This window comes from Glycine soja, chromosome 8 (genome assembly GCF_004193775.1).
Source record: "Glycine soja cultivar W05 chromosome 8, ASM419377v2, whole genome shotgun sequence".
Lineage (NCBI taxonomy): Eukaryota > Viridiplantae > Streptophyta > Magnoliopsida > Fabales > Fabaceae > Glycine > Glycine soja.
In genome coordinates, this window is record NC_041009.1 from 40,049,045 (window position 1) to 40,121,133 (window position 72,089).

At 32.0% G+C, this 72,089-nt stretch overlaps 3 protein-coding genes across 4 annotated transcripts; 1 reads left to right on the forward strand and 2 right to left on the reverse strand.

Annotated features, from left to right (window-relative positions):
- The first annotated feature begins 2,903 nt into the window (after positions 1-2,903).
- Positions 2,904-9,001, forward strand: LOC114423154 (carbonic anhydrase 2-like). Of its 2 annotated transcripts, XM_028389784.1 has the most exons (10): positions 2,904-3,095; positions 3,330-3,396; positions 3,633-3,782; positions 4,944-4,992; positions 5,685-5,801; positions 5,958-6,011; positions 7,172-7,257; positions 7,931-8,036; positions 8,468-8,680; positions 8,718-8,867. In XM_028389784.1, exons 2-9 carry the CDS (start codon positions 3,344-3,346, stop codon positions 8,630-8,632), a joined length of 780 nt encoding a protein of 259 aa, XP_028245585.1. In that variant the 5' UTR covers positions 2,904-3,095; positions 3,330-3,343; the 3' UTR covers positions 8,633-8,680; positions 8,718-8,867. The 2 variants fall into 2 exon arrangements, with proteins under 2 accessions (XP_028245585.1, XP_028245584.1); XM_028389783.1 differs by having other exon boundaries at positions 8,468-9,001.
- Positions 9,002-24,657: 15,656 nt separating this feature from the next.
- Positions 24,658-28,329, reverse strand: LOC114423155 (NADPH-dependent alkenal/one oxidoreductase, chloroplastic-like). The gene is made up of 4 exons (XM_028389785.1): positions 27,818-28,329; positions 26,574-26,897; positions 25,599-25,758; positions 24,658-25,126 (listed from the first exon to the last, which is right to left on the reverse strand). Exons 1-4 carry the CDS (start codon positions 28,259-28,261, stop codon positions 24,861-24,863), a joined length of 1,194 nt encoding a protein of 397 aa, XP_028245586.1. The 5' UTR covers positions 28,262-28,329; the 3' UTR covers positions 24,658-24,860.
- Positions 28,330-49,453: 21,124 nt separating this feature from the next.
- Positions 49,454-51,627, reverse strand: LOC114424176. The gene is made up of 2 exons (XM_028391030.1): positions 49,940-51,627; positions 49,454-49,460 (listed from the first exon to the last, which is right to left on the reverse strand). The coding sequence occupies exons 1-2, from the start codon at positions 51,625-51,627 to the stop codon at positions 49,454-49,456; spliced, it is 1,695 nt and encodes a 564-aa protein (XP_028246831.1).
- Between the last annotated feature and the right edge of the window lie 20,462 nt (positions 51,628-72,089).

The following is a 72,089-nucleotide window of genomic DNA, read 5'->3' on the forward strand; positions in this document are numbered from 1 at the left end:
GGTTCTCTCTCATGCAATTCACATAACAACAATAATAATAAAAATAAATAAATAAATTCTTTTTTCTTTTTTTTTTACCTATCAAACCATTTTAACTTAAATATTTTTCTTCATTTCTAACATATTTCTCTTTGATCAAATAACTTTTATTTATCTTCATTTCTCACATATTTCTCTTCTTTTCTTTTCTCATCAACTCGCTCCATTCCAGAATATATGACGTTTTAGAGAAAAAAAGATAAATTGTCATTTTCGTCTCTGAATGTGTAGAACACTAACAAATTTATCCCTGAAAGATGAAAATTCAAATTTTTGTCCTCAAAAGTAAAAAAAGTACGACAAATTTAATCCTTACAAAAGAGACATTGTAAGAGTGTACCAATCATTTTATTTCGTAAGTATTAATATAATGACTATGCATTTTTGGTTGAGTCTCTTATTTTGGGTAAGATATTATCACATTAGAAATTTCAGAACAACAGACAACTTATGTTTAATCAATATTATGCTTATTATTATGTTTGTTCTAACTTATGCTTGCTTTTAACTACTTATTGTAATATTATGCTTGCAACAATAAAAAAGGGAGAAAATAAAAATTAAATTATATTTTACCCTTAAATGAAAAGAAATTTGGGATCTAACAAATTAGTCCAACGGAAACTTACTGGTATTTTGGTCCAATGGAAATTAGGGGTCTGACAAATTCGTTCATCTGTGCCATATAGGCTCTTTCATTAACGGTAATAGATAAAAGTTAAAGGATGAATGAATTTGTCGCATTTTTTTTTTCACTTTTGGAGACTAAAATTTAAATTTTCATCTTTCGGAGACAAATTTGTCAGCGCTATGCACATTCAAGGACAAAATGACTATTTAATTGAAAAAAATTCCAAAATATATGTCGATTTACAAAATAATGTTATATTAAATAATTTTTTTCCAAGAATACCCTTAATAAATACTTAGTGAAAGTAGTGCATAGGAAGAATAAATAAATAAATTATTAATTAGAGATATAAAAGATATATTAGGAAATTATCTAATATTTTCTTTAAAATTCAACAAATTAATTATGTTCCTTAATACTTGTGTAAAAACCTTGAATGTTATATATTTTGGAACAAAGGGAGTACTTTCTTTCTCTCTCTTTATTTTTTCTCCCTCTATGAAAAACACCCTAATAAATATAATTAGCAAAATAATTTCTCTATACCTGTTTTTTTTCTATTTTTATTTATTAAAAAAGTTTTTTTTCCCTTTACATTTATTATTCTTATTGTTTTTCATTTTATGTTTGACTCCTCGTTCCTTGTATTTGGATCCATTCCTACCACGTGTCAACTACCCATGCCTCCCTAATTAGTTGACTCGGTTGACCGTAAAGCTTATGCGCGCCCTCGTCTGATTCATTCTAGGACTCTTCACTTTTTAATTGTTCATTCAATACTCCTAAAAATTACAGTTTCAATGCCCATAATTTCTTTCTACTATTCATACATAAGTAGAGCTCCTGCTGATGCAGATGGTTCAGATCCCGATTCCTGTAACCTTTCTGAGAACATTCATACGTTCATTAATGAGATCTTATTGTTTAACAAGGTTTTTTTTTTATTGATTCTAATTTTTATAGGTAAAATTTTAAAAGTATTAATTGATTCTCTCAAAGAGGAATATTTAATGAATTGACTTGACAATTTTTTATGTCATTATTAAGTGATGTGTTATTTATTATAGTATTTTTAATGGGTTTTATACTTTTTTATATAATTAATTGTTTTTAATAATATGAAACATATAATTATTTAAAAATATTTCATCCGTCTTTAATTATAAGAATATTTTTAAAAAATTGTTTATCTTATTTTATAAGATTATTTTTAATTTTTAAATTTTCTTACATATATTTACTTAATTATTCTTATTCAAATATTAATAAAAAATAATTAAGTAGATAAAGAAATAAGAAAAATATAATTTTAAAATAATAATATAAATAATTGATAGATTTTATGTGATTAAGTATTTTTCTTAAGAAAGTGTTTGGTTGAAAAATCTTAAAATTAGGAAGGAAAAATATATACATTTAGGAGTAATTAAATTAAATATATTAATATCAATCTTATTAACAACTAAGAAAAGGCAAGAAAAGTTAGCATTGTAATGGTCGAGTAGATCAATACTCAAATAACACCAAAAAATCCATACTCAGATTATTTAAGTAAGATTTTGAATTTTATGAAAATAGAAAAAGTGACCGGTGAGATATTTTTATATAAAATGGACTGTTTGACTTTTTATAACGATTATTTAATGAAAAATGAAAATTATGAGCATATAGCATTTTTATAATTAAATGATGATCAATAGCACCATAACAAGAATTCAATTATTTATTATTGAAAACTACATGAAAGATAGACAAAAGAAATGCTTAATCCTTTCAGCACCAACAACTTAATGAGTTTTTTTATTCATAATCAGAAAATAAAAGATTCACAAGGTAGTCATGAATAGCTAGCTTGCAAATATTAAATACACATGTTTTCTTGTCTTGTCAACTTTTTCTTCTTAGTCAAGCAATTGAAACCAATAGTAAGATGACATTTTAAGAGAATCACTAACATTTTTCTTACACTACAATACAACCTGTATAAGTGTTAACTAGTAAGTATACAACGTGTGTGTCAATGTAAATAAATAACATTTTTAAAAACTATTATAGTATTAACTCATTAGTTATTATAGTGGCATAAGAAAAAGAGAAAAACGCATGCCAGCTTGCGTCTAACTCTTCAAATTTTCTACGTCACAATGCAAGCCAAATATACAAAGATACAAACCTTCCAATTAAGGCCATTTTGAGTATTTAAATTTTCTTCGGGTCATAACTTAGAAACAACAAGTGGTGTGTGAGGTATGCATAATGCATCATTAATAATAGAGACAGACCCGGCATCGGTGGCACACAATACGTGAGTTCTGGTCCCTCTTCTTCTAGTAAACCTCATCCATCATCATCCATATAAACTCACACTCCTACCACCACCTCTATCACAATCTCTCTGTTCATCACCAAGAACAAAACAAAAAAGGTTTGTACTCAGATATACCATGCGATTCGATTCGTTTAAATCTTGATGTTACCGTCTAAATCACGGTCGTGAGGGACCGTTTAAAACGTTGATCACGATTCACGTCTATTCTAAGTTGTCTCTTAATTGAATTTACATAATTCAAATTTCTCCTTCCACTAATTTAATATATTACATCTGCATGTAATGAATTTATATACTTTTTATCCGTTTATAATTCATTTTGTCTCGCAGAAGAAGGAAGAAATATGGCTGGAGGATCATACGAGGAAGCCATTGCAGCGTTGACGAAGCTTCTCAGGTGAACTATATATAAGTTTTTTTTTTTTTGTACTTTCTTCTTTCTCGCCAAAACGCACGCAAAAGTAACATTAACGTTGTCGTTTGGCGTCGGTTTCTCCGCCATTACCAAACGAAACCGCGTTCATTTAGTTTGGACTATGAGACGGTCACGGTGGGCCCCGCGCGGTCCACGGGCCATGTGGGCCCCGGCACTGACGCGTTAGTTATGACTTTTTTTTGTTTTGTTTTTGGCAGCAAGAAAGCCGACCTGGGTGGTGTCGCCGCCGCAAAGATAAAACAGCTGACGGCGGAGCTGGATACCGCCACCGCAAACGGGTCGACGCCGTTTAACCCGGACGAGAGGATCCGAACCGGGTTCGCCCACTTCAAGAACGAGAAATACCAGTGAGTAATATGGTCTTCTATTATTATTTCGTTTTGAAATTCCGAATTTCCAATTTGCGTGCGTAGAATATGCGGGTCTTTTTTCACTGTTCTAGTTAGGTGAATTACCGTTACTGCCCCTTCTGGGTACTTCGAAAGTTCCTATGGATAAAGTGAAAGGCTATTACTACGTTTTTTTAGCACTTATCAGTGTACTAGTATAAGGTTCTGTTACCATCTGATTTCATTGTGTGTGGGTCCTATTTCGTTTACAACCTCAAAATGCAAAGAGACACGTATTAATGGTACTTTTATTAATTTAAGTTTGATAAGAGCCTATAGAAGTTGACCTTTTAATTATAAAATGTTGGACAGATCACATGGAGATGGAGAAACATCATTGGGGATCACATATCTCCACCTTTTTTAATAAGCTTTTGGTATAATTTAGTTTGGCGAATTATACAAGTGTTGTTAGTATATCAGTTAAAGAGTTAAAAATATTTTTTATTCTAAAAAGAGTTATTAGCGTGCTTTTGTCGTGATTTATAACATTTTTTTTTTATTATAATTGATAACAAGACAACAATATAAATTAACATTTTGCTGACCATTGCCTTTAAAGTGGTCAACAAAATAATAAAATATGTATCAATGATTTTTATTTTTTTAGGAGATGTATCAATTATTGTGAACCATTGATTTTGTAAGAGAGAAGTAAACATATTTAGCATTTAATTAGAAGATTACTAAGTACTAAGGTTATTTTTTAAAAATTTTATATATTTGTATTCTATCAAATCTCAATTATTGGTTTTTTTATTATAAATAATAGTAAATTATTGTAGTTACCCTTAAAAATGTATGTAATTAATTACAAATCTAATGATCCACATCTTGATTAGAGGTGCAACACCAAAGTGAACTGATCCGTCGTGGTCTGGTATAACTTTTTTAATTGATTAACATTGTAAATTGTTTTTTTATAAGGGCAGTATACCTATTAAGCTCTATAAAAAATGATTTTGTTTTTGTTATCTCATCCTTCTTTCTTGGAGGTGCCGACAAATATTCGTATTCAATTTAGACACTTTATTTTACTTTGGAATTTAATTAGTGAGGAAATACTGTTTTATTGGGTGGTTAGTTGTCCTTAATTTGTCTATTTATTTATCATTGCAGGAAGAACCCGGAATTATATGGCGAACTTGCCAAAGGCCAGAATCCAAAGGTCAGCCACGTTATTCGACTCAGCAGTAACTTTGTTTCCATAATTACCCATTGGGTAATCCGTAGGGTCAATTGACTTTCCTTAATAAAAAATATAAAAAACAAAGAGGGACACGACTATTTTAAAAGTTTAATTAAGACGTTATTTTTTTTTTCCTATTTTGTTGTCAATTGTAAGCATAATTCAACCATTATTCTACTCCTCTTTTGTCTACTTTTTTATCTATGCAGTTATGACTTTTCATATTCATACATATAAAGTTCTCATAGCAATTTTATATTATTACTTGAATATCTATTATATGTTCTATTAAGCATTGGGACCTTATGTTTTTTAAGATATTGTGTTTGACTTAATTATTTTTAAGCCTCTCTTTCTTTTCAAAGACAAATCAAGTCAATAACAACTTTAGAAAAACTCTATAAAAAATAAAAAATATTAATGAACAAAAGTCTCCAAAATAAGTCTTCTATAATAAATAATTTGAGTACATTCTATTTTTTAGGAAAAAAGAAATCTAAAACTACCCGAATTGTTTCTAAGTTTTTCCAATAAATTTTAGGAGCAAACTTATAAAAAAAAAAACTATTTGTAACTTATTGCAATGATTTTTAAAGTAAAGTTTTTTAATAAATTCTCACACTTGCTAATTACTCTTACTTATTGTAATGTTGCATTTCCCACACTTGCAGTTTATGGTTTTTGCTTGCTCAGACTCTCGAGTTTGCCCATCCCACATTCTGGATTTCAATCCGGGTGAAGCCTTTGTGGTCCGAAATATCGCCAACATGGTTCCACCATATGACAAGGTTTAATTTGTCTATCAATTTGTTTGACTTATGTTATGTACCAAAATTAAAGATGAATTAAAATGTAAAGGGATTTAATGTCATAAACACAAACCTTATTTCAAATTTGTCATCAAATATCATCCATTTAATTTACTCGCATTTTTGTTGTTTCAGACCAAGTATTCAGGAACCGGGGCGGCCATTGAATATGCAGTCTTACATTTAAAGGTAAAAAATAGCCATCCACTCTCTCTCTCTCTCTCTCTCTCTCTCTCTCTATATATATATATATATATATATATATATATATATATATATATATATATATATATATTAAAGGTGGGTGGGTCATGCAAGTGAAAAGTAGAACTAGAACGTTTGGTGGCGGAGAAATAGCCTTTGCCTCATTATTTGTTGGGATCCACACGCATTTTATGTTTCCTGTTTCACATGAAAGCATTGTTAAGTTGGGGAAAATGTTACAAAATCTATTTTTGGATTAACATAGACTTCACAAATGGTTAGTTTGATAGGTATTTTGGTAATTTGGTTGAATGAACCATCAATTTGATCTAAAAGTTTTACTTTCTCTCCTATGTAGTCCCCAAATAAAACTATGAATAAGTATTTTGTCAATTTATTCCTAAGTTAACATATTTTACTAACGTTTAGGACTAAATTAAAATATATTTTTAATATTTAAAATATTATTTAATATGATTTCTAATACTAAGAGGATTATATATCAATAAGACTTATATTATTCATATGATATACTTTTATGACACTATATAATATATAACATGTAACTTTTTCTCTTTATCTCTCCTTCAAATCACATATTTTATCACACGTTTCTCTTTTTTCTTTTCTTTTATGTCACTTTAATTTAGTATTTTTTTTTATTTCTTGTTGTTGTAAAATTATTTTTTGGTTTTAGTCCTTAATATACTTTAGATGATATTTTGATAAGTGAAAAATGTTATCTAAAGTGTCTTAAAACCTAAAAACATAATAAACATAATTTACAAAAATTAAAAATAAAAAAAATAATTTTATAAAGATAAAAATAAAAAAATTAAATTATAAAGACTAAAAATATATTTAATTTGTAAAAATTGAATACAACTAAATTTGTTTTCTACTGTTAACTTTATCCAAATTAGGTCTCGTCAAATTGTAACCCCAATAATACCTACCCACCAGCCACCACACCTTCCATTCAGAATCATGAAGAAAATAAATGAGGAAAATGAAGGGAGAAAGTGGATAGATTAGTGTTAGTGGTGCACAGAAGGATGCACAGAATGGCTTTCTTTTTTAAAACTACTAGAATAGCCTTTTATTTGTTTCTTTTTTGTTGTGGTTCTAAAGGGAATGTCTTATAGGTGGAGAATATTGTGGTCATTGGGCACAGCTGCTGTGGAGGTATAAAGGGCCTAATGTCTATCCCAGATGATGGGACCACTGCAAGGTAAAAGTTTACCAAACTATTGGTTGCGTCTAATAAAAGAAAGATTAAATAATTTTGCCAAAAGGATAATGAGTGCATATGTTATTATATAACAAAAAACTAAAGTATATGTCCATGAAAAATAAAAGCATATGTTAAAATTTTAAACTAGTTTGATTAACTTTTCAGAATCTCCAACTAACTTGGTGGTTCAATGACCCTTTTGTCACAGTCCTAAACTGCTAAGTAGTGTCATTAGTCACATGCCAGGCTCCTAAACAGTAAATAATCCATTTTCATTCCCTGTTAATTACACCTTATTGGAGGCAACTGAAAGGCATGATATAGGGGCAATGTTTGAGAAATGTTGCCTTTTGTCCAGCATATTTAGCATTTGTTGTTCCCCTGTCACTCTGCCACATTATAATGTTCATAGGTCATTAGAAAGGAAAAATGTTTATATATTATAAAATTGATTATATAAATGAATTTTTGGGGAAGATATTGTACTCCGTAGTGATTGGATTTATTGCTTGTTGGATCCCCTAATGAATTTTATTGTACTACATGGTGATTTCCATGAATTTAACTTGCCACTTAAATCCATGTCAACAAAAGATAATGTAACGTGCAAAATAATCCTGAATTTTTTTTTATAGACTGAAAATCATTTCCTTCTTCTGTGATCATACAGTGAATTCATAGAGCACTGGGTCCAAATTTGCACTCCAGCAAAGTCCAAGGTTAAAACAGAAGCAAACACATTAGAATTCTCTGAGCAATGTACCAGCTGCGAGAAGGCAAGTAAATTCTACTTAAGGGGCTCTATGTCCCTCACCACTTCGTTACTTGGTAGCATAATTTGTTTAATTGTTTCTAATATGTATGATACATAATACTTCCCCTCTCTCAAATATAAGAAAAATAAAAAAAACATTTTTTTCTTTTTTTTTGGTCTTAAATATAATTTTTTTTAAAATTAATTTTATCTTATTTAATTCTACTATCTTTAATATATGTTTTATTTATTTAATGTGTTAGTTTCAATGATTATTTTTATTCTTGATATCAAGATTGAATGAAAGATAAGTTAGAAAATAAATATTATTTTTTAATTAAAATTAATATAATTAAATGTGATTAATTAATTTTTTTTAATTAGTGTGTCATTTTTTTTCTTTTCGTAGTTATGCTATATCGTATTGAAAATTTCTTGCTCACTTCAATGCAGGAAGCTGTGAATGTATCACTTGGGAACCTATTGACATATCGATTTGTGAGAGATGCAGTTGTGAAGAAAACTCTTGCCTTGAAAGGTGCACATTACAATTTCGTTAAGGGCACATTTGAGCTGTGGGATCTGGACTTGAAAATCTCTAACTCTGTATCCGTTTAAGAAAGTGTTCTTAACCCTGCGCTGGTGTGCGTGATGATGTACATGACCTAGCTTCCCTTTGCAAGTGTGTCACAATTGTATAAGACCCCCCCTTCCCCTAGTTGTTTCCCTTAAATCCCAAGAAAAATAAACGAACACTAAGCTAAAATAATGGTCTTAGTCTTGTACCAACTCAATGAGTTATGTTTTTGTATCGTTTTCTGTTACATAGTGGTTTTCTTTCGGCAAACTTTAATAGTACTGATCTAGTCATCGAACTTGAGCAATGCATTTAGTACGAGATGTTTTAAATCGTTTTTCCTAAATGCTCCTAAAATTTCTTGGAGCTGGAATGCACTGTGAATAAATTTATTAATATATGACTTAAATGTGTTTTTTGTCTCTATAATTTATTTTTTTTTCATTTTTGTATTTGTATTTTTTTATTTTAATCTTTATAAAATGTATTTGTTTTATTTTTCGTCTTTCAAATAATTTAAATAACAATTTCAACAGTAAAACATGCTTTAAACAGTGAAAAAAACTTTAAGAAATAAAAATAAAAACAGATTTTACAATGACTAAAATAAAAAAGATAATTTTGCAAGGAAAAAAATAAAAAAATTTAAATTATAAAAAAAAAAGATTAAGTCTTAATATATTAATGAAAAAGCAAATGCTAATCAATGACATTAGAAAACTGGATAAAGAAGTAAAACGAAAAAATATTTTCGAAACAAATAAAAAAGTATTCTCCTATAATTTTAAAATGCACTTTTATATAATTTCTAATAAAAAATTCTGATTTTAATTCCTTGATCAGTATCATAAGCAAGACCTATATAAGAAATTAAGAGGGAATTTTTTTTTTATTAAAAATTATATAGGAGCACATTTAAAAATCATATGAGAGCCATGATTGGTGAAGACATCTTTCAATTGTTGAGTACAATCATTTATTAGAACTAAATGGCGTATTAATGAGAGATATTTTATAAAGAATTTTCTCTATTTTTAATAACTTATAACTCTAATGATATAATATATTGTTGAAAAATAAAATTGTTTAATATTATTTCTTGCCAATTTTATGTAGAATTAATTGAATTTAACAATGATATATAACTAAAGGGACTTAAAATTAATTTTAAACTAAGGCAACACGTAAAATTATACAAAAACAAATTTAAAAAAATTAAAAATATATTTTAATATAATTTTTAAATTAAAAAACTCATCGGAAAAAAAATGAAAAAGAAATATTTGATCATGCAATTCTTTAGCTGCATATTTATTATACGAATGTCAAATCACTCAAAATATTATTATGTTTGTATATACTATAAGACTATACTCATACGTTCAAATGATTATAAAGCTAAGTTAATTATTTTTCTTTTTTTAATGTTAATAAATATGAGAATGTTTGTTTTTAGTCCCTTCTATTGAAAAACATCTGTATTTGGTCATCCATTTCTATAAATGTGTCACAATAAACCTTACTAATAACTACCTCAGTTGCATATAATGGTGATGCATGGCAATAAAAAATGTATTTTTTTGACAATTTTGAATCCCACGATTTGGATTAAAAAATTTGATTAAATTTACTATTTATTGGCCATTTTCAATCACCACAAACAACATTTCATGTCAGCAAAACAATTTCAAACTTCCCCAAAATCAATTTTTCAAACAACAACCATGACAAATGCATATAACAAAAACTTAAATACCAATCAAAACAAAATTCAAACAACATACGATTTAAATCTAAATAAAATAGTGTAGATTTTATCGCTTTCTTCGCAACTATATGATCACATTGATGCCGCCTTCACAATAACATCCACAAACATCCTGCTGACAATCTTTGAGAAGAAGATCGACGACAAACAACATAGATTCCTTATTGCTCTCTTTGTAACAACGTGACTTTCCTCATTTGTCATGATACTTACTCCAAACCTAAGTAATAGAGTTGTCAAATGGGTTAGTTCTAACCATGTAAGCCTGCCAGTGTGGGCTAGGGCCGAAATGCCTAGAAAATTGTTAAACATATCTCCCATAATTATTAAATCTACCTCATCTTATTTCTTTTTGTTATTACAATTACTTAAATATCATCACTCCTTACCTCTTATCCCCTTTCTCTCTTCGATCTACATCTCTTAAATCTCACTAAAAAATTGGGATAGGTTTTGTTTCATATGTAAAGGAGAAACAAACCCTACCAATTCATCCCCAAACCCTTTCTCCCAAATCTATAATCAAAGCTTTAACTTTGTGACATTATTTCATCAAAATTGAACTCAATCCTTAAAATCATCAATTGGGTTTTTAATGCATAAGGAATTATCAAAATACTAAATTTCCAACATGCCTATGTAAGGTAAAAAAAGATAAATAAAAATGTTAGTTACTGTTGTATTTTTTTATTCTTGTGATCTACAAATTAATCACATTTTATTAGTTTAGAATCTTGTTTCTGTCATTTTAAGAGTTGTTGATGTTTCAATGTAATTGTGTCTAGCAATAAATGTTGATGCTACTTGGTTATTGTTGAGTTTAATAGTATGATTGATGAATATGAAATCCATTCTAGATTTGTATTATAGAAAGTTAATGATGGGTCTTTGGAAGATTTGCATTGATAAAGTGGATTAAAAATATGGAAAGAGGTCACTTCCTTTGGAAGAATAAGAAAGGAATAGAAAGCCTTTCCGATTTATTTTTCTACGTCCCATCAAGACATTTATTTGTGGTATCAACCCTTGTGGTGGCAATCTAGTGCACAAAGATCAAATATCAATCTCTCGGTTCAGTGTGTAAAAAATTTTAAGGTTTCTAAATTAATAATTATAGGAAATTAATAAGATCTTAAAATCTATAATTTTTATAAATAATAGATAAATAATATGTACCTTTTTCCATAATGAGACTCTTTCTTGTGTATTTTGATTCTTTAGAAAAAGAGAGAAATAATATTTCACTCCCTTGACTATTCTATGCGTCTCTCTATGTTTATGATGACCGATAATATTTTTCTGTCATGAAGGAGATCTTATTTCACGTTGGTGGGTATTAATCCCTTTTATAACCACTATTTCTATTAAATAGTAGTTACTACTAGAAACGTGTCCTATTTAACCCAATTACAATTTAATCCTTAATTATTATTTATTTATTTATTAATTCCTACATAAGTCACATGTTTCTCACATGAGACATTAATTCTAACATTCTTCCACTCGGCTCATGTGACACTACTAAATATTATGGACTAAATAAATAAATAGATTAAACCAACATAACTCACATTAAAATGATTCAATCGTTCTATACATTGGGTCCAACATAATGTCTTTAATCAAGACAAACTTGTTAACATTACTCTAACACAAACATCATGCAAACATAGATAACAAGTAATCAGAAACATATCATAAATGAGCTCAGAGTGTCAGTAAAAATACATAAGGTAAATTACACTTAATGATCATCAATAACAATAATGTCCATATTTTCAACATGCTCTATAAATGTCTTGGGTGGTAATCTCTTTGTTAAAGGATCAACTATCATAAGGTTTGTGCTAATATATTCTATTGACACTCTTTGTTTATGAACTTCTTCTTTCACGACAAAGTACTTCAATTCCATATGCTTAACACCCTTAGAGTACTTGTCGCTCTTAGAGAAAAATACTATTGCAGAATTATCACAATACATTTTCAGCGGCCTACCAATACTGTCGACAATTCTAAGCTCTGAAATAAAGTTTCGCAGCCAATTAGCATGAATTGTAGCATCAAAACATGCTACAAATTCAGCTTCCATGGTAGATGCAGCAACAACTGATTGTTTTGCACACTTCCTTGATATTGCTCCTTCGACTAAGAGAAATACAAAGCCAAGAGTGGATTTTCTCATATGCACACATCCAACAAAGTCTGAGTCTGAGTACTCAATCACCTTAAGGTGATCAGACCTCCTATATGTAAGCATGTGATCTTTTGTTCCTTGTAAGTATCTTAAAACTTTCTTTGCAACTTTCCAATGTTCCATTCCCATATTACTTTGATATCTTCCTAACATTCCAGTTGCAAAACTTATGTCTAGTCGAGTACAGATTTGAGCATACATAATACTCCCAACAACTGATGCATACGAAATTACTTCCATTTGTTTTCGTTCCAGATCATTTATAGGACATTGTGCGAGACTAAATTTGTCTCCTTTTTGAATTGAAAATGGTGATGTTAAGCACTTTTCCATCTTAAATCTCTCTAGTACTTTATTGATATATGCTTTCTGAGATAAGCTTAACAATCCTTTTGATCTATTTTAGAATATTTCTATCCCTATCACATAACTTGCCTCACTCATATCCTTCATTTTAAAGTTACAAGAGAGAAACTTTTTCGTTGAACACTTTTCTGAATTGGAAATGGTGATGTTGAGCATTTTTCCATCTTAAATCTCTCTAGTACTTTATTGATATATGCTTTTTGAGACAAACTTAACAATCCTATGATCTATTTTAGAATACTTCTATCCCTATCACAAAACTTGCCTCACCCATATCCTTCATTTCAAAGTTATTAGAGAGAAACTTCTTAGTCTCATGAAGAAGATCAAGATCATTAGTTGCAAGCAATATACCATCAACATACAGGATTAGAAAAATAACCTTACTCCCACTAACATTCAGATATATACATCGATCAACAATATTTTCCTTAAATCCAAAGAAAATGATGGTATCATTAAACTTCAAATACCATTGGCGGGAAGCTTGCTTAAGACCGTATATTGATTTCTTTAATTTGCATACCATGTGTTCATTTCCTTCAACTGAAAACCCCATTGGTTGGTCAATATAAACATTCTCCTCTAAATCTTCATTAAGAAAGACAGTTTTCACATTCATCTGATGTAGCTACAAGTCATAATGGATTACTAATGTCATGATAATCCTGAAAGAATCCTTTCGTGAGACTGGTGAAAACATCTCTCAATGTCATCTTTCTGAGTAAATCCCTTAGCAACAAGTCTAGCCTTGTAATGTTCAAGGTTGCCATGAGAGTCACGTTTATTCTTGAAGGCTCACTTACAACCAACTCCTTTACAACCTTTTGGTAATTCTACAAGGTCCCAAACACCATTATGTTCCATGGAATTTATCTATTCTTTCATGGCATTTAACCATTTCTCAGAATTATCACAGCTTGTGAAAATAAAACTGGATCATTATCATTAATGCTTAAGTTTGTTTCTGTTTCATGTAGATATACCACATAGTCATTCGAAATAGCTAGTCTCCTTTCTCTTTAAGACCTCCTTAATGCTACTTATTGTGGTTCTTCCATAATAGGTTTATTATGTATCATGGGCTCATTATTATGTTGTGCTTCTTCATTATTGTTTGTAACAACAACTAAAGGAGCAATCACCTTACTGTTAGAGGCACAAACAAAAGGGACTTGCACTCTAACTTTTTTAATTTCCACTTCTTATGGAACTATACTCCCATTAATTTCACCATTTTCGATGAACATTGTATTTCCAATTTCGATAATTCTCATACTATGATTAGGACAATAAAACATATGCCCCTTTGACTTTTTTGAATAACCAATGAAATATCCACTAATTGTTCTTGCATCCAATTTTCTTTCTTGTAGATTATAAATCCTTATTTCTGCCTGACAACCACAAATATGCAGGTGCCTTATACTAGGTGTCCTATTCGTCCACAGTTCAAAAGGTGTCTTTGGAATTGCCTTACTAGGAACCCTATTCAATAAATACTTAGCAGTTTTCAAGGCATACATCCACAAAGATACGGGTAAAGTTGAATTGCTTAATATACTCCTAACCATATCCATTAAAGTTCTATTATGCCTTTATGATACATCATTTTGTTGTAGTGTACCAGACATTGTGTATTGTGCACAAATGTCATGTTTCTGAAGAAGTTTAGCAAATAGACCTGGGTGTTGCCCAGTTTCATCGTATCTTCCGTAATATTCACCACATCTATCAGATTTAATAACTTTCATCTTTCTGTCTAATTGTCTTTCTACTTCATTCAAGTAAATTTCTAAGGCATCCACTACCTGAGATTTCTCATGCAGTAAGTAGACATAAACGTAATGTAAATAGTCATCAATAAAGGTGATAAAGTATCTTTCCTTTTTGAAAGAATTAACATTAAGAGGTCCACAAATATCAATATGCACAATTTCAAGAAGCTGAGTGCTTCTTGTAGCTCTTTTCTTTGTATGTTTTATTTGTTTTCCCTTAATACAATCCAAACAAATATTTAGATCCGTAAAATCTAGATAAAGAAGAATTTCATTATTTATTAATCATTCCATCCTTTCTCTATAAATGTGACCTAAACATTTATGCCACAAGAAAGCAGATCGTTCATTCACTAAACTATGTTTAGTACCAACATTATGATGCAAATTTAAAATAGTTTCTGCATACAAACCATCTAATTTCAATTTATATAAACCATCACAAAGAACACCAGTACCAATGATATGATTATGCTTAAATAAACTGAAACATCCATTACCAAAATTAAGAGTATCTAGTAACATCAAGTTTAAATAATGAAATAAATTCCTAGATAAACTAGGCACATAAAGAGTTTCCAGTAAATCTAAATGATGTCCAGTGTCGAGTTTTAAACGATAAGTCTCGACTGCTTCCACTAGAGCTTTCACTCTATTCTCCATGAAGACAAACTTCTTATTTAGGCTTATGGTTTGGATGGTAAGGAATCCTTGCATAGTGTTAGAAACATGAGTTGTACATCTAGAATCAGTCCACCATGTATTATGGGGAACTTTTATTAAGTTTGATTCAAAACATACAAGAGCATTAAGCTCACCTTTCTTTTTGAACCAAGACTTATGCTTTTGGCAATCCTTTTGGAAGTGTCCAAATTTTCCACAGAAATGACAATTATTGCTCTTTGATGCCTTCTTTTGGATTTGCAGAAGATCGTCATTGATCTTTAATGACCCTTTGTCTTTATCATGCTTCTTCACAATTTTTTTTTCTAGCTCCTTAATTCCCTTGGTAGTTTACATAATGGACTGAGTAACTTCCTTGATTTATAAGCCTCGTTTCTTCCTAGATTAACATACTGTGCAATTCATGCACATTCCATTTATCTTTCATGGTATTATATCTCATTTGAATGAGCCATACTCAGACGGTAATGATTTTAGAATAAATTGAACAAGGAAGTTCTCATTCACAACCATTCTCAAGGTCGTAAGTCTTGTTGCAATATTTGTCATCTCAATGACATGTTCATGCATAGCACACGAACCATCAAATTTCATGATGGTCAATGTATTCATTAATATCCCAACAAGAAACTTATCAGCTGTTTGAGCGTGCTCTCCACTAATTTCGTAAACTCTTTAGCATTATCGATCTTAAGGAGAGTTGTTTTAATACTGTCTGCAACAGTCATTCTCGTGAACATTAGGCTGAGTCTGTTAGATCTTTCCCAGGCTTTATAATGAACTTTCTCTTCATTGCTACTAACATCAGTAATAGTAGCATATTTCTCTTCCAATATAGCAAGATCAAGATCCAACACACTGAGCTGAAATTGGACTTGCTTATTCCAGTCAGAGAAGTTAAGCCCATTAAAAATTGGCACAGATGATACATGAACATTCAATGAATTGGGAACATGTACTGCATAATAAAAATTCACATAAGTATTTTAAGACATAAAACTCATGTCATACATATGATTCGTTCAGATAACGGTCAATGATATTGATGTCCTCCTTTGGGTGATACATCAACACACAACATACAAACACGATGATGCTAATAAAATTCTTAACATTATTTGACAATTAAATATGCACCAATTAATAGTACCTATTTCCTTTGGGTATATAAATAAAACTAATGATACAGACAAATCGCCTGTAATTATATTAATTAATTATAAGAACAACTAATCAACATTTGGACAATCCATAAATGTCTTATAACAATGAATTTCAATTACCCATAACCCAATAATCATATAATTTAACATCCATTATTTTATGAGTAATTGAAATAATCATTAATTTAGAGTTAAATAATCTTATAAATTTGACCACTTTGATGACTAACAAATTCATCATACATTTAATTCCAACCAAATATATGGCCTGCACATACTTATTGTTATTAACAATTCATAACCATTTTATTAATTTCATTCTAGGCCATAAAATAATATTCACATTTATTAGCCTTTCGCATTCAAACATGTTCAAGCAAATATGTAGCATATACATATTTATTGCTACCAACAATTTCAAAACATTCATGTTAATTTAATTCCAAGACATAAATTTTAAATCCTTTAATGACATTCAACAATAATATTCAGAAAAAAAAAATGAGCATGTGGGATTGAGAATAGCAATTCCAAAGAATTCCTTGAATGGACATACGTGTTGCTAAGAGGTCTTCAACTCAAAACAACAAGAATCGTTTTTTTTGTTCACGTACATGGTAAAAGGAGAAAGGGTTGTGGCTGCCAAAAGCTTTCGTTCACGCAATGGAACAACACCACTTAGTATGCTTGTTTTGAAAAATTCAACAATAATAAAATTCTAAAATTTTATAATTATGGTTCATTCATAATTAGGAAAAAATAAATCATTTTTGAAGAATCATACATTTCATAACCTATGCTCTGATACCACATGTAAAATTTTTTAAGGGTTTCCTAGATTAACAATTATATAGGACCTTGAAACCTATGATTCTCACAAATAATAGATAAACAATGCATACTTTTCTCCATAGTGAGACTTCTCTCCGATGTACTTTGATTTCTTGGAAAAGAAGAGAAACAAGATTTCACTCCCTTGACTATTGTGTTTGTCTCTCTACATTTGTGATGACCAGAGATTAGATATAACACTTTTCTGTTAGGAAGGAGATCTTGTTTCACGTTAGTGGGCATTAACCCCTTTTATAACCATTGCTTCCCAAGTAGTAGTTACCTCTAGAAACTTCTCATATTTAATTCAATTACAATTTAGTCCTTAATTATTAATTAGTTTCTACATAAGTCACATGTCTCTCACACGACATTAATTCTAACACAATATTATTGGGAATGATTCAAATAAACAATCACAATTCACAACCATCACAAACATCAAATCTGAGAAAGGTGTGGGGAAAAAAAGGAACGGATGTAAGGAGTCGGAATATCTAAATAAATTTAATTGCAAAATATTGAAAATGAATGTATATTTAATAAGGTTAAAATATTATTTTGGTCTATTATATTTTGATATTTTGTTATTTTTATCATTTTTAAAAGTTTTATTTTAGTCATTTGTGATTTCTAATGAATCCAAAATGATCCTTTCTTCCATTAAATCATGATGCGATGTTAATTTCATTTATTTCTTTAGCATCCCCTCCCACAATGACCTAAAGTTATGTTTAGTTTAAAAATTTGAAATCCAAAATTACCCATGATCACATAATTACATAGCACCCCTGTGCTTTATACATATTACACATACATGTCCCTTTGTTTTTCAAACATTATGCATGACACTCTATCTTTTCAGATCTGGATTATAAATTGAGAGATCTGCAAGTTCTTGATACGAGTTGTACTGCATTGATCTGAGTTTGGTTGTACCTTATATATCTTTGGTGATGTTTTCGTGTTTAGGGTTTAAGAACCTAGACGGTCATTGGAAAAAACCGTCATGCGTCAAATTTGAGTTGTAGGAGATCGATGTACAACGATATGAGTTTTGTGTTTATTAGGAAATATCTTCTACATGATTGCAAATATGCTGTGTATATATTTACTTTCCTATGTTACCTTGATTCTATATTTATTTACCTTATAATGCATAGAATAAATCAGATGCCACTGATTATGGATCACGTCTGTCATGCCTTAGAATTGGTATAGAACATTCTTGTACATGTATTATATATATCATGCAAAGGATCAATGAAATAACAATATACATATTCTATTTCAATTTGCCTTGCTATTATCATACCCTACATCTTTACATTGCTGTCTTAAGATGGCATCAGAGCACGATCTAGAAAATGAAATACCATCAAAAAATTCACCTCAAAAACAACCAAATAGCAGTAGCAACAATTCAAATAACAACAGTTCTAATATGGATTCCTCAAATCCATACTATATCCATCCTTCAGATCACCCTGGTCATTTGCTTGTCCCAATAAAACTGAATGGCACCAATTACCCATCATGGAGTATATCGATGATCCATGCCCTCACAGCCAAAAACAAAATAGGCTTTATCAATGGATCCATCAAAGCACCATCAGCAGTAGATCAATCTGCAGAGCATGCCCTATGGAATCGGTGTAACAGCATGATTTTATCATGGCTCACCCATTCTGTAGAACCCGATTTAGCCAAGGGAGTCATTCATGCCAAGACTGCGCATCAGGTTTGGGAAGATTTTAAAGATCAGTTCTCACAAAAGAATGCTCCAGCAATATATCGGATTCAAAAGTCCTTAGCCTCTATATCCCAAGGCACCATGGCTGCCTCAATGTACTTTACAAAAATCAAAGGCCTTTGGGATGAATTAGAAACATACCGCACTCTTCCTACTTGCAACCAGATGAAAGCACATGATGAACAAAGGGAAGAAGATCGCTTGATGCAATTTCTCATGGGTCTTAATGATACCTACAGCACTGTTCGCACCAACATTCTCATGATGTCACCATTACCCAATGTGCGACAGGCCTACTCTCTAGTCATTCAAGATGAGACACAGCGCCAGATGACTTCCGAAACAACGGAGAATTTCTCCATTGCCGCTGCAATCCATAGTCATCCAGACAGCCTCTCCAACAAATTTGTCAAAGACAAACACTATGAGCACTGCAATAGAGATGGCCATACAATTAGCAATTGTCGGACTCTAAAATTTTATTGCGATTTTTGCAATAAAAACGGGCACACAGAGGATCGATGCAGAATTAAAAATGGGACTTACAACACAGGAACTCAAAGCAACAAGCACATCCAATCACAACAGCGACAACAAGGGCCTCGAAGCACTGCACCTAGGACTTTCTCTGCTGCCAATGCAGCAGATTCTTCCAAAAATGCACTTGAGCTATCTGCAGAACAGCTTCAGCAACTTGCCCGCGCATTGAATATGATGTCTCCAAACAATACCTCTGGTAATAGCAATGCTCATGCAAATGCTGCAGGTCTGTCTCTTTTCTCTAATGCCTCAATTAATTCTGTATTCACCAAGCCTTGGATTTTGGACAGTGGAGCTACCGATCATATCACATCTGATTCTACATTTCTCTCTGAAACAAAATTTCCATCCATACCTTCTGTCAATTTACCTACTGGGTCTTCTGCTCCAATCACATCTATTGGAGACATGTCATTCAATTCCAATATAACCTTAAAAAATGTTTTGTGTGTTCCTTCATTTCGGTTAAACTTGATGTCTGTTAGCAAGCTCACCAAATCTCTAAATTGTTGTGTCATTTTGTTTCCTGACTTTTGTGTGTTGCAGGACTTGGCTACGGGGAAGACGATTGGCTCGGGTGAACAATGTGGTGGTCTTTATTACATGTCTCCATTACAAAAAATACCTGTCTCTCATCAAGTTTCTCAGCCCTCAAATATATGGCACATGCGTCTTGGACACCCATCTACATCTCGCCTCAAATTATGTTCTCCTTTATTGTCTCCAAACAACATATCTTTTGAGAATAATTGTAATGTTTGCCCTATGGCTAAACAGACTAGATTTCCTTTTCCTTTAAGCACTATATCAACTCATGCTCCTTTTGATTTATTACATTGTGATATTTGGGGTCCTCATAAAGTCCCCACACATTCAGGGGCACGTTTTTTTTTAACTATTGTCGATGATTTTACAAGATGCACATGGGTATTTCTTATGCGATACAAATCAGATTCTCAAAATATTTTGAAATCCTTCATTAATTTTGCTTATACCCAATTTCAAGCTACTGTTAAAGCAATTAGAGTTGACAATGGTTCTGAATTCATGTCCATGAGAGAATTCTTTCAATCTCATGGGATAGAATATCAACGAACTTGCGTTTACACACCACAACAAAATGGAGTTGTAGAACGCAAGCATCGTCATATTCTAGTTGTGGCACGAGCATTACTATTTCATTCTCATCTACCTCTTGAATTTTGGGGAGAATGTGTATTAACTGCTGTTTACCTTATAAATCGTTTGCCATCCCCATTGTTATCCAACAAATCACCTTTTGAATTATTATACAATAAGCCACCATCATTTGATCACTTGAGAGTGTTTGGTTGCTTATGTTATGCTACTATTGTCCAACCTACACATAAATTTGATCCTCGTGCAAAAAGGGGTATCTTTGTTGGATATCCTGCTGGTCAAAAAGGTTATAAAATTTATGATCCTGAGACAAAGACTTTCTTTGTGAGTCGTGATGTCAAATTTTGCGAAACCAATTTTCCTTCCATTCCAAACACATCTGAACCCAACCTAACTTCATCTCATCCTTCATATGAGGCCATTGATGATTGGCCTTCTCCTACACCATCTCATCATCAATCACAACAAACTGGTATACCTTCTGCACATGAGCCAAATTATCCTTCACACCTAACTACCGAAACATCTTCCGCTGCCTCACCTATAGTTGAACCAACTCTACCTACTTCCCACACTTCAAACACTCCAACTCCCTCCATTCCCCAAGTTCGGCAGTCTCTCCGTGACAAGAACCCCCCGATATGGCATAAAGACTACCACATGTCCACACAAGTCAATAAATCTCCCTCAGAGCCAACTTCTGGGTCAGGTACTCGGTATCCTCTTTCACATTACCTTTCATATTCACGCATTTCTTCTTCACATTGTGCTTTTTTAGCTAACATTACAGCCCACACAGAACCACAGTCCTATGATCAAGCTGTCCATGATCCACATTGGCAAGATGCAATGAATGCAGAATTAGAAGCATTAGAACAAAATAACACATGGAGCCTTGTACCTCTTCCTTCTGGTCATAAGCCCATTGGTTGCAAATGGGTATACAAATTAAAGTACAAATCTGATGGCACGATAGAGCACTATAAGGCACGCCTTGTTGCTAAGGGATATACTCAAGTTGAAGGCATTGACTATCAAGAAACCTTTTCCCCTACTGCCAAGGTCACTACTCTTCGTTGTCTTCTCACTGTTGCAGCTGCTCGTAATTGGTTCATACACCAATTAGATGTGCAAAACGCCTTTCTTCATGGCGATTTGCATGAGTTAGTGTACATGGAGCCTCCACCTGGTCTTCGCCGACAGGGGGAGAACGTTGTATGTCGGCTCAATAAGTCACTTTATGGACTCAAACAAGCATCAAGAAACTGGTTCTCTACTTTTTCTGAAGCCATTCAAAAGGCTGGTTATCAACAATCAAAGGCTGACTACTCCCTCTTCATCAAATCTCAAGGTACTTCACTCACAATTGTTCTTATTTATGTTGATGACATACTTCTCACGGGCAACGATCTTCAAGAAATGAAACGCCTTAAAGAGTTTCTTCTCAAGCGTTTCCGTATCAAAGATCTTGGAGATTTGAAATATTTTTTGGGCATTGAGTTTTCTCGTTCCAAAGAAGGTATCTTCATGTCTCAAAGAAAATATGCTCTAGACATTTTGCAAGATTCGGGACTGACAGGCGCTCGCCCTGATAAATTTCCAATGGAACAAAATTTGAAACTAACTCCCACAGATGGAGTGGTACTAAATGATCCAACCAAATATAGAAGGCTTGTTGGTAGGTTAATTTACCTTACTGTCACAAGACCTGACATTGTATATTCTGTCCAAACATTGAGTCAATTCATGCATGAGCCAAGAAAGCCTCACTGGGATGTTGCATTGAGAGTCCTCAGATACATCAAAGGCACACCTGGACAGGGCTTACTATTTTCATCTGCTAATGACCTTACCTTAAAGGCTTTTTGTGATTCAGATTGGGGAGGTTGTCATGCCACTAGAAAATCTGTTACAGGATTTTGCTTTTTCCTTGGAAATTCTCTCATCTCATGGAAGTCTAAGAAGCAAGTTGTTGTCTCTAGATCATCAGCCGAATCTGAATATCGAGCTATGGCTAATACATGCTTGGAGTTGACTTGGCTACGGTTCATATTACAAGATTTAAAAGTCCCACAAGATGCTCCAACACCATTATTCTGTGACAACCAGACAGCTCTACACATTGCGGCGAACCCTGTATTTCATGAGCGTACAAAACATATTGAAATTGATTGTCATATAGTACGGGAAAAACTACAAGCTGGGATGATCAATCCTTCTTATGTGCCAACAAAATTCCAGCTAGCAGATGTGTTTACAAAAGCTTTGGGAAAAGATCAATTTGTGACATTGCGCAACAAGTTGGGACTTCACGATATTCACTCACCAACTTGAGGGGGAGTATTAGGAAATATCTTCTACATGATTGCAAATATGCTGTGTATATATTTACTTTCCTATGTTACCTTGATTCTATATTTATTTACCTTATAATGCATAGAATAAATCAGATGCCACTGATTATGGATCACGTCTGTCATGCCTTAGAATTGGTATAGAACATTCTTGTACATGTATTATATATATCATGCAAAGGATCAATGAAATAACAATATACATATTCTATTTCAATTTGCCTTGCTATTATCATACCCTACATCTTTACATTGCTGTCTTAAGAGTGTTTGAAGTTTAAACGCGTTTTATAAACTTCAATTGGTTGGGCTTTGGGTTTTAGGAACATCAATTGGTTCGATCAATTTGATTGGAGATTGAGGAAGTGAAGAAAAATAGAGAGGGATGGGGAGTGTTAGTGATGGTAGTGTGGTTGGGGAGGGTTACAAAAGGGAAGATAAATTAGAGGGAAGAGAACAATTTGGTAAGGAAGGAGATGAGTCTCTTTTACCCAAAATAAAAGTTTGGAAAATTTTTATGGTTTGAGGACAAATGTGTTGGTCATTTGAAAAAATTTGTGGTGCCAAGTATGTATTCTCAAAAACAATAGTAATGCATATTAGATCTAAAATGACAAAAGGATATCATGTGTATTATTTAAAAAACACAGGAGAAGACGAGATGTCTATGGAATTTACTAAAAACAAACATTTGCATAGTTAGAAGGATTAAAAAGATGTTTAACCATTTAATAAATTACTTTAATAAGTTATAGTGTTTTCTATATAAAAAAAAAGTTATAGTGTTTGATATATTTTATTTTTTACTCGTACGTATTGCTGCAACCTCATGAAAAAATTGATAACTAACATAGTTAGTTTTAATAAAAAAAAATCACATAATGTCTTAAAAATACTATTTAAATGAATTGTTTATAATAATTAATATATTGATAAAAACTTTGTTTCTAAATATATTTTTTACATATTCAAATTACATTTTGATATTTAAACAAACATGTACAATACACTTCTAAAATTCTTTTTATTTCATTAACCTATGCTAATGACCAATGAAAGAAAAAAAACTATGTTTTTTTTTACAGAAAAAATCTATGCTAATAACCGTTTTCTTTTTTTCTTTTTTTTAACAAGAATAACAGTTTTCTTATCTTCACTGATTTAGTATCAATATTTCACCATCTACTTATGACTTTATACATTAATTAATCATCTAATGAAATAGAAATTTAGGCATGCAACAATAACAAAGTATTTCTTACAAACTCTTCTCACCAAATTGTTTGAGAATCATGTTTGCAAGACTCGACTTGACTCAAGGGAAATATTTCTTTTAATTTTTTGGTTAATATAAAGGAGAAGAGATCCTCTATGTTCTAAACTTTGTTAAACTGGCAATTTCAAAAACATAATCCTAATTGTATGGATCCTAGACTACAGCAACACTCATTAACATGTATAATCCAACTATCCAACATAACCAGCATATTGCTGTTTTCAAATTAACTGAATGAGTAGGTCAAACTTTAAGAATGTTTTGCTTTCAAACAATTGTAATGGTAAGTTTAAAGCACTAAGAATGTAAAAATGAAGTTCTTTATTTTTGTTTTTTAGCTTTAATCTAAACTCTGATTTACATAGAATATGAAGTTTACTAGACAGACACGGCAAAATTGCCTATCCCTTTTACTTGATTCAAGGGATGGGATGTATAACAACCTTTCCAGTTGCTCGGTTTGTTTCAAGGTAAGAGAAGGCTTCAGCAAGCTTATCAAAGGGGAATGGACCTTTGGGGTCAACAATTGGCTTCACCTTCCCACTTTCTAAGTAAGGGTTTAGTTTCCTCAGAACTTCTCCATTGGAAGTAACTACAAATCTGAAGCCAGGTGGTGTAACAGCACCTGTGAGTGCCACCACACTGCCGTCTTCTTTCACAGCCTTCACTGCCCTGTCACATTGCCCTGCAAATCACCAGCAAGGAATGAAACACTATCAACAACATGAGTAGTATAAATTAGTGTTGGGGGAAGTGGGATTTTGGGAAGAAAATTTTGTGATTTTCCCTTATAGAGTATATTGTTAACAGGGTGTGAGCGTTGTAAACACTCTAGTACCGTGTTCAATTGCTACAGATAAAAAAAGAGAGTATATTGTTTCATTGAATTTCAGAAAATTAAGTATGATATACATGATAACAAATTCTTTTCCATCTACCTGTGCGGACAACAGTTTCCTTATCTTAATAGGTTTTAGTATCAACATTGGATGATCACTTATGGCCATATAAATTGATTATCTGGTGAAAAAGAAATTTAGACATGCAACATTAACAAAGTATTTCTCACAAACGCTTCTCACCAAATTGTTTGAGAATCTTGTATGGAAAGCCGAAACCAAAAGAAAAAGATTGATAACAGGGAAATAGAGTTTTACCAATGGCATCATAAACTACATCAAATTTTTCTGGCAAATCTTCAAAGTTCTCTTTTGTGTAGTCAATGGCCAAATCAGCTCCCAAGCTTTTCAGTAGGTCCAAATTTCTAGTGCTTGAAGTGGCAGCAACTCTTGAAGCTCCATAAACTTGCTTAGCTAGCTATTGGTCATTGAAGATATGGATAAAATATAACTTGTCAGTTGTCAAGTGTATGAACTTTTATTATACCATTTTAAAGTTTTAATATTTTTTCACATGCTAGCAATGTTAATACATTTCCTCTGTTGATGCCTAGTCAAGTAAATTATGCTTTCCTTTTTCACTCAAGTGTAACATAATGTATTAAGATAAATCTAAAAGAAGAAAAAAATGGTATTAGTTTATGAAAAAGGTTTGAAGTACTCTAGAGCAACTGCAACTGGGAGAGATGGTAAACAAACTTACAATCCCTGCATCTCTGTCGTAAAACTGCAGACAAACCTTTTAATAATTCAACCACACAGTTTTCCAAATAAATTTTGAGCTGAGTAGAAGATTACTTTTGTTGGGAAATGTCAAATGCCTATGCAGTGTATAAGTACAATTGCAAGTCAAAATGGCTAATTTGTTAGCAAGCATTTCCATTTACAAAGTCAAAAGTGCTAATTTGTTAGCAAGCATTTCCATTTACAAATAATAAACTCTTAAAACTTTTTACTTACTGAGCAGTAATGACTAGCAGTAAGATCAGTGATACCAAATGAGATGTAAAGTGATGTATCACCAAGAAATGCTATGAGCTAGTTGAAGCCTTTAGTCAGTAGATGAATTGATTTAGTCACTGATTCATTGTTTAAGAGGCCAAATCTTTGTGAGATTTGATAAGTGATAACTATAAATTATTTGATATATATCATACAAAGAGAGGAAAAACTTTAAAAACTGTTATTGATGTATTTATTTTAAGTGTGAGAACTAATTTAGAAAGTAAGTACCTGAATCACTAGGCTTCCAACTCCTCCAGAACCATTTAGAACAAGAATAGATTTACCAGGAGAAAATCCAGTCCTCTCCAAACCCTCATAAGCAGTCTCAATTGCTAGAGGAAGAGAAGCAGCTTGAGCAAAGTCCAAATTCTTCGGTTTTGGTGCCAACAATTTCTCCTCAACAGCTGTGTACTCAGCCAAAGATCCGAACTGCTTAGGACCTTCAAGTGCTTTCTCATTTACATCTCCATACACTTCATCACCCACTTTAAAGTCCTTCACTTGACTACCAACTTTCACCACCACACCCGCAACATCATAGCCCGGAACAGTCTATGGACAAAGGCAACCAAATTTGATTTCATTACTTAGTAACTCCTACAAAATTATGAAATAAGCTGAAGCTTTTCTTTCCTTTCCACACAATTACTGTAAGCTTTCCTCCGTTGCTAAATAACATCTTCATTTATGGCCTTGTTTGGCTCAATAAGTACTTATGAGAGAATAAAATAACAAAGTAAATGAATTAAGTTTCTCCTACAAGTTAAAATCAACTTATGCGCTTCAATATTTATAGAAGCTCTTTCATTTAATTTCTATTAAAGTTGATTTTAACTTAGGGAAGAAACTCATTTCATTTTATCTTCTTAATTTCTTCATTTACAGGCTATAAATACTTACTGAGAAAAGCCTATAATAAACTTCAATTTTTCCACTTTTCATGTACTAGACGAAACAATTGGATTAAGATGCCAGCTCTTAATTGCAATGTATGAATAAAATAACCATGCTGCTAATTTTACACAGCTAATTAATCAGAAATTATAATAGATATGACTTTTAAAATAATATAGTAAAATTTAACAAACTTACATTACAATTCGTAATTATCGAATGAGAATTACACAATGTACTATTTTCTCCTAATCAATTACCCTTTTTCCTTATGAACATAGGAATGTAAGTTTACCCCATGATTTTATTTGATGTCTCTTATTTCCCCACTAGACCATGAATTCCACTTCAATTTTCACACTAAGGTGAGTTGGATGGTTAAGGAAGAAGGAAAGGAGAGATTAGTTGGATGGTTAAGGAAGAAGGAAAGGGGAGAAAGGTCACAGATTCGGTCCCCCATTGTTAACAAAAAACAACTTTCTAACGACTAATATTTGCCGATAAAAAATAAAATACACTCAGACACAAAAAAAAGAGAAAATGAAAAATGAACAAAGTTGAAAGAAAGTGGGAATCACCGGAAGAGGAGAATCAGTGGCTTTAAACTTTCCCTGCCTCCTCTTGGCATCAACAGGGTTAAGAGCAGCAGCAACAACTTTGATTAACACCTGATCCTCCTTCACATCAGGCACAGCAACATTGGAGTCCAGCTTCAGAACATCCACACCCCCATATTCTCCATACACCCATGCCTTCATCTCAGAAGGCACCGGTGTCACCTTCACAGCCTCAGAAGAAGCAGGTGCTGTGGCCTGAGACTTCACCAACACTACTCTGGTGGGGGCAGGCCTTGCTGAGAAGAAGGGGAGCTTGTGAGGTGGTACAATAGGGGTTCTGTTTTTTTCCCGGAAAGTGAGAGAAAATTTGCGGGAAAGTGGAGAGGTGGAAGAAGAGACGGAGGCAAGGGAAGTGATGTGTGAAGCTGTGGAGGAGAGTGAAGCACAGAGAGACATGTTTTGCATATCACTTGTTGAGACACTTATCTCTGCTTCAACTTCAACCACCCTTTTGTGGTTCGGTTATAACGTTAGTGTTTTGTAGTTGTTTGGTACATATCATAAACAGGATACGGCAGCAACATTAACTTCATGTCCACACCGCCCAAGTAAAATATATTATATAGAGAAAATAAATAAATATTCTCTCAAATTTCAACATATTACACACCTATCTCCTTTGTATTTGACCTAAGTAAACATCCATTATTTTGGAATTTCAATTATACTAATATTCCTTCTCCATTAATTATGTTAATTTCATTTATCTAGAGTCACATGTTAATCACATAGTTCTTTAAGATAATTTTTATGACAAAAATACTTATATCTTTTCTTCACCAATAATTTAAATTATATATTTTAGAGATTTTTCATGTCTTTGTTGGTTTTTGTTTGATTCTTGTTGCCCAAATCGATTTCTTTATAGTCTTGTTTGATTTTTTCATCCGTTCGTAAGTTATTGATCGTGGATTGTTGGTTTCATTTGCATTTGTACTTAAGGTTTCACAATTTGACACAAATCACAGTTTGTCTTAATTAGTAGACGCCGAACACCACCATGGAGAAATCAACGAAGAAATCTATTTTTAACCCAAGCATACGCATACGGTGGTAATCGAAACCCTAGAAAAGATGATAACCATTGAATCCAAGAGAGAACTCAAACCCTAGCATAACACATTTTGAGGAAAACTAACAAGTAATTAACAAAGTTTACTTACTTCACAAAAGTTGGACAAAACCTAGCCCGGACAAGTTACCGACACCGACGAAACGCAGAAGCAGACGAGGGAGGGCACCACAGAGGTTTGCTACGAAGGAGGTTGCTAGCTAGGGCGTGCTCACAACAGATAGGAAGGGCAAAGAGTTAAAAGGTAATGGCGCGGTTTCTAAAATTTTATTTTAATTTGCAAAACTGCAACAAGGACGGTGATTTCTTAAAAAATGTTGTTGTATTCATTGGCATGCTGTCAAATACGAAGACATTTTTCACTACTCAAACGTAGTCATTTGAACCGCTCAAATACGACATCGGACAGCACCAAAAACATTGTCGTTAATGTCAGGGTATTTACAAAAATGTCACCGCTACAAATTTAACAACGTTGGCATAGCACCGATGTTATATTGATGTCGTGGAAATGCTTTTTTATAGTAGTGTTTTTAATTTCGATATTTCACAAACAGACTAACAACATCAGTTAACGAATTCGGTCAAGATGCAAAAGAAATACATTTTAAGAGGTAATATGTGTGTAATATGTCCAAACTTGAGGAGGTATTTATGTAATTTGTTCTATTATATATAGAGAGAATGGGTCCAATTATTTCAATAATAACTCTTTTAAAATTATTTTTCATTTTTACTATTTATTTTGTTAAGATTTAATCTTAAATGGGTAACTCAAAATGAGAATGAGAAGTAATTCTAAAAAAAATTATTCTTCTTCCAGTAAATATATCCCTTCTTTTATATATATATGAAAATGAAAAATATAAAATATAAATAAAAAATGATTTTTTTATAGTTTTAATATTTTATACATTTTTAATTTATATGAAATAATGATACGTTAAGTAACTGTTATATTCTCTATTCACAATAAAAAAATATGTAATTTTAATAATTAAAAATAATAAAACTAAATACAGAAATTTAAAAATTGAAACTTCACTTAAATTAAATTAAAACGATTTTTTGGTAGAAAATTAAATTATAATGATTAAAATTGTACGAAATTAAACCTTGAATAGATACAGAAACTCGGGTAGATGCAGTACGTGATTAATGATATTATGTGTGTAAAAGCGACGCCGTGTAAGTGGGTTTGTGCCTTCGTGAACTTGAGTTGTTTGTACAAGCCTTTTGTGTCCTCTTTCATGAAGTTCCTGGACGCTCTAGAAGGAAAGAGAAATTGGGAAGACTCTTAGAAAGCTCTATTTGAATATCTCCAAGAAAAAAAAAGAAGGATGAATATACGTTACCTTTTTATCTCTTTTTTATTCTGGTTGTTATTTTTGTAAACAAGAAAAGTACGCATTTATTAGAAAAAAATGTCTGAATTTAATTTTTTTTTTAAAGTAGTAAAAGTTTAAATTGATGAAAGATATTCCCTTTGCAATATCACAGAATACCATCGACTCCGGTAAAATTTTATAGTAAAATTTGCATATTGATTATTAACAAGGAAAATCTGACTCAGACGCAAGTAATGACTAATATCAGTGAATTGTTTTTATCAAATATACTTACCCTTGTAGACAAATGCCTGAAGTTTTGCTCAGAATATCAAAATTTTATTTTTCTTAGAATATTAAAAGTTATCGAAGATGCATAATTTTTTTTAAGCATGTGGCACGATAAACCTTTTTTTCTTTCTAAATGTTATGTTGTTAGGAAGGATCTATTATGTTAAGATTGTGAGAAATTATTTGAGTTTAATTTCGATTGAACTTATTTTTAGAGAGAAACGGGTTTTGGATGTAATTAAGCTCCAAACCAACAATTTAATTCAAAAGAACTGATGTTTATATATGAAGATGCTTATTTTTATCTATCAATTCACCACAACATATAGTAAGTATAGTTTGATGTGATCTATAATGTGATACAATGAATATTGGACATCACTTAGTAAGTGCACTTACATGGTGTAATAACTAACTTATAAATGGAACTAGGATCAGGGTGAAATAACTTTTTCATTAAAAAAATGATTTTAATGTACATAACTCTTGATGAATAGACATGAATGAACTATTGTGCCCCTATATGAAAGGATAGTTTATGTTTTTAGAATTTTAGGGAATTCTTATAAAATACCAATAAACACTAGAAACATATTACATTAGATTATTCATAAGAGTTTTAGGAATACCTGGATCCATAATGATGAATTAAATAAACGCAGCGAAATCTGGAGAATAATCACGAACAATTAGTTTAATGACCTTTCTCAACCAAATCACCTTATTCCTTATGAGACTGTCATTTTCTCTTCAGATGGGGAGAGGAGAAATTGTTTCTTGATGTGGTGGATTGGAGACCATAATCATGCCTCAAGTTTTAAATCTATTAGGGTTCTCATTATCCCTTAATGGACCAAACTGGTTTTCGCTCATTAAGTCCATATAATTTTTTTTATTAATAGTCTAATAGGCTGACCAAATTAGATCACTTATATTGAGCCCATAAAAAATGTAAATAACTAATATAAATGTTATAATATAATATGTAGCCCACATTAAAGAATGCATATACCTAACATTGGGATTTTCTTCGCTTACACCTATAGGGATTATTAGTGATTACTTTAATTGATACCCTAAAAAGATATAAATTGCATTCTTTAATGTATTTCCCTGAAGCGACTTTGGTAGAGAAGAATCAAACTTCTTACCATATTTGTACAAGTTTAGTTTCATCATTCTACAGCTTTGTTCATGGTAGGTTTATTTGTCTAACATTATATGTTGTAGAACAATTCCACAATTATTGAAGAAAACGCATGGGAGACTCCAAACGTTGCACCTTATGTCATAAGTACCATAGTATTTCCAACGGTAAGATTTGACAATCATAATTTTCTTTCCTATAGTTGAAGTTCAACTTCAGCTTTGAAAGACTAAATGTCTAAAGACTAAAACTTCTCATAATTTAGATAAAGAGGAATAATCTATGAATATAATAAAATACTTTTTCTCATTCCATGAATCCATAAGGAATAGAACACTAATATATGTATGTATTAGTTCTAAGACATCCTTTGTTCTTTCAACACCTGAATTTCATTTTGTTTGTTTATTTTTTCTTTATATACTCAATGCAGACTATAAGGTCCAACCAATATAAAGGATCCAAAATTTCCTATAACACAAGCATCCAAATTCTCTATTAAGAGATATGACTTAAACGCTTATGTTATAAAGTGATAAAATTCTCATTTAATTTAGTTTTGTACCACCCAAAATTATTTGCAATGGGAACACTCAATATCCATAAAAGAACTCATAACTTGTAACATTTGAATCCCAAAAGAGACCAACTTTATTATTTCTAATTGAACAAGAATAACTGAATTTGTCCAAATTAGAATTAAAATTTAGTTTAATAAACAACTCAATATATGTCTCAACCAAATTCAAATAAAATTGAGTCTTTTACAACAATATAAAAGTTCTTATAACTTCAACTTCAACTTCATGTCATCGCCCACATAGATAAATCTTTCATTATCACTTGGTGGATGAGTTCATAGGTAGCATCTTATGTGAGTAGTAGAACCAAAATCTACCCACTAGCGTGCTTCGGTACAAAACTAAATTAACTTTAAAACAAACAAATATGACAAGTTTATCATTCTTCACACACTAAATAGTGTAATTGGAACTTTTTTTATGCCTCATCCTACAAAAGCAACAATGAAATTCCTTATCTTGTTCTCTTGTTTCTACTCTAGAAAAAAATAAAAATAAAAATTAATGCAATATCCTCAACTCTCAATGGACTCTTTTCAAACTCTAAATTTTATACATGTAGCTTTGGGATTCAAATAATATGAGTAATTTTAATTTAAATAGTAGTAGTAGTAGTTGTAGCAACAACAACACTTAAAGAAGAGAACAATAAACATACAATGCACAAATAATCTTTATAGTAAATTTTAAGACTCAAACAGCATACCTAGCGCACCATTAATCCTCAATCTTTGGATTGAAAAATACTAGCTACAAGTGGTACTCCCAACGCATTGATCAAATATTTGTGATAAGTTTTGTCAAACAAAGGTTGTTTTTGGACACTCCATTGCTCACATGAAAAACTTATATGATGATTACTCTGGTCAAATAATGATTGTCTTTGGAAATTTCATTATTTACACGAAAGATCACACTATTTATAATCACCAGATGTTTACTATCACAAACATATAATTATTCTGCCAAATTGTGTCTTCCTTTGGATCGAACATAATTCTCATGAATAATTTTATGTGACATCTATGTAAATTCAATCAAATCAACTTATTATACAACAGAGGTTGCTTTGACAACATGTTGTTTCAATCAATTTAATAAAAAAATAAAAGACAATTTAATATAATAAATTATAGGTCTTAAATTACACAACTTTCACATATAATTAAGTTAGGTAAAAATATATATATATAACAGAACGCGCAAATATTTTGCAGAACAAACCCATCACAAGATACCTGACACAACATTCATTCATAGTCTTTGGATAGAGAAATTAATTTGTAATTGGTACTATCAATGTAATAATCAAATATTGATAATAAATTCTGTCAAATAATAACATTTCTTTGGACTGACTATTATTTGCATGAAAACACCTTATAATTGTCACATATTTATCATTACAGATACAATATTATTTGGCCAAATTGCATCTTCCTTTTGGCCGAACACAATTCCTATAAATAATTTCATACAAAAATCTTTGTAATTTTTATTAAATCAATTTTCACAATAGGATTGCTTTGGTAATATATCGTATCAATCAATTTAATTAAAAAATACTAGATATGCAAATAAACGAGTGCTAAATTAACTACAGAGCAAACAAGAGCAAAAATTTTACCTTTCTTTACAAGAGCATGTACCTTGGACACTTTTTCTTCACGTGTCCAGATTTCTTGTAGTAGTAATTAAATTCTTCATCTTTCTTTTATTTCTTTTGATGAGAAGACCCTTCCACATCATCCTTAGTTTTCTTTCTTTTCTTATTCTGAGATGTCAAACTTAAATGAGCACTTTCAGATTGAATTGCTCAAAGTGTGCAGGAAGTAAGATCAAAACTAAATGTACAAGTCTTCACCAAGCTCTAGCTTAAGTGTTTTTAGTTTTGATGCCAAGATAGACATTTCCATTATGTACTCCCTTATATTACTTTTGCCCCTTTTTTTTACAGTATTCATATAAACTAAATTTAGGATAAAACAAAATCCTCTAAAACATTATTAAATGAGGTAATGTGGAGCAGCACCTAGACCAATAATCACACACAACATTTCCATTATGTACTCCCTTATATTACTTTTGCCCCTTTTTTTTTACAGTATTGATATAAACTAAATTTAGGATAAAACAAAATCCTCTAAAACATGTCACGAACAATTAGTTTAATGACCTTCCTCACCAAAATCACCTTATTCCTTATGGGACTATCATTCTTTCTTTACGTGGGGAGAGGAAAAATTGTTTCTACACACTCTCTAATACCACTTGTTGAAATTTCAGGGGATCCTTATAAAATACCAATAACCACCGGAAACACATTAAAAAGTTTTAAGAATACTTGAATCCATAATGATTGATCAAACAAACGCAACGAAATCTGAAGAATAGTCACGAACAATTAGTTTAATGACCTTCCTCACCAAAATCACCTTATTCCTTATGGGACTATCATTCTTTCTTTACGTGGGGAGAGGAAAAATTGTTTCTTGATTTGGTGTATTGGAACTATAACCATGCCTCAAGTTTTAAACCTTTCATTAACAAAGTCATGTTTATGACAGTTTATGATGTATAATAATATCTGAACAATGCATCTTTCAAAGATTGTGAGATCTTATTTTCTATTTGACTTATGTCTTTTTATATTGTTTTATTGTAGATTTTCCTTATTTTATTTTAAAGAATGTGGATTTGTCTTTCTTTCAACTTATATGAGTAAATTTATTTAGAAACACTTGTACAAGAAAAAAATAAAATAAACTTCTTTATAAGTTTAAATTAATTTATAAAGGTTTTCACATCTTTTAAAAAATTTATGATAGAATTTTTACAAATTAACTTATATGTATAAGTTAATTTTAACTTATAGAGAAACATATTTTATTTTATTGTTTTTAGAAGTGTTTCTAAATAAGTTTATACAAATAGATGCTTAAGTTTATAACAATTTGTGATGTATGTATAACGAAAGGGCAGAACATGCATGTTATAACAGCTTGAGTTTCACCCTCTTGTTTGATTCTAAATCTATTTCATTGTTCCCAAACAACTTGATCATGGAAGCAAAGAAGCTACTGCACCTCTTGCACTTTTTTGGCAGCTTCAGGTAGCTGCCTCGGCCTCCTTAGCAATGTCTTTCTTTCTCCTCCATTAGTTTGGTCAATTCCTCTTCTCTCCCTTCATTCCTCAACTCCCACTTATCAAACTCTTGGGACTACTCATCAAAATCAACCCCATTGTGTCATCCAACAACGTATCAACAATCTAAAACTTGAAAATTGGATGCATTGATTTTAAGTTTTAATCTTTGTCCCCCAGAGTAACAAATCCGTAATGCATATTACAATGTAGATTTCTGAAAATGTAAATCCAAAACTATTTTGTTTATATTCCAGATTAAGTAATTGGGAAACATATGTTTTCTAGATTACTTAATTCAGAATGTTAATGCATAACTTTTGGATTAACGAATCCGTAACAATAAACATTGGTGAATCTTTTTGGATTGAGTGATCTGAAGTTAAAAAAATTAATTTTGGATTCATGAATTCGAAAAGGTTCACCAATGATTATGTGTTACAAATTTGGCATTCTGGAAAATAGACAACAACATCTGATCTGCAAATTTGCTTTCTTCCTACTTCATACAAAACAAAGGGAGAGTAACCGGAAGGAGAAAAAAGAGAGCAATTATCAGGTGCTGGAAGTAAACATGCTTTAAGGACCTATGGGTCTTCCTTTTGGGCTGGTGCGAGAAGAAAATCAAGTAGGTACACTAATGAGCCATGAGCAACTATATAAGTAAATTTAACACCACACTTTAACCCAAAATCTTAAAGTTCAAGTTTATGGGTCTTCTCCTCACTTATATGGTGTTCAATTTTTCCACTTTTATTCGATGTGAGACTTCACCTTACACTTGTATTTCAACAATCTCCCCCTCAAGTGTGAGTCTCTTTCACATGGTAGTCTCCCCTCGAGCGAAAGTCATTATCATCCACGAATATAGCCATTAGAGCCCACATGCTCTAGCTACTTGCGATACTTGCACTGCTACTCCATCTGCAGGACACGCTGCCTAAACCCACTGCCAGGAAGACTTTCGATACAAGGGATCCCCAAGGTCAAGATCCACATTGCCTTTCTCCTTCTCCCTCCACTTGTCTCTGATGGGGGAAATAGGCCAACACAATAACAAACTCTATAACAAAGTAATAGGCAGCGGAAATAAATTCATCAATGTAAGGGTAAAACAGAGACACAATTTGTTTAACGTGAAAAACCCCTCAATGCAAGGGTAAAAATCATGGGTCGTCCGAACCAAAGAAATAACTTCACTATAGTCAATGAAGATACAAAAGAACCTCCAACAAGTACACTAAAACGTGCTACAAACAGTCAAAACAAATCCCCAATTGGTACAATAGAGATAAGAAGATAAAACTCCAAAATATAGAACAGATAATGTGAAACACTTATCTCTCTCTCCAGATATCTTTTTCATGATCCAACCAGAAAATTTGAAGTATCACGGGCATAGAACCTGTTGTCCAAAAATCAACCCAATCCAACGGTGAACGAATCCGTAGTTATAATCTGAAAAATGTTCTCTAGTGAGTATGCAAAAATCATAATGATTTTCTCTCTCATTGTTTCTCTCTCAATGATTTGTAACTATTTTTTCCTCATTTGATTTGTAACTATTTTTTCCTCTCAAATGAGTCTCTCTCACTGTATCTCACTCTCTAAGCTGACTCCTATGCACTTAAATAAGTGAGACATAGGTCTTCTCATTTGGATCTTTACTCCACATAAGAATCAAGCCCAAAAAATCCAACACTTTAACTGTTGGATGTCAATCGATGATTCACTTGGAAATGTAAGGACTTTGAGATACCTTGGGATGCCTCAACGTTCCATTTCGTTATTGGTAACCAATTTTCCTAGTGTAACATTTATGGAGCATTCGAGGTTTGTTGAGGCTCTAGAGAAAGTGAAGGTAACTGGGTTTGATCCTTTGAAATCAAATTTTGTATTGGCACTTCAAGTGCTTGCAAAGATGAATGAGGCAATGTGGGAATCCAAATTATTGGTTTTTGAGAAGTGAGGATGGTCCAGAGATATCTGTCTTTTAGTTTTCAAAAAGCATCCCCAATTTATTATGTTGTCAGAAGTGAAGATTATGAAAATATTGAACTTCTTGATGAAAGACATAGGTTTGCCCGTAGAGAACATTGCTGGATGCCGTGAGGTTCTTAAATGCAACCTGGAGAAGACAGTTATGCCTAGATTTGCAGTTGTTGAAATTTTGGATTCAAGAACTCGAATTAAAAATCTTACATTGAGTCCGGTTCCTCTCATATTAATGAATTATTGTTAAATAAAAGAACTTTTAAATTCTCTTATGACTTATCACTTATTAATATAAGTCATGTTTAAATAAAACACAGAAAAGGTGTTTTTGCAAATTCCAATATACAAAATAAAAAAGGAAAACATTACTTTGAATAAAAATATATTTAAGGTCTACAAATGAAATTCAAACATGCACGTAAATATTCACAAACTGTATGTAAAGTTGAAGGTAACAAAAAATTATGCATAAACACAAATTTCTTATTTCCAAACTAACAACTTCTTTTCCAATTTGAGAACTCATTTCAATTATCTTTCTATCTTTTGCAATTTGGAATAAGAAGAAAGAGAAAAAAATTCAAATAATGGCGTTAAGAACATTTTAATCATTATTTTCACTATTAAAAATTATTACAAATCTAGTTATTTATTTTTTAATTATTAGTGTACATACCCAGCAAGAAATGTTAAAATACACTCTCTCACTCTTTTAAACATTTTTTCTTATAATTAAAATTCATTAAAAATGAAAAAATATTATATATTTCATATCAGATTTAATATTCTCTCCCCTAATATTGTGATCTTTAATAATTTTTTTGATATCATAGGGAGGTGTAATCTTCCTTCCAATGGATCGTGTCATTTTGGGATAAATTAATATCTAGTTGTCACTTTGTACTCAAGTCAGGAATCGAATCTCAAATCTTAATTAACAGACCTAAATATCGAATCACTTATGTCAACAACTAATGATATTTTTAATCAATCTTAATCAATTAGAAAAAATATATTTTGTGTCTATAAGTTCTCAACAAACCACCCTTTATTTTAAATACCTCACTAGCATCTTGGGTTTTATGATATTGATATAGTTTGTAGTGAAATCTTGGGTTTTAAATACCTAGACCCCATTGTTTTCATAAACAAAGGTTGTTCTTTTATAAATAATTCATTCTTTATGTTGCGAGGACATATAAGATCAATATGCTTCAAGTTCAAAATAGGTGAGATTTGTGATTATCAGAACTGAAGTTTTAGAAGTATTTTTGTATGAGGATATATGTTATAGTTATTATGGATCTTAGCTCTGTACTGATGACTTGATATGTTAATATTTTTGCTATGATCTCCCTTACCTGGAATTGACACCCACCTTATCTTAATTGCACATTTGGTACCTGAGTATGAGACTGTAGTTGAGTCAAACAATGTCAAATGGAATAGATATCGTCAAATTCTAAGGGACTCTAGTGAAATACAATTGTTTTCATTTGTGCAATATTATCTTGTTTTCCTATATATGTAATGATGTTGAATTTGGAGTGAGATTTATCTTGTGTAGTCAAAGAATAATAATGAGGCTCTAGCTTCAAAAGAACAAAATAATAATAATAATATTGTTTCATCTTTATACGGTGTAGTTCATCTTTATATGTGTGAGTTCATAGGAGAGGATCTGAGATTTTATTCTCACAAAATACACTCTTGTGGAGGCACGGTAAACTTTAAGTGTGACTAATCCAGGATCGAAGACTGTGTTATAGACTTTGTTACAATTAGTTGGGATCCTCGGGATCCTTCCTACTGCTGATTTGGAGTAATGCAATGTTTTTTTGCCAAAAAAAAATCTCCACGAGTTTATTGAAACTGAGCATAAATTGTTTCCTAGGTTGCACAATATTTTGATGAAAATATTACTTGTTTTGTTGTGTTTGGGAAAACTGCAAAAATTAGGTTATTTTATTTACCAATTTATCTATCTATAATATATAAATACTAAGTTTTTTAATACCATGATGTTTTATCAGTCAAATTAGTGATTTGGAAGAAGGAAAACTTCTCAATATTACGTTGTCACATTAGCATAATTAGTAATTTGGAGGAAGAAAAACATTTTATGTTTTGTTTTATTATATTAATTTCAAGTAGCACTGAACAATATCCATTGATAAATTTTAATAAAATCAATAACTTTTCACATTAATAATAATTTACATTATTTGTAATATTTAATTTTACATATTGAATTAATATGAAGAAAAATTATTAAATAAAATAAATGTAAAAGTTTACGCTGGTTTAATATTATTATCTATGCACAAATTTATTTATTTTTATAATTAGTTACTTTAAAATATATTTCTGAAAAACAATAAATTAAACTCATGACTTTAAAGGTATTAAATAATATAATATAATATGAAAATATAAAAATATAAAAATTAGATATATATATATATATATATATATATATATATATATATATTTAAAAATAAAAATTATTAATAGTTATATTCAATATTAATTATTTAAGTTAGAACTAATTAGATAAATGTAAATTAATGATAAAAGACTAATAGTTAATATAAATATAAGAATTTTTACATTGTAAATTTTATTTTATAAACTAATTTAAAAAAAACTATAAATGTAATAGTTAAATAATAAATATTATTGGCTTCACTTTTATATAAAATAGCTATATATAAAAATATATGTTACAAAATTTATCGTATGATAAAGTTAACAATACTTTTCAATTTTAAAGTATGTTTTTTAAAATAAATTTTTGTTCAATGATAAAAAAAAATTATAATTTAGATGATTTTAATACCACATTGAAGTTACACAATGAATACCAATAAGATTTAATGGTTACATGTATTAAAATACTATTGAATCATATTAAACAAGATTATCAGGAAATCGTTATATATATATATATATATATATATATATATAGAGAGAGAGAGAGAGAGAGAGAGAGAGAGAGAGAGAGAGGAAGTAAGAATTCAATATAAAGGGCACATCTTTGCATGCTTACAAATCCCGGAATTTTGAAAACAAAAGAGAAATAGAAGAGTAAGATAAATTAAAACATTAGAAGAAACAGAAGCGGCGGCGGCAGAGCCGCACAGGATTTGTGAGGAGGGAGAAGAGAAATAAAAGAAATTTTGAATTTATTCGAATTGAAATTGAAAGAAGAGCTTACAAAAGATTTCCTAATGGAGAGCACCTCTCTCTAAAGACTTGAAAAATGACTATTTGAGAAGGTGTCTCACAATGAATTAAGAGTGTGTTTGGATGGAGGAATTTAAAATTCTGAGTAATTTTAAATTTTAAGAATTTCAAATACTTCAATTGAAATTCTTTTATTTTCAAAATTTGTGTTTGGATAAAAAAAAGTTAAAATTATGAGGGTGAAAAAAAATAAATCAAAAAAAAAGAAAAGATATGATTGGTGTGCTAGTTATACGTGTTTCTCTACGCTCAGACCCGATCGATGTTTCACAATCTCATACGGTATTCCTTGAAGAAGAATGTAAAAAGAGAATTTCAATTTCTCACCTTTTAGAAGGAAATTGAAATTCCAGAATTTTAGTTGTTTAAAATTCTATTTTAAAATTCCAAAATTTTAAATTCTTCACAAAAAAACATCCAAACAATGAATTCTAAATTATAGAAATTCAAATTATCTGATAAATTACTTTCCTCAATTAAAATTCTCTATCCAAACATACTCTAAGGACTCCTTAAATAGTGGATGGAAATACTATTTACTATAGTACTGGTTGTGTTACGGGAACTATTACAAACAATAGTTACATTTGATTAGTCCTGTGACCGATTTGGAAGAATTATATGAATGCGTTTTAAGATTGAATTTTATGTAAAATAAATAAATAAATAAATCAAACCTCTACGTTAATTTATTTGTGGAATATAATTTTTAATTAAATTCATTCATAGTAATTTAAATATATTAACACTAATTATATAATTTTTATACTATTTTAAATATTAATTTTCACATTAATAGTAAATTAAATAATATTTGATTGCGTTTAATTTTTTTTAAAATAAGATACATTAAAGTATATATTTTACAAAATAACTAAAAATATTTATAATATTATATGCAGTAAAATAATATATATTAAAATTGTCTAAGATGTTATTATTATATATAATAAAATAGTAGATATTATTATTATATAATAAAATAGTATAATATATTATTTGTTTCTTTTTTTTCGCTTGGTTCTTTATAAAAATTTACTATTATTTAGAGTTTTTAATAATGAAATCATTTTTAAAATTAATAATATTTATAGTCATTGATTATAATTAAAATTGTATTACCATTTTCACCATTCATTATCAAATTGATGGTTTTGCTTTCTGTCTTTTTCTTCTTTTCATTATTATAATATCATTGCTTTCATTCTTTATTTTTATTTTTATGTATGAAAAATGATATTTGAATGTGTTATTCATATCTTCAAAATTGAGGATTTAACTCTTTTAGAATGGCAAGGTATAAGGTGAATTTATATTCATAATTAATAAAAACTCATTTGTTTAAATTTTTATTTTCAGTGTTATTTATATTTATATTTTGATTTTAGGTCTAACAGTTTCTGTAGAAGCAAGATATTTTGATGTTTTGATGATGACAAAGGATCAAGTGCTTCTCAAGTTTTATTCAAGACAAGAATCCAAGAAAATCAAGATATATGATCAAGTTGATCTCTAAAATCTTAGGAAGAAGTTTCCAAATTGAAAAAGCAAAAGGTTTGGCCAAAGAATTTTATCTAAATCATTTTAAATTGAGATTTACTCTCTGGTAATCGATTACCAGAGGATGTAATCGATTACCAGTGGCCAATGTGCTTTCTCAAAAGGTTTTAAATATTTTAGAAAGCATGTAATTGATTACACATGTCTTGTAATCAATTACCAGAGGTTTGGAACGTTTTAAAACAACCATAAGAAATTTGAATTTAAATTTCAAAGTTGTGTAATCGATTACAGTAAGTTGATAATCGATTACCAGTGTTTAAATATTCAAATTTCAAATGAGAAAAGTCATAACTCTTCAGAAGTAACTGTGTAATCGATTACACCATTATTGTAATCGATTACGAGTGAGGATTTTCGAATATAACTCCTAACAGTCACATATTTTCAATTTTTTTTGAATGGCCATCAAAGGCCTATATATAAGTGACTTGGGATTCGAAAAATTCTTGAGAGTTTTTATTGCCCAAAAAGTCTTATCCTCTCAAAAGATTAATAGAGTTTTTCTGAACTGAAATGTCTTATCCTCTCAAAAAGGATTCTTTGGTCAAACACTTTTATATTCAATAAGGAATCTTGATTGATCTTCAATTGTAATATCTTTCTCTTTCAAGAGAGGTTTCTTCTTCTCTTCTTCTTACTTCTGAAAAGGGATTAAGAGACCGAGGGTCTCTTGTTGTAAAGGATTCCTGAACACAAGGGAAGGGTTGTCCCTGTATGGTTCAGACTTTGTAAAAGGAGTTTTACAAAGAGAGTGGAAAATCTCAAGTGGGTTGCTTGAGGACTGGACATAGGCACGGGAAGTGGCCGATCCAGTATAAATCAAGTTTGCATCTCTCTCTTCCCTTAAACTTCTTTTATTTATTGCTATTTATCTTTTGTTTTAAAGAAGTTTATTTTGAATTCTCTTTTGAGTAATTCATGTTAAGGGTACATTGTTAATCCAAAAAGAGAGAGTGAAATTTTAATTGGGGAATAGTCTTTGTATCTTAATTCAACCCTTCATTCTTAAGATAACTAAGGTCATTTCTCTAACAAGTGGTATCAGAGCAAGATTCTTGTATAAAGTTTAAAAATTTCAAGAATAGATATGGCCTCATCCAACTTTTCATTTCCTGAGGGAAATTCTATTAATAGGCCTCTTATGTTCAATGGCAAGGGTTATCACTATTGGAAAACCCGAATACAGATCCTTATTGAAGCCATAGATTTAAATATATGGGAAACCATTGAAGTTGGTCCCTTTATTCCTACAAAGGTAGTGGGAAATACAACTATAGAAAAATCAAGAGAAGAATGGAATAATGATGAAAGAAGAAAGGTTCAATACAATTTAAAGGCAAAAAATATAATCACTTCTGCATTAGGCATGGATGAATATTTTAGAGTCTCAAACTGTAAAAATGCAAAAGAAATGTGGGATACATTGCAAGTAACCTATGAAGGCACAATTGATGTCATGAGATCTAGAATAAACACTCTCACACATGAATATGAACTGTTCAGAATGTTTCAATATGAGACCATAGAAGATATGCTGAAGAGGTTTACTCATATAGTTAATCATCTTGCGTCATTGGGAAAAATATTTCCTAATGAAGATCTTATTAACAAAGTGTTGAGATGTTTAAGCAGGCAATGACAACCAAAAATAACAGCAATTGCAAAATCAAGAGATGTCACTAATATGTCTCTTGCCACTCTCTTTGGAAAACTTCAAGAACATGAAATGGAACTTATGAGACTCCATCAACATGAAGAGAATGATATAAAGAGAAAAGGAATAGCACTCAGAGCCTCATCATCTTTTATTTAAGAAGAAAGTGACAAATAGGACTTGATTGAAATAGAAGAAGATTATGATGATTTCAGATTCTTTGTGAAAAGGTTCAATAAATTTATGAGAAACAAAAGAAATAAAAGGGAATCAAACATCAATACAAAAAAGAAAGAAGAAGATTCCTCCTTAGCCCCAACATGCTATGAAAACAATCAACCTGGGCACATGAGATTCAATTGTCTTGTCTTTAAAGGAAGAATGGAAAAATCCGACAAGAGGAATCTCAAAAAAAGAAAGAAAAGAAAGCATAAATCACTTGGGAAGATAATGACATAAATTCTTCAAGTGATTCAGAAAAATAAAATCATAAATTTGGGTTTCATGTTGAAAGACTATGAAAGCAGAGAAGAGCAAAGTTGATACATTAATAGCAATTTCTCCAAACATATGGCGGGAGATGCATCAGAGTTTATTCATATTTCTCCCAAAGATAGTAAATATATGATCTATGGAGACAATGAACAAAGGTCACTTGTCTTTGATTAATTACTTTTAATTATTTTTTGCCTATGATTGTTAACTCTTGATTGAATTTTGATGCTTTTTTTCTGCTTAAATGTTGATTGTCTTTGATGATTGTTTTTTAATGAGTTTTTGATTGTGTTTGAGATTGATGTTTGATTGTGTTTAATTGTAAGTATTTGATTGTGTTTTTGATTGATGTGTTATTGTGTTTTTTATTTTGCTTGATTAATATTGTATGCTTGTTAGTATAATTGATTGATAGAGTTAGATGATGTTCTTAGATAATAGAAATAGGTAATTTTTAGGAGAAAAACCTTGTTTGGTGTTCTGATAATCGATTACCATTACGTGTAATCAATTACACAAGAACAAGTAGCCTGTAATCAATTACAGATCCATGTAATCGATTACCAGTAGGCAGTATGGTCCTGTAATCGATTACCATTCGTCCTCCACTATAAATAACATGTGTTTCAAACGTTGCAACCACGAAACTTATGATTGTGGCGCCCTCTTTTTTTTTCCCAAACTTCAAATTCTCATATCTTCTTCGTTTCTTAACCAAATCACGTCCCACAAAGCCCAAACTTCATAATTTTCAATCCTCTTTTGATTCCATTGATTAAAATCTGCAAAAACTTCCTGAAATGGCTGAATCAATGAAAAAGGGAAAGGGCTCTTCCACCACCACCGCCGCTGCTGGCCATCGACGCCATGGACCATCTGAAGCACCCACAACACCAGTTCCTCCTTCCTTGTCATCTCCATGATCATCTACTCTATGTTCTTCAGATGATCAACGTCTATGGTACTCTTCTCAATTTTCTACTAGAATCATATTAGACCTTAAGTACCTAGACATAGCTTTCTTTGATGATGAGACATTTAACTGCTATCAAGTATTTCAAAACTCTGGCTTAGTTGATTTTATGTCTTTAAAGTTGCCTCATTATCTTGAACTAGTTAGAGTTTTTTTACAATAACTTAAGAATTCAAGATAGTACACTTTACTCTGAGGTTCATGGTATTTCTCTTATCATTGATCAATCTCTATTTTTCTCATTGACTAAATTATCCAATCAAGGTGTTCCTTTTGAGGGCACTGTTATTGATGACTAGAAGTTCAATTATTCGAGTCATGATGCTCGTCGTATGGTCTGTAATGACCAAGCTAATATGACCGGTAGATTGCTTGTCGGGTCATTAACCTTTGATTGTCGCATCATGCACTACATCATTGTTAGAATTTTGTTACCCCGTTCATCTAATCTTACTCAAGCCTCTGAGGAGGACTTGATTTTGATGTGGGCTTTTCTTACTGATCGTCAGATCGACTAGGCCCACTTGGTTAAGTACCGTATGCATAAGGCATTAGGGACTAATGCACCTTTTTCGTATCCTCAGTTAGTCACTCTTTTTCTTCGTCACTTTCAAAGTCCTCTCGATGATGAACCTTTTGTTCAAGTCAAGAGATCTTTTGCCATTGGTGCTGGAGCGGTAACTTCTTTTGGGTACCATAAGGATATTGATGGACAGTGGATTAGGAAACAAGATTTACCACTACCGATTGCTGATAAGCGTACTCCGTCTCCTCTGCCACAGAGAGATGCTTCCTTTACTCTTATGCATGAAGTCCTTTATGAACTACGTGGCCTTCGAGCGTTCGTAGGTGACCGTTTGGATGCCATGGATGCTCATTTTGAAGGCATGGGTACACAGATTACTCAGCTTGAAGACGACATGGGTTTCATTCGCCGTTGCTTCGATCCACCAGCTGCCCCATAGTTCTTTCTAGTAGTTCTTTATTTCAGCCATGTATTTGGCTTTTATTGTTTTAGTTATGGTTAACTTGCACTTTTATTACTATTTCTAGACTTTAAATTGGTTGGTTAAGACTTTGTGTGGTCTGCTTCAGTTTATGACTGACTTTGTTTACTATTGATTGTTTTCCTTAGTTCTTTTCCTTATACATTGTTGGCTTTTTTATGTTGGCAAAGGGGGAGAGAACATGGGTTAGAAATCATTAACTTAGGCATAAATTCCAAAAGATAGGGGGAGTAAAGGTTCTGTGTACGCACTATCAACTTGTATATAGTTTATCTTGATTTCAGGATATTGTCATCATCAAAAAGGGGGAGATTGTAGAAGCAAGATATTTTGATGTTTTGATGATGCCAAAGGATCAAGTGCTTCTCAAGTTTTATTCAACAAGAATCCAAGAAAATCAAGATATATGATCAAGTTGATCTCTAAAATCTTAGGAAGAAGTTTCCAAATTGAGAAAGCAAAAGGTTTGGCCAAAGAATTTTATCTAAATCATTTTAAATTGAGATTTACTCTCTGGTAATCGATTACCAGAGGATGTAATCGATTATCAGTGGCCAATATGTTTTCTAAAAAGGTTTTAAATATTTTAGAAAGCATGTAATTGATTACACATGTCTTGTAATCAATTACCAGAGGTTTGGAACGTTTTAAAACAACCATAAGAAATTTGAATTTAAATTTCAAAGTTGTGTAATCGATTACAGTAAGTTGATAATCGATTACCAGTGTTTAAATATTCAAATTTCAAATGAGAAGAGTCATAACTCTTCAGAAGTAACTGTGTAATCGATTACACCATTATTGTAATCGATTACCAGTGAGGATTTTCGACTATAACTCCTAATAGTCACATATTTTCAAATGTTTTTGAATGGCCATCAAAGGCCTATATATAAGTGACTTGGGATTCAAAAAATTCTTGAGAGTTTTTATTGCCCAAAAAGTCTTATCCTCTCAAAAGATTAAGAGAGTTTTTCTGAACTGAAATGTCTTATCCTCTCAAAAAGGATTCTTTGGTCAAACACTTTTATACTCAATAAGGAATCTTGATTGATCTTCAATTATAATATCTTTCTCTTTCAAGAGAGATTTTTTCTTCTCTTCTTCTTACTTCTGAAAAGGGATTAAGAGACCGAGGGTCTCTTGTTGTAAAGGATTCTTGAACACAAGGGAATGATTGTCCTTGCGTGGTTCAGACTTTGTAAAAGGAGAGTGAAAAATCTCAAGTGGATTGCTTGAGGACTGGACGTAGGCACGGGAAGTGGCCGCACCAGTCTAAATCAAGTTTGCATTTCTCTCTTCCCTTAAACTTCTTTTATTTATTGCTATTTATATTTTGCTTTAAAGAAGTTTATTTTGAATTGTCTTTTGAGTAATTCATGTTAAGGGTGCATTGTTAATCCAAAAAGAGAGAGCGAACTTTTAATTGGGGAATAGTCTTTGTATCTTAATTCAACCCCCCTTCTTAAGATAACCGAGGTCATTTGTCTAACAGTTTCTTTTAATGATTTTTGTGAGATTGAATAAATATTTAAATCAATATAATATTTTTATTATAAAAAAATTATATGAATCATTTATCCAATATATTTTGTTAGGAATGAAAAGTGAAAATTAGAGATCATATTTGATCATGTATATCATCTTACTTTTTATCTTTTATCATTTTTTTTGCAAGTATCACTCCCGTTATTTTTCTCTTCATTTTATTGTTGTTACGTTATTATATGTTTTGATATAATATCATTTCTTTTATTCTTCATTGTTATGGATGAAATGATAGGTTGATAATAAATGTTACATAATAACAATAACAATAATAATAATAATAGAATAATTATTTATAAATGTCAATCATAAGATGCTATAACTTAATATCCTTATACATTTAGACCATAAAAGATAATAAACATCAATTAAATATCATTAATTTGAAATAACTAATGTATGTAATAATATAATTATTATTACAAAGAAAAAATAGAATGTAATAGTTAATAACATATTAAAGATTAATAATAAATACAAATAATTAGTGACATCTTTAATAAGTTAATAAATAAACAATGATATTTAAAGTTTGAAACATATAATTATTTTTATAAATAACTTTTAAAAATTAGTAAGCAATAAAAATAAAACTAAAACTAAGGGAAAACAAAATGATAACAATAATAATAATAATAATAATAATTATTATTATTATTATTATTATTATTATTATTATTATTATTATTATTATTGTTGTTATTGTTATTAATAAATTGAGATTATTCAATTTATATTACATCATAGTGAGGTTAATTAATTCAAACTTCAAAATTATAAAAATATTACACAAAATTAATATATTCAAAATAAATAGAATTATAATTTTAAAAATAATTATTCAACATATCTATTTAATAGAATTCATACTCTTTATAGTTTTCCTTTGTGCAATACTGTGTGGTGATGAATTTGGAGTTATATCATCTTGTGTAGTAGAAGAAGAATAATACTCCGCAAAAGAACAAACAAGAATAATGTTTTATCTTCTTTCTTTCTATTTTGCATCAATTAAATTAAGCTTCATTAAAAAGTTTGCAGAATTTTTATATGTAAAATAACTGTTTTTCTGTTGTGTTATTAAAGGAAGTTGACTCATATGATTTGATTTTCCCTGGTAGCAATCTCACAACTTGGGTTCAACTCTAGAAGTTCTTTGATAGTTGATGACTATAAATCTCCACTGAAATAGTATCTAAAATAATTTAGTTAGGGAATCTATATTTGCTTTAGATAATTTGGAAGGTAAATTGCACCAATTTGATAAAGAAAAAGATACTGATGCATGCCTATAAAGGTGATGGAATTGTGTTATTATTGACTTCGTTATAATTTTATTTAAAATATAGGGACGCCACAAATCAATCTTTCCAAGTTTATAGAAACTGAGCATTTGTTTCGTGGATTGCATAATAATTTGATGATTACTTGGTTCACTTATTAAGGTTAATGATACAAGTTTTATTTTTATTTTTTGAGAAAAAGGTTAATGATACAAGTTAACGATACATGGGACGGGTAAAACATAACATAATTCATAACAACTAATGGAGCTAATCGCTACAATTTTGTGAATAACATTATTCTTCAAATAACAAGTGTATCCAAACAATTTTTATTTTTTTTACAAGGAGGCTTAAATATGTTTTTGATTTTTATAAGTTAGTATTTTTTTAATTTTAAGTTTGTATTTTTTTTTTAACTTTGATCCTTGTAAGTGTGAATTTATGGGATTAGAAATGAAAAATTAAAATTTTAAAAATACTAAAATTGAAAAAATATAAATTTACAAGAACTAAAACGGAAAAAACTTACATGAATCAAAATTTAAAAAACACCACCACCTTAAAGAGACTAAAATTAAAAAAAATTACAAGAACCAAAATAGAAAAAAATGCCAGCATAGACTAAAAATATATTAAAAAAAAACAAAAAAAATTATATATGGAGCATTTAATGCTAGACTTATTATAACCTCTATTTAATTAATGCTCCACTCAAGGTATGACTGATTTAAGATTTGTTTTATTTCTACGTACCTTAGAGAAGGAAACAACTTTCGCAAATGTTCCAAGTCAACATCCAAATGCTTTAGGTACTTGAGATATACGATCTCCACACTCCGATAATTATCATGATCCAAACTTTTGAGTTTTCCTCCTGTTATATGTAGCTGTGTCAATTGCAATTCTTGAGGTAGTTTGCTAGGCTTCAACCATTCTGGAATATTTTGGCCAGGAAAGCCTTCAAGATGCAACTTTTTCAAACTTGAAGGCACACTGATCTGAATATCAATGTACCTTGTGTCAAATACACCCCATGATATTTTGAGATGCTCAAGTTTTGACAACTTTCTCAAGCTTTCAAACTCTCCTTGGATCACAGCCCCACTTCCTATACGTATGCTGAGTCGCTTTAGTCTTTCCAATTTTGCAGCAATATCTGATATTCTGCAGGGAGTCTTGCTAGAACTACCTAATACAAATCCCTTCAGTACCTTAAGCCAAATCAGGTTTTCAATCCCCTTTGGCATTTTGTCCAACAAGTAGCATTGAGACAAATTCAATTGTACGAGATTTCTCAATGATGAAATATCACTAGGTAGCGTTTCTAGATTGTGACAGGCCTTGAGATCTAGAATTTTTAGGCTCCTAATTTTTACGATGGAAGGTGGAAGCTCGAATATTCTTGATATCCCACGAAGGCTAAGACAGCTCAAATTCTTGTGACCACTCAACTCCTTGAGGAATTCTTCACTTTCCACTTCAATATGATGTTTTGGTGAATCTTGCATCCAACGACCAAGTTGAAGCACCCGCAAATCCTTCATTTTAGCCATCCATCCGGGTCCAAAATTAAGATAACTTGCACCAACATTATAAACACCATAGCAAGGGTTAGATTTAAAACCAAACCCATCACTTATTTTAATTTTGTGTTGGTCAAGTACTAAACGTTCAAACCCAATATCACTGCCATGAGATGAAGATGAGGTCATTATCTGTGAATAATAACCACAAAGCTGCTCTTCCTCATTTTGAAACAATGGACTTAGTGACTTGTGATGGACCAACGGATTAATTTTAAATTTACTCACAATGGGAGACTTGCCATTACCATGGGGTACAAATAGTTTACTTTCCAAAAGAGAATCAAGCCTTTTCTCTGCATTCCAAAAATAACTACCAAGGTCCCCTGTCACACCCCACTGCAACGAAAAGCTCCAGAAAATGATTTCCCTTCTCTTCAAAACAGCATTTTCAGGAAACTGCAAGAGAGATGAGAACCAACGTCTGTCAAAAAGATCAAGGTTGCTATAATAGTCCTTAATCATTTGCAAGTCCTTCTCAAGTTGTGGAGTCGAAGAAGGGAGTGGTGTGTTGAGTTCTGGTCTCTGGGGTAGCTTGACATCCTGAGATGCTTGCCCTGATGACCCAACAGCTTCAGCATCAGCAGCTGGCAGCAACTTTCGAGTTGAATTCCTTATTTTCTGGCAAAAGTGTCCCTCCTCTTCCCTCAACTTGCGTATGTTTTTGTTGCGAATATAGCCATCCACAACCGCTAACGTGTCAAGGAGTTCTTCTTCATTGTCCTTCACCTTCAAAAACAGGTCCTTTATCTTGTTCAACTCAGACTTCAAATCATTCAATTTGGCTTCTTTTTCTACTCTCACCAAGTGCTTCAACAGTGTAGCCACTGCTTTAAAGGGATTTGTTCGAATAGACATTTTCTTTTTGGTTCAGGGACAGTGGTGGCAGATTTTCTGACTTTATGAAAAAACTGACTAAAGAAACAATATGGTTTTGAGACAGAGTGGTATGAGGTTTCGACTTTATGAACAATGTGTTTTATCCACAAGAGGGAAAAATTAAATGATGGAGTGGAGGATGATTTTGTGTGATTTTATGGAAAACAGATGAAAGAAACAAGAAAGATCGAGGGACACAATAATGAGTGATTTTGTGACTTGATGCAGAACTGAAGAAAGAACCATAATATATATGGTTTTTAAAAATTATAAATTATGGCATCAAGTTAAACTCGTCATTACATGGATCAAATGACAAAAGTTTAACGTCATTCTTTTCTTAACTTGGAATTTGATGTAACTTGGTATTCACTCAATAGAATTTGTTTAAAAACTTAAACTCAAAATAAAATTAAATATGAATTTATCTATGGTAGAAAACATATATAATTATAAAATTAACACATAAGACAGTGTTGCTTCATGTAATTTTTTAAAACTCCGGCATAGAAAATAGAAGATTTTTGTAGAAAATAAAGAATTTATTAAATTGAAACCGCAGAAATCATGAAGGAAGGCAATAATAAAGAACAGTCTTTGCGTGGGAAAATGATGAAAGAAAGGTATCTTTCTTTTTGTTTTCCTTTGGCAAGATATTATTCCAATAGACAAAGACATGCAAATTAAAGAATACCAAAACCATGTTTCACGTCATTCTTTCTTCCCAGAAAAAACTGCCACTGTAGTCTATCCTTTGTTTCACAAATGGAATTATTCCAATAGACTATGACAAGCAAAGAGAACCCAAATACCGAATAACATGTTTGACATCATTCTTTTTTCATTGAAAAATTGTCACAATAGCTCATCCTTTCTTACACAATGGGAGGGGGCGTGTTTGTAATTGGACTGGGTGGAGAGAGACAAATCAAAGCAAAAGGGTTGAATTTCACTTGGATTGTGGCAACAAGCACTACTGGAAAACATACTTTTGACAACGGTTATTTCGGACATTCAAAGATGATTTTGAAGACAATGTCGTGGAAAATCAAAATTTTTCATGACGATTCTTAAAAAATTGTTTTAGAAAAGTTATTATTTTAAGATAATTTTTAGATAAATAACCGTTTTAAAATAGTCACATTTTATTTGACTGAAAATCGTCTTAGAATGTATTTATTTAAAATAAAATAAAATTCTAAGACCTCTAAAAAATCGTTTTAAAATGTTTACAATCTAATACGGTGTTACTATAGGACGTATTATATGCCTAGATCATCAACTGAAACACACAATTAACTTAACATTTTTAAAATCAAATTCTCAGAATAAATATGGTAGAACATCCATCCCAATCCCACACCAAAAAGAAAACAAAAGAAATAAGGAAAGATATTGCACAATCAGAACTTACTCTAGAGTTATAACAATAAATGTTAGGTTATCATCGAGGCTATGCAAGTTGGCATGGTTGTGCTATCTTCCTTTCTCATTGTTAATGATACAAAACAGCTGCCAGAAATTAAATTGCTACTTAGGTTATATAAGTATATTAAATGTAAAAAAGAAAAAAAATATTTATCCAGATGCTACAGTTTCTGCCTGTTTTTGCATATGAATTTAACTTGATAAGGCTAAAACAAGAGGGGGGAAAGTATTTTTACCACCATCCACACATTTCTCAAGCATTATGCAGCCATCTTTTCCCAAGGTTACAATCGCAAATTTAAGTCTTGGAAATCTTAAAATAATTGAAACTAGTGCTCTTGGAATAGATGATGCCTCTATGCCTATTAAATTGTCAGTCACAAACATAAATAAAAGGATTAATTAGGAATCTAATCAGTTGTTAGGAATTGTTAACTGCAAATAAAACAAAGAATTTCTTTTGGAAAAAACCTTGGAGCTCTCTATGTGAGAAGTTCTGCCAATGCTCTTCACTTTTCTGTTCACCCATTTCAGAATATCAGCATCAGTGATCTCCTTTCCTTGGGAATCAGATCTCAAATTTTTCAACAGTTGAAGCATTGTGAAGCGCATGATCTGCCACAATAAAGTTGGAAAAAAATATTTTAGATAAAATTGAAAGCCAAAACAAATAGGTGGGAAAGCAGTCATAATAGGCTTAGAAAAAAAAGCAAATTATATCCATAACATTTGTGTGGAAGGTTTAGTGAGATGAAGAGATTACCAAGAATGAGCTTATTTTTTCCTTGCACAATGTCATTACCAGCTAGTTGACTAGAGAGAATCTCAGTTGTTTACCAATTTTTATGACCTGATTGCGGTTCTCTACTTTTCTGAATGGCATTCTAATTGGAGGTCTTGTTGCATATTTCCAGTTAACTAATCTTGGAAATATGTTGTCTACCACTTCTAAAAGTATCCATCTACATGGCATAAAGTAAAAGGAATCAAACACATAAGAACTTAGTGAATTAATAAAATAAATTTTGATATCACATTCATTTAATTTTTCCCAATCAATGGATAAACATGTTGGATCGAGTGACCTCAGAATAATTAAGAAGGGGGGTTGAATTAATTATTCCTAAACCTTTACTAATTAAAAATTTACTCTTCTAAGGCTTTTACTAAATTGTTAAGAGAATGAGGAGTAGAAGAGAAACTTAACAGCAAGTAAAAACGAAAATTAAATGCACAGCAGAAAGTAAAAGAGTAGGGAAAAAGGAAACAAACACAAAAGAGTTTTTATACTGGTTCGGCAACAACCCGTACCTACATCCAATCCCCAAGCGACCTACGGTCCTTGAGATTTCTTTCAACCTTGTAAAAATCATTTTACAAGCAAAGATCCACAAGGTATGTACCCTCCCTTGTTCTCTTTGAAACCCTATTGGATGTACCCTCCACTAGAACTGATCCAGAAGAGATGTACCATCTCTTGTTCTCCGTTAAACCCAAGTAGATGTACCCTCTACTTGTACCACAAAGGATGTACCCTCTACTTGTACCACAAAGGATGTACCCTCCAATGTGTTAAGACTAAGATCTCAGGCGGTTAAACCTTTGATACTTTGTGAATGGGGATACAAAAGAATTCTCAGGCAGTTAGTCCTTTGAACACTTTTTTATAAGGGAATGAGAAGAATCAAAAGAATTCTCAGACTGTGTCATTTTGAATTCTTTGACAAGGGAGAAGGGAGACACAAAAGAATTCAAGCGGTTAGTCCTTCGTTCTTTTGGAAAAGGGAGAAGAGAGACACAATAAGAATTCAGGCGGTTAGTCCTTGGCGAATTCTTTTTGGCAAAGGGAGAAGAGAATGAAAAGATGAATAGCACAAGTTTTCAAGGTTTAGAAAACCAGAAAACTTCAAAGAAGAAGAAGTTCAAAGAGATTTAGGGCTTGTAAAAGATTGATTGAATAAGTGTTCAAGATTGAAAGAATGAATTAATTGAAAATGCAAAACAAAGCCTTGCTTTTATAGACTCTTCATGTCTGGTCAAGAAGACCATTTAGAAGAGTTATAACTTTTAGAAAAACTTAAAACCAATTTGAAAAAGTCAAAACCTTTTTGAAGAGTTACATCTTTTGATTTTTTCAGAAACAATCACTGGTAATTGATTACCAAATAAGTGTAATCGATTACACAAAGCTTTTATGTGAAAGGATGTGACTCTTCACATTTGAATTTGAATTTCAACGTTCAAAGGCACTGGTAATCGATTACCAAAATATTGTAATCGATTACAGCTTTTTGAAATTAATTGGAACGTTGTAAATTCAATTTGAAAACTTTTTCAAAACAATTTTGCTACTGGTAATCGATTACAATAATCTGGTAATCGATTACCAGAGAGTAAAAACTCTTTGGTAAACATGTTTTGAGAAAAATCATGTGCTACTCAATTTTTGAGAAAAACTTTTCATACTTATCTTGATTAAGCCTTCTCTTGATTCTTGAATCTTGATCTTGATTCTTGAGATCTTGAATCTTGATTCTTGACTCTAAACTTTCTTCTTGAGTCTTGAATTCTTCTTGATTCTTATCTTGAACTCTTGAATTGTTCTTGATTCACTTGAGTTGTTCTTTGATTGATCTTTGAGCCTTTTGTCATCACCTTTGTCATCATCTTTTGTTATCATCATTGTTATCATCAAAACACCTTTGAATCACCTTTGATTCACCATGAAGCTTTGCTTCTACAAAACATGAGCCAGGTGGATCATTTGGTCATCATGTTTTGAGATCCAGAAAATTAAAAACTTACACTTTTACAGATATACAAGGCTTTAGATTTTGGCAAAAATAATAAATGCAGTTTAAGAAAAGGAACACATTCCCATTTCTGACATCCTCAAACAGATTATTTAAATGTGTAAAAATTCCAAGACTATTGATCCACAGTTGGAAGCATTTCTCTTCTCTAGATGTTTGCATATCATCCGTCATCATCTCAGCATAGGACATCTTTTTAGTGTCTATAGATAGACCACTCCTGCATTGTGTAGGGCACTAATTGAATAACTACAACACTTAAACAGATTCAAAAATTAACATGCATATGAATATTTATTTAAATTATCAAATAGTCTGAGTAAAATTAACTATGCAATTCATTTCATACCTATGATGAAAAAATTGTGAAACAAATGCAAGATTCATATTTGAAGTACCCTCTACAACATCCCTTGGGGTGAAGTATCTTTTGCAACCCATTCTCTCTGTGTGATCAAGAACCAGATTTGCCCTTTCATTGCCATTCTTGGTATCCAAGGTGACCGGACTGCAATGTTTAGGAGCAAGGACATTAAGCAGATAAGCGTAGGCCTCTCCATCCTATAAATAAATGGGTGTGAAAAAAGTTAGGATAATGGTTTGTTAATAGCTTGATTGAATTTCAAATTGTAGAGGCAAAACTCTTGATTTGGTTCCATTTGGCACCAAAACATTAACATTAACCTCTTGAAGTGATTGAGTCCAAGAGTATTTCTCCAAAATCCAAGCCATTACCTTTATTTGGAACTGTCCAAGTATTAAAAGAAAATAAATAAAAAAAATATCAGCCCCCAAAATAGATACAAGGGTCTAATGCACGTTGAAAAAAAAAACGTTGAAATTGATTTCTTAGGTTTACCTTTGGAGGTGCTTTCATCTTTGTTGGTGTCTTCGGCTTTGGGTTCCTTCTCTTCCTTTAACCTCTTGTCGGATTTTCCCCTCTCCTTCGAGGCCTTGAGGTCCTCTCTCTTCTTCTTCTTGGCCTTTTCTCTCTCCGCCAGAAAGTCGCTATGTTCGGAGAGGAACTTGAAGACTCTCTCCAGAAAAGTGATAGGGTTTGACAAGTCAAAAGTACCACCGAACGAAGACCAAGATGAAGAGGATTGGGGTTACGGTGGTGAAGAGCGAATGGGTTTCTGCTCCTCTTCGTTGAAATCGGGAGATAATCACCATTGCAAACTCACTAGATGAGAGAGCATGAGAGAAGACATTGGGAAGAGGAGAAAGGAGTGAAGCGAGTGAAAGGAGAGGAACAACCTTTGAATAATGTCCAAATTCAAAGATGGTTTTCAAACTGTCTTTGAATAGTGTAAAACAAAGATGGTTTCACAAAAATTGTCATCGTTTTATACTATTCAAAGTCGGTTTCGCGAAAACCGTCTTTGAAATGTTTACAGTATTTACCAAATTGCTACCGCCCTCAAACAAAGACGGTTTTGGGACAACCGAATTTAAATGCGCATCGTAAAACACACTTTTTTTAGTAGTGAAAGTTACTTTGCCACTTATAATATCTTGTTGCGTATTTAAGTCGTCTGAAAAGGATTCTACCCGTCGCTCGATGAGAATTACACTTGAATGCGTCTCGTAAGGTTGATCTACATCATGAGGGAAATCCATTTCTTGATGGTGAAGTAAAAGAATACCATTTTAAATTGTTAATGTTGTAATTAATATCAATTTATTAAAGTTTCCTAAATATATTTTTATTCCTGATATATACTTGACTAGTCAACTTTTACATTTTGATCCCTCATAAATTTTTTCATTAAATCAAATCTCTAATATTTGAAAAAAAAATTAGATCTTTGTTGTTAGTAAGTGATGACGTGTCCATTAAATATTTGATAATACAATTTATGGTGGCTAAAAAATCGTCAGTATTTGAGCACAAAATCAATTTAAATTTTTTGGCGGTTAAAAACGGCTAGAATGAATTGAAGGGGTTCTGGTTCAAGAAAAATGGCCATGTACGTGGGAAGCCTAAGGAAAAAAAAGGGACGATGCAGGAAAAAACCAAAAGCCTTGATGTGTGACACATGGCCATGTATGATTAATAGATAGGCAAAAGTTTGAATCAACAACCCATGATCTCAACGATCCATCATCTCCCTCACCACCTTTTTTCACAATGCTGGAATTGAAGCCACTGCCACTCTCTTTAAAAACACCCATCAATGAAAATGCATCATAACAAGTCTCACTGTTGGGTCGAAGAATGTGTTTAATACTAAAGTCATAATCATTGTATTCATTAGATGCACCGCACTTCCAGTGGAAAAGTGACACTTCTCGATGGCGGCGATATTCAAACACACAGCATCAGCGGTGGAGCTTCTTTCACTGGGCCACGAGCCCAATGCATCGGAGCAGGCCATTGTGAATTGCTTGTTGTCATTGCGGGTATTGTTTCCTTCGTCATTGTTGGAAATTACAACGTTTCCAAAAATGATATCTCCTTCCATCATAGGTTTAGGAAATTTTTGTTGTTGTTGTTGTTCTTGTTCTTCTTCTTCTTCAATGAAACATAGACATGGACAACACCAAAGATTCATGCAAGTTGAAGTTAGGGTGTCAATCTAGCGCATTTGGGAAAGTAATTGAAGAAACCCTTACCGGCGAGAGCGGAAATGGGGTTTGGGGAAAGTGAAAAAAAGATGGAAAATTGAAGGTAGAGAGAGAAACTGAGGAGAGAGAAAGAGAACACTACTAGAAATACATGTTTTTACGACGCACTTACGATGTCGGTCCATTGGCAGTGTCGTAGTATATCGAACTAGTGGCATTTTTGTAATATGGTCTTTGAAAACGAATACGATTTTTACAAACACTGTCTTCGAATGATGCGAACAACGACGAGTCAAGGATAACCGCGTAGAAATGAAACTTCAAAAACATTTTCTAGATACACCGTCGTCGAATGTGCGTCATTTAATTAAGGTCACATGAACCCTTTCTTTGGTAGAGTCACCCTCATGCGTGATAGTGTGCCTTCACTAAGCTGACTGTCTCCGTCACTAGCCGGTCGTGGGAAGTGTTTTCAACGCCGCCCCTTGTCGTGGTGGTATTGTTCCAACTTTGAAGTCTGGCGCCATCGTTGTCTACTGTTGACATTGTGAAACCTAGGTTTATGTGACTCTCTAATTTTCGATTCGCCTCTAACTCTGTAGGTTCATGAGATGTGCATACGCGTTGAATGTTACTATAAGATTAACTTATTGAAGCTCAAGCATTTCTATTTATATTGAGTCATTGTAAGTAGTTATGCAGTCTGAAACATGTTATTTTTGTTGTGGTGCTTATAGGAAACTTGTAAACAATTAATTTTGACTCGGTTGTTGTTGTCCTTTTTGCACATTAGGCGCTGCAGTTGATTAGGAGTGCCCTCCTCCATGTTAGGTATTGTATCAACCTTTGCATGCCTCTACTCAGTTTGAACATATTGTTCTTCCACTTTATTGATCATTAGTTGTGACCATGTAAAATTAATATATGCCTTTTGTCTATTGTTGTTAATGTCAATGGGGTCCCTTTATTGTTCTTCCACTTCATTTTTTCTGTTAATATTTTCTGCTTAACATGCAACAAGATATAAATTAGTTGATATGAATCAGTCTGTTTTCATGACTAAAATCCAATCCCAACTTCCACACTAAAAATAATAGAAGCCTAGGGCTTGGATATATTTATTTGGAAGGAAACAGATCCCAGTGAGCCAATTTCCAAGGTATTTCTTAGTTTAAGAAATTTGAATGTTGGATATAATTTTGGCATTCAATGCTTTAAAAGAACTTAAAAGCAATATATGAGCTAATGAAGTAACTTGCTCATCATGCTCCAGTCTGGGATCTCCCAATTTAGTTTAAAAATTAAAGTTAACCTCATAGTTATATACTATTCAGATCCAAATCTATGTCTAGATGATGAATAGTTCTTCAAATTGATTAAATCTTCCAGAATGCTATATAAGAAGATATGAATAGTAATATGATCTAAGTGTGAGCCATTGAGTAAAAGATCTATGGATATTTGTTGAAGTAATGAATTCTTCGAGTGCTTGATTTTCCAATTTATGAATATTTGTTTTGCCTTATGGAGGGTTTTATTTAAGTAAAAGATCCGTGTGGGTTCTTTGAATTCACTATAGAGGATTAGATGTAGGATGAAATTGCACTAGAATATTTGATTGATCTCATTGTAATTGTTTCATTTTATTTGTTGTACAAAATTGGGCCAATTAAGTTGAATGCTTTGTCGACCTTGTAATATTGTTCCCCTAATTATGAGAAACCCTTTGTACAAATTCTTTCTATATATATTAGGCCTGGGAGACTACCTCCCATTCCTAGGAAAGTTTCCTCTTGTTCAATCCACCTTCTAGTTTTTCGGCCTATGTCGTCCTTGACTGTTCTGTGTGGTTATTGGGTGTCCAAAATAACACTCAGGTTTGTGTGACATCCACACCACATGCTGCCTAACCAAATCTTGATAGCCTTTAGTATTCAGTTTGGCAGATGATCTTATTGATTGTCTAATTGGAGTTCTTGCTCTAGAGGCAACACCAACAATTGGTTCATAGATAGGTACCGAATCTTTAACTTTAGTTTTTTTCTTCACAAGCCATGGTTGTGAAGGACTTGGTCATGGTAGTTGAGGAGGATGTGATGGGGAACATCTTCAACACACATATTGTAAGCATTCTAGCCATACCTACAATTGTTGTTACTCTATGCTTGGTTTGGGAGGGAGATTTAGTATAATTATTTGTAGTTTGGTATGGCTCATAGTGAAGTAGACAACTTTGTGTTCTACAAATCACAATGTTCATCTAACCAGTGTATTTATTTAGTTGTTTATGTTGATGATGTTGTCATTATTGAAGACTTCAAACACCACTTAGTTTGTCATTTTTAACAAAGGATCTAGGATGGTTGTAGTATTTTCTTCGAATTAAGGTAGCTCAGTCAAAGGCAAGCATTGCTATATCTTAAAGGAAATGGGTATTTTGGATGAGACTGGTATGTTGGATTGTAATCCAATTGACCCTTCTATTTACCCAAGTGTTAATCTTTTACTGGGAGATATTGGAGGTTGATTAGGAAGTTGAATTACCTAACCATGATGAGGCCTGATATTTTGTTTGTTGTAAGTGTTGTTATTCAATTTCTTAATTCCCCTTATGATAATTAGTCTTACATATTATAAGAAAAATCCATGTTGCCCACAGACCTGTTTAGTATCTAACTTGAGATTCACATGCTTGATCATCAATAACTGCATTATTGTGATTAATGTGAAAATGCCACATTTTTATACCCTATTTGGTTTTTATGGTCTATCCTACACAAGATACCATGGTTGCACCATCTTGCACACTAGCCACGTATACTCACCTATGATCATATACTATCTTGCCATACACAATAGAGTGCACCAAACAAGGCTAATGTATTCAATGGACCATTTGCTAACAAATCATTTGTATGTACTATATGAGAATGAGAATTTCTACCAAGTTCATCACCAATTTATATAAACTTGAGTAAAAGATAATTACTACTCTTCATTTGCGAACATGATATCAAAGACAAACATGAAAATATCGACCTGTGTGAATAGAAGATATCAAAAACAAATCCAGAGAATTCAACTGCAAATAGAGTTGAAGAGAACTAGAGAAGAACAAAGAAAGATAAGAAATCCCACTACAAAAGCTCTAAAGGAAACAAACCAAAAGGAAATTACCTAAGTCAGAAAATAGAAAAAAAAAGTGCATTTAGCTCTCCAAACCCTCTCTAATTTTGAGATATATATTAAGGGATCCCTTGAAAAAGTTTTCGTATATGCTGATAGAGGTCATTTTGTTGTTGTTGCATACACAAATGTAGATTGGGCTAGTCGTCCAACTAATAGACAATCTACTTTTGTTTAAGTTCTTCTAATTGGAGGTAATCTTATTTCATGTAAGAGTAAAAGCATAGCATTGTTGTTAGGTCTAGTGCAAAGATAGAGTATCGAGCCATGACCATTATCACATGTGAACTCACATGTTTGAAGCAACTTCTCCAAGAGTTACAATTTTGTAATGTAGGCCTCACGAGTCTCATTTGTAATAAACAAGCAACCTTGTACATTGCTTTAATCCCCTTTTTCACGAGCAAACAATGCATTTTGAGATTAATTGTCACTTTATTTGTGATAAGATTATTTTGGGGGGGGATAACTACGTCATTTGTTAGTTACTTAGTTCTAATGATCATCTAGAAAACATCTTCACTAAGTCTCTTTGTGGACTAAGGATATCATGCATATGTAGTGAGCAGGGATGCACATGACTTATACACACTAGCTTAAGGGGGAGTGCTTAATTTATGATAAGATTGTATTGTGACAATTAGCAGAGTAGTTAGCTGAATATTCTTGTAGCAACATTGTCTTATTCTTGTTAAGTATGCAACACTCTTATTAAATACTCTTTCTAATTTCTTAAGAATTTATTCTAAGATTATTAATCTCTAAATCAATTTAGTTAACTAGAAATGACAATCATGGTTGTCCAAACTATGATTCCCTTCTTATGATAGAACAATTTGATGTCCTATAACCAATGACTAAGTTAGATCTCATGTCTGACTCAAACGGATTAGGATCAATTCTGAATCATGAACCAAGTCATTACACATGTTTTAATTGCAACTCAGCTGCAACATTCTCTGGTTTGTGACTCTTTGCCTTCTTTTTTCAGTCTGTAATTTCGTTGTCCCTAATTTGTGTCCCTGTCTAGTCTCCATTTGTCTTCTGGTCTGGGTCTATGATTGCCTTTACTAAAGCTTGGAATATTTTTATTTTGGATTCTGGATATGCACAATAGGAAGAGGCATTTGTGGCTGTGGTTACAGAGGAAAAAAAATAAAACTATCTTTAGTGTTACGTTTTTAAAATACGCAGAATGATTGAGTTTCCTGCGGTGGTATAAATATTTGGGTTTAATTGAGGTAGAAATGGGCTTAAGTTATGTGGACTCAATATCTATATTAAAAGAAAATCCAATCATGATGTTTTAACTAGACCAAATTTGCCACAAAAGAGTTTCAACCTACTTATAGCTCATTTTACAAAAATTATGCCTTTGTTAGTGGTAATTACAAAATTCTATTATAATCATTAAATTAGGATTAATAATAGAAAAGGCCAGGCTAAAATGAGTTATTTCTTTATATGATAAACGTAAGAATTTACTCTTACAATGTATATACTAATGGAAGAGAAAAATATCAAATTAGGAACAACATTAAAAAGGGAGTAACATAAATAGCTAAAGCCAAAAACATTTTCATTTTTTGGTGCTTTGCTTTGTTACCAAAGAGCTTCAAATCAGCTTCCTCTACAACTGGAACTTGACCAAAGGGCTGCAAAAAATGTATATCCCCTTACTTATCAAGGGCAATTACTTCAATTGGTTACATGAAAAATTCTTGTGCAAGAAAATCTCATAGAATACAAAATGAACTTCAATCCTACAAAGTGTAAACATAGAAATTAATGACAAAAGGTAAGAAATAATTCATTAAATTGAAACTTTGTGTGTGTGTGCCTCTTAGAACTTAATTAACCAAATTCTGAACAATGAATTGTGCCTGTTAGAACTTAAAATCCAAATTCTAAACAATGCAGTGTGTCTCTTAGAACTCAATTAACCAAATTCTTATATCTAGGGGAGTGTATAAAGTGGCCATTAAGAACAATACGGTGTGCATGGATTTAAACTAACCTGGAATCAATTTGGGGGTTGAAAACCAATTCTGAACTATTTAGAAACCACTTTGGGATTTTAAACACCACCTTTGAGTTAAAACAGGTTCTGAACTGTTTCAAACCACTTTTAAAATTGCTTTCTAAATTGAGGTACCTCGATGGAAAATGAACCAGTTTATGATCCTTTAAAATCAGTTCAATTGTAAAAACTTTAATAACATTTAAGGTTTGGTTTGGTTTTCCAGCCCAAACCAAACCATGTCCACCCCTAAATGATATATCATAAAATTGACACTAGGATTTCTAGCAATTAAGAAACAAAAATGTAGTCCATCTCACTATTCACTTTGAAAGGTTATTCTCTTTAAAAGGATAAAGGGAAGGAGGCTACAAAGACTGTATAGCAACTTGCCTTAATAAAAAATTAAGAACAAAATAATAATACTTCATTATATAAATAATAAACCATTTAATATATATGAATGTATTCAATCACTTGGTCCCCAACATCAATACATTACAGGGTTAAAAGAATTTATACCATGCTTTGTACCATATTTTATAACCATCCTAGCTTACCATGTATGTTTTCAACCTGAAGGGGGGGTTTAAAATATTTGAAAAACTGTGGTTTTTACTCTTATATAGAGAAAAAGTAACCAAAGCTTTCATAGTTTACGACGACAAGTATAAAAAATTTCAAACATCGCCTTGGGATTTGGCTCATGTCATTCTCTTACTCTCTACTTGATTCCTTAAAGGTCTGTTTGTAGTCACATGGCATGTTTATATGCCATTCTTTCACATAAATGCTTGTTTTCTTGTTTTGTTTTTCATATTCATTTTGTCAATATGTTGGATTGGGCTTACATAATCAAATCCAAACACAAGTTGGTTTACAAATTTAGACCTAAATTACTCTTCAATCTTTAACAATAGGTTTTGCAAGTAGGTACAATTTTTTGACTTAAACTTACGAAGTTAAGTCTTCTTTTATAGGAACCAGTGTACTTCAATGTTGTATAATACAGCACTGCCCTCATCGCAATAGTTGTTGTTGTTAGTGACCATATTTCCAGGTATGTATTTTTTTGTCCCACACATGTGTTTACTTAAAGGCTTGTTGATAGCGACACTATTGTTTTATATAACCAATTATGTGCATTGCGAGTGAACCTTAGTTTCCCGTTTGAGATTCAATACAACGATTAATATAAACAGTTTGCATTAATTGATGTATTGAATCTTGAATTGTTTGTTTGGACAGTTTGGGAAGACTAATTTTTTTATAGTAGATTGATACGTATAGGTTACTTGTCTTTTCTTAAATTTGGCGATATTTTGGTATAGTGCATTTCACTTTGTTCTCCAAGTGCATAGTTGAATGTGGTGGATGATGACATGCCACCGCTTTCATCTCGTGTACTTGGAGACCAATGCGAAATGCTGTCAAAATTTCAGCAAATTTAAGAAAACACAATTAACTTGTAGTTATCAAACTATTATAAAAAATGTCTTCTAGAATGGGATAAGGTCACACCTTTAATGAAAAAAGTGAGGATTTCATGCATGTTGGATAACTTTGTGAAGTGTGATAGCAAAGAGGAAACATGGATAGAAGTTGGATGAAAGCATCACGCGTTACTGAAGAGTATAAGAATGGTGTTGAAGATTTCTTGCAATTTACTGAACGTAATGCACCATCTTTGCATGGAAATTTTTTTTGTCTATGTGTTAATTGTGCAAATGGGAAACACCACTCATTAAACGCCACTCATTAAATGACATAAGGTCATATCTTAAAATAAAAAGTTAGAACTTAAAAAAATGAGTAGAAGTTGTTTATTAATTTTCCTTTTTATAATTTTAAAAATTCCTTTTAAATTAAAAGTTAGACAAAATAATTGAGTGTACAACCTATAAATATTAAATTTTCTAAAAATTACACTTATTTTTTTGTTATTTTATCTTTAAAAATAAATAACTTTCTTTAAAAATAATTTTACTAAAGTTAAAGCAAACTTAAAAGACTAAAAAACACTTAGTAAAAATAAAAATAAACTTAGTAAAAATAAAGAGTCTTAGTAAAATAATTTTACTAAAGTTAAAACAAGCCTAAAAGACTTAAAAAACACTAAATAAAAATAAAAACAAACTTACTAAAAATAAAAACACACAAACACACTAAAAATAAAAAACACTCTCAGTCACACTAAAAATAAAAAACACACTACACACACAAAGTCACATCACACAAACCCACATCACATCACACAAACCCTCATCCTTTGAGAGAGAGTTGTGACAAATGTGTTGGAAAACATGAAAGTAGAATGAATGGAAAGAGATGAAAGGAAAATAACCAATCTTTCTTTCTCTAGCATTTTCCGGTATCATTTACAATAATGGGAAAATAAAATTTAAAACTTTATATCTCATTTTCTTAATTAAACCTACAAAATCATATCATTTTCTACTTTCTCTTACTTTTTTTCACCTATTTTTACTAACCTAAATATACCATGAATTAGTCAAATAAATTAATGACCCAACATGACATGTAGCCTATAACAAAAAAAAAAAGAAAGATAAAATAAAAGTTGAAAGAAAGGACTCTTAATTAGTCAAACGAATTTTCTTCAAAAAAATTAGTCAAACGAATTAATGAGCTAGCATGACATGTAGCCTATTGTTGTAACAATAGTTTATGGCAAACCGAAAAAATTACTGGCTGAGTCGCGAACAATGTCGCTTTCTTTAAGAGGTTTCGTGGCACTGCCAAAAATTGTGCAAGTAGACTATCAACCACGAAGTCCCCAAGATAAAACAGCTCAGATCACTGTAAAAGATTTCCACTGCACCGAGGGAACCTTTCTAGAATTACATCCTCTTGTATGACTTGAAAAGTCACTCTAAAGCCACCCGAAAATATGACTTAAAAAGTCACTCTTATAGCCAACCGAAAATATGACTTAAAAAGTCACTCTTATAGCCAACCAAAATTATGACTTAAAATGTCACTCTTATAACCAACCGAAATTTTAGAGCGACAAAAAGAAAGAGGGAGAAGTTTGCCAAAAATGCATCGGCTGAAATATGGGAGGGGAAAGAAAAGTTGAGGAAATGCTTCTCAACTGGGACAAGGAAAAATGAAGAAAGGAGCTCTCTATATATAGGGAGTGAAACACTATTCAAGTGTTTATCCTGAGCGATGTGGGACTTGAAGCCTTTTTTTTTCCTTTCTTTTTTTTTCAAACTTTCATCCACATTCTCTTTTGTTCTAACAATCCCCCACTTGAAATTTGAAAAGAAGATTTTCGAGGATTTCATAAAATTGTGCATAAACAAAGGTGTCATACAACTTGAACCTTTGCATAGTGAGTAAGATTCAGATTTTACTAGAGTGACTTGAAGTCTTGAACTCTATCTCCGACATCAAACCACACACAACATTTTCATAGGTGTATTCTATAAAGCCCGTGCGTTAAAGGCCATGCACGTCTATCCCGGTATAGTGAACGCTCTAGAAATTTTTGCCCAAAATTTCATATGAAGCAGCCCCCACTTCAACATTCACATAGGTGAGTCTATCAAGAGTACTCCTGTAGCCTAGGTACTCCACTCAACATAGAGTATAGATCTCATTAAGAATTACGAATTTTTTCATAACTCATCCTCTTGTTACTTCAGGAATCATGCTGCTTTCACTTATAATATCATGTTCATCTCATATCATTTCATAACTTGTTATTACCCATTGAACCTAGTTCTTGGGATCTCCAGTCATTTAGGTCGGGTTACCATCATGAATGATCATCGCAGTAAGGGCAATAGTCCCATTCTTTTAGAAGTGTTATGGACTTTCTCTCTAGCTAATCCTTTCGTCAAAGGATCTGCTAAATTATCATCAGTGCGTACGTGATCCACTCTAACAGCTCCTGTTGAGAGTAATTCTCTAACAGTGTTGTGCTTACGACGTATCTGTCATTTCTTTCCATTGTAATAAAGGTTCTGAATTTTTGCAATAGCCGCGGTACTATCGCAATGGATCAACATAGCTGGTATTGGTCTTTCCATAGTGGACTGAGCTAAGATAGTCTGTTTCTTTGACTTCCAAGAAACAGCCCCACCAGCTATGCTAAATATATAGTCGTTGGTTGCTTTGGAATCATCTGAAAGAGTGTTCCAATCTGCATCGTTGTATCCTTCAAGTACAACGAGAAACCTTTTATAATGTAATCCAAGGTTTATGGTTCTTTTAAGGTACCTCATTACCCTTTCAATAGCGTGCTAGTGCTCCATACTAGGTCTACTGGTAAACCTGCATAATAATCCCACAACATAGGCTATGTCGGGTCTAGTTCAATCAGTGGCATACCTAAGGCTGCCAATGATACTTGCATACTTAGTTTGTCGTATACCTTCACCAGTGTTCTTAAACAGTTTTACACTTGGATCATATGGTGTACTAGCAGGTTTACAGTCAAAGTAGTCATATTTCTTTAAGATCTTCTCAATGTAGTGAGATTGATCCAGAGAAATTCCCTCTTTTGACCTAGTAATCTTAATACCAAGGATTACACTTGCTTCTCTGAGGTCTTTCATATCAAAGTTGTTACACAACAATGATTTCACATCGTTCACTACATGAATATTTGAACCAAATATGAGAAGGTCATCGACATATACACATATTATAGTGCAAATATTATTTACAGATTTGTAGTAAATGCATTTGTCACTTTCATTCACCTTAAACCCATTCGAGACTATTAAGTTATCAAACTTTTCATGCCACTGCTTAGGTGCTTGTTTTAGACCATACAAAGATTTATCTAACTTGCAAACTTTATCTTCTTGTCCATGAATCACAAACCCTTCAGGTTGCTCCATATAGATTTCCTCTTCCAATTCACCATTTAAAAAAGCAGTTTTAACATCCATTTGGTGTACCACTAGACTGTGAATAGCAACAAGAGATATTAGCACCCCAAATAGATGTTATTCTAGTAACTGGTGAAAAGGTGTCGAAGAAATCCACATTCTCTCTTTGCCTAAAACCCTTGGCTACAAGGCGAGCCTTGTATTTATCCACAATACCATCAGGTTTTAGTTTCTTTTTCAAGATCCATTTACAACCAATTGGTTTGCATCCAGGAGGCAAGTCTACTAAATGCCAGATCTTGTTAGATTCTAAAGAATCCATCTCATCATTAATGGCTTCTTGCCACAAGTCAGCATCCAAAGAAGACAAAGCTTCTTGGAGGTTTGATCGATCCTCCTCTAATGTATAGGCCATATAATCGGGCCCATAATATTTAGCAATTCATGCTCTCTTACCTCTTCAAGGCTCTATATCTGGTTCTGGTTGTGCAATATTTTCACTACTAATAGCAGGAAGATAACTGGATGAAGTACCCCTACTATTCCTTAATTTAAAAGGAAATTTATTTTCATAATAATTAGCATGATTTGACTCTATGATCACTTTTGAGTTTAGGTCATAAAACCTATACGCTTTGCTATTAATAGCATAACCAATGAATACACATTCATAGGCTCTACTTGCAAGTTTAACCCTCTTGGGGTCTGGGATCCTTACATAGGCCAGACATCCCCAAGTTCTCAAATAAGACAAATTTGGTTGTCTTTTCTTTAATATCTCATAGGGAGATGTCTTGCTTTTGGATTTGGGGATTCTATTTAGCACATAACAAACAGTTAATAAAATTTCGCCCCACCAAAAAGATGTTGCACTAGAACTCAACATAGTAGCTACAACTAATTCTGTAAAAGTTTTGTTCTTTCTTTCAGCTTTACCGTTCATTTCAGGTGAATATGGAGCAGTCGTCTCATGTATGATTCCATGCAAATTATAAAACTCATTAAACAAACTGGAATCATACTCTGTGCCTCTATCACTTCGAAGTTTCTTAATTTTCTTATTGAATTGATTTTCAATTTCTGTTACAAATAACTTAAACATGTCAAGCGCTTCACTTTTATTTTTCATAAGATATACATATGTATAATCAGAGCAGTCATCAATAAAAGTGATAAAATATCGTTTTCCATTTCTGGTCAACATTCCATCAAATTCACATATATTAGAATGTATTAAATCCAATGGCTCAAATTCTTTAACTACTGATTTATGTGATTTCTTAGTTTTTTTAGATTGACTGCAAGAAACACATTTTTCAAAGTGATTTGAAGATAGCTTTGGAATAAAACCTAAGTTACTCATGTTAGATATGCAACGACTATTTATATGACAAAGTCTAGAGTGCCAGATATTAAAATCACACAACATGTAAGCAGAAGGAAAAGCTTTATTAATATCAAGATTCAATTTGAACATGCCATCAGTGGCGTACCCTTTCCCTACAAATACCCCATTCTTGGTCAAAGTAAATAAATCTGCACCTATGGTCTGAGTAAACCCAGCCTTGCTTAAAAGAAAACCAGAAACCTGATTTTTTCTCATCTCTGGAGTATGCATCACATCTTTGAGGATCAAAGTCTTTCCAGAGGTAAACTTCAGTTCAACATCTCTAGTTTCAGCAACAATAGTGGTGTGGGAATCACCCAGCAACACTTTCTTATTTTCAACATTCTGTATGTTTTAAACATAGCATGATCATAGCAGACATGGCGGGAGGCACCAATGTTTACCCACCATCCATCTGATCCTCCAATCATATTGATCTCAGTTATCATAGCTATGGATGGCTCTTGAGTCATGTTATCCTGGGGAGCACCTGTCATTGAAGGATTTCTGCATTTATGTGCCATATGTCCCGGTTTGCCACAATTGTAGCAGAGGAATGGCTCACCGGGATTATTCTTGGTAGGTGGATATTGTCTAGCATGTTGGACCCTTGGGGGTTCTTGTTGTGGTTGGAGGTATTGTTCACATTGCGGTTCTGATTCTTAAAGTTTTTGCCAATAGGCTTCAGAACTGCACCTGTGTTCTTCCTTTTAGTGTTGTTGTGAGACACAACCAACACTTCATCTTTCTGATCTTGTCTGCGTGCCTCTTCCTCAATACGCAGACGTGTGATCAGAGACTCCAAAGAGAATTCTTTGGTCTTGTGTCTGAGAAGGTTTTTGAAATCCTTCCAGCCATGAGGCAGCTTGTCTATGATGACAGCAACCTAAAATTGCTCATCCAATGTCATACCCTCTGATATGATATCATGAGCAATTTTCTGTATCTCATGGGATTGAGACTCTACTGATTTATCATCAGTCATTTGATACTTGAGGTAGCGGCTAACAACATACTTTTTAGTCCCAACTTCCTCAGTATCATACTTCTTTTCCAAAGCCAGCCAAACTAATTTGGCAGACTTATATGGGCTATAATAATCATAGAGATCATCAGCTAACCCATTCAGAATGAAATTCTTGCATAGGTAATCATTTTTATTCCAGAGAGCTAATTCCATAATCATTTTATCCTTCACTTCCTTCTCAACATCCTCAGGTACCACCGGAATATCAGTGTTCAAAACATAGGCAACTTTTCTCATAGTTAAAGAAAACATCATCTTTTGTTGCCAACGTTTGAAATGATACCCTTTAAACCTAAAAGGTTTGTTGAGGTCATTGTTGTTCGAGCCAGTAATATCTACGGTAGCCATAGCAGAACCGAAATCGTCTTAAAATTGTTGTAACAATAGTTTATGGCAAATCAAAAAAATTATTGGTTGAGTCGCGGACAATGTCGCTTTCTTTAAGATGTTTCCTGGCACTGCCAAAAATTGTGCAAGCAGACTATCAACCACGAAGTCCCCAAGATAAAACAGCACAAATCACTGTATAAGATTCCCACTGTACTGAGGGAACCTTTCTAGAATTACACCCTCTTGTATGACTTGAAAAGTCACTCTAAAGCCACCTGAAAATATGACTTAAAAAGTCACTTTTATAGCCAACCGAAAATATGACTTAAAAAGTCACTCTTATAGCCAACCGAAATTATGACTTAAAAGTCACTCTTATAGCCAACCGAAATTGTGACTTAAAAAGTCACTCTTATAGCCAACCGAAATTTTAGAGCGACAGAAAGAAAGAGGGAGAAGTTTGCCGGAAATGCATCGGCTGAAATATGGGAGGGAGAAAGAAAAGTTAAGGAAATGCTTCTCAACTGGGACAAGGAAAAATGAAGAAAGAAGCTCTCTATATATGGGGAGTGAAACACTATTCAAGTGTTTATCCTGAGCGATGAGGGACTTGAAGCTTTTTTTTCTTCTTTTTTTTCCTTTCTTTTTTTTTCAAACTTTCATCCACATTCTCCTTTGTTCTAACACCTATAGTATTAAAGTGAACAGCCCACAACTCCATAATATATAGCTACAGAAAAAGAGAAAGTAAGGTAGAATTAAGGTTTACTATTCCTATGATTTTTTTATCAATGTTGGTTGTTTATATAATTGGTGG

Excerpts from the sequence above, each read along its gene's own strand:
- LOC114423154 (XM_028389783.1), top strand. The coding sequence starts at position 3,344 with ATGGCTGGAGGATCATACGAGGAAGCCATTGCAGCGTTGACGAAGCTT. Across the intron at positions 6,012-7,171 it reads ATGCAGTCTTACATTTAAAG|GTGGAGAATATTGTGGTCAT; the intron begins GTAAAAAATAGC and ends AATGTCTTATAG. Across the intron at positions 7,258-7,930 it reads GATGATGGGACCACTGCAAG|TGAATTCATAGAGCACTGGG; the intron begins GTAAAAGTTTAC and ends GTGATCATACAG.
- LOC114423155 (XM_028389785.1), bottom strand. The coding sequence starts at position 28,261 with ATGCAAAACATGTCTCTCTGTGCTTCACTCTCCTCCACAGCTTCACAC. Across the intron at positions 25,759-26,573 it reads TTGGAAGCCTAGTGATTCAG|CTAGCTAAGCAAGTTTATGG; the intron begins GTACTTACTTTC and ends AATGACCAATAG. Across the intron at positions 25,127-25,598 it reads TGTAGTTTATGATGCCATTG|GGCAATGTGACAGGGCAGTG; the intron begins GTAAAACTCTAT and ends GGTGATTTGCAG.
- LOC114424176 (XM_028391030.1), bottom strand. The coding sequence starts at position 51,627 with ATGTCTATTCGAACAAATCCCTTTAAAGCAGTGGCTACACTGTTGAAG.